The sequence below is a fragment of the Kogia breviceps genome, chromosome 6 (assembly GCF_026419965.1).
Source record: "Kogia breviceps isolate mKogBre1 chromosome 6, mKogBre1 haplotype 1, whole genome shotgun sequence".
Classification (NCBI taxonomy): Eukaryota; Metazoa; Chordata; class Mammalia; order Artiodactyla; family Physeteridae; genus Kogia; species Kogia breviceps.
The window spans coordinates 130318850-130390938 of record NC_081315.1 but is presented as its reverse complement, the minus strand read 5'-3'; positions in this window follow the sequence as shown (position 1 = coordinate 130390938).

The window sequence follows — 72089 nt, the reverse complement described above, 5'->3', positions numbered from 1 at the left end:
CCTCTCATCTGTGGTTCCAGAGAAAGACACTTGCTAAAGAGTTTCTTTTCTTTCCCTCTCATCTGTGGTTCCAGAGAAAGACACTTGCTAAAGTGCTTCTCATCGACTAAATTGACTCACAGCACTATTATTTCCGTCACCAAATGAGTCTGGAAAAGTGCACATGGTCCTGAGTGGGAATCTGAAAGCTCTGGGCTCCAGGCACCACTCTACATCAAACACACTGTGAAGGAAGAGGACAGCTGGGCAGTGAGAATCTCACAGGATCCCATTGTGCTTACACGGGTTCAAATAAAAATGCTTTCATCAGGCTTCAGGTCTGCATGAGCTTTTCAGACTCTGGCTTATCACCTTCCCAGGAGAACTCCTTCTCTTTTCTGTGTTTGAGTGATTCTACAAGACTCATTTAGACCACCTAGGATCTTGATAATTTATGTTAAGATATGTGATTTCACTTCTCTCAGGTCCCAACTTGAGGTGTAGCCATTTTTTTCCTCCTTACTGTTAATCACATCAATTTTATGTGACAGATCCAGAATTTTCTTAAAATAAATACTCTACGCATGTAATAAACCTTTCATCAAGGGCCATTTGGGACTTTTAAATTTGGTTTAATGTTTCTATCATCCATGTGTAGTACATCTCTTTATTTTGCATCGATTCATTTTTTCTGATATTGTCATACAGAATCAGTCAATCAGATCTGTTGGCTGAGCTTTAAAACACTTAATTGATCCACTTGACTTTTACACATGACAAACTTTTATTGCGAACTTTGTTTTTGCCAGACATCATACTGAGTGCTGGGGTGCAGAGACAAATGAAACAAAATCTCTACTTTCTGGGAATTTGGTGTTTAGTAGAAAAGCCAAGCCAATACAGTAACTATTCACTAGGATAGTTCTTTGCAAACGGGACTAATTTAGATGCCCATTATATATGTTTCAGTAGCTTATTTTTAATTTTTAAAAAATTATTATATAATTTATATACTGTAGAGTTTTGTTTTTATTGTACATTTTTGTGAAGCTTGGCAACTGCATACATTTGAGTAACCACTGTCACCACATTCAGGATGATTTAAGGAGTTCCACGCCACCCGCAAATTCTCTTATTCTTCTGTGTGGTCACCCACACCTACCTCAACCCCATCCCACCACAAACACACACACACACACACACACACACGCAGTCCCTGGCAACAAATTATGGAATCTGCCCTTATAGCTGTACCTTTTTCAGAACGTCATCTGGGGTAAAATCATGTAGAATGTAACCTTTTGTGTCTGGCTTTTTCACTTAGCAAAATGCATGGACTATTTATCTATATTGCTGACTGCATCAGTAGTTCTTTCTTTTATATTATTGAGTAGTACTCAATTATACAGAGGTAGCATACTTTATCTATTTTCCTGCTGAGACACATTTGGGTTGTTTTACGTTTTAGGATATTATGAATAAAACTGCTACACACACTTATACAGGCTTTGGTGTGGGCATAGGATTTCAGTTTACGTGAACACCTAGGAATGCGATCCCTGGGCTATATGGCCCCTGTGTTTAATTTATAAGAAATTGCCAAATTGTTTTCTAAAGTAACTGTGCCATTTTGCAAATCTGTCAGCACTATGTGACAGTTCCAGTGCTTTGCATCCTGATGAGCACTTGGTATTACCCGCCCCCTTTTTTATATTAACCATTGTTATATGGTTGAGTAATATCTCTTTGTGATTTTAACATTTTTATTGTCCTAATAACTAATGTACTTATTTTTTATTCATATATCTTCTTTGGGAAAGCATCCAAATCTCTTGCCATTTATTTAGCTTATTGTTTCCTTATTATTAACTTCTGAGAATTCTATTATATATATCCATATATATATATATATATATATATATGCAACACACATTTTCTGCAAGTGTTGATGAAGAATGGATGTTGAATTTTGTAAAGGACTATTTCTGAATTGAAAATTTCATACTTTTTCTCTTAATTAGTCTGCTAAATGGCGAATTATATCAATTAATTTTAGAATATTGAACAAATGCCTAGTTCCTAGGATAATACTCATTTGGATATGAAGTATTAACCTTTTTATATATTATTGTATTTGTTTTAATAGCATTTTTTGAAAGATTTTGCTTTTATGTTCATGAGGGATATTGCTCTTCAATTTTTTTTTATAATGTCTTTGCCCAGTTTTGGCATCAGAGTTAAATGCTCACTAGTAAAATGAGTTGGGAAGTGTTTTTTTCCTCTTTATTCTGGAACAACATGTAGAATTGGTATTATTTCTTCCTTAAATATTTGGTAGACTTGGTCAGCATAGCAAACTATGTGTGGAGTTCTCTTTGTTTAAAGTTTTTAAACTACAAATTCAATTTGTTTTACAGATTATAGGGCTATTGAGCTTACCTGTATCTTCTTGGGAAAGCTTAAACAGTTGATGTCTAATGTATCCATTTCATTTGAGTTGTCTAATTTATGGGCAGAATGTGTGTAATGGGTTGCATTATGCCTTCCAAATCTGTATGTTGAAGTCTGTCGTGGTCCATTCGGGCTGCTATAACAAAATACCGCAAGCTAACTAACAACAGACATTTATTGCTAATAGTTCTGGAGGCTGGAAGCATGGCCAGGTGAGAGCATATTTTGGGGTCGCAGACTTCTCCACTGTGTCTTCATATGGTGAAAGAGGAAGAGAGTTCTGCCGGGTCTCCTTTTTTAAGAGTACTAACGCCATGCATGAGGACTCCACCGTCATAACTTAGGCACCTCCCAGTGGCCCCACTAACTAATACTATCACCTTTGCAGGTTAGGATTTCAACACATGAATTTGGGGGAAGGAGAACAAACATTCAGACCATAGCAAAGTCTTAATCTCCACTACCTCAGAATTTAACCTTATTTGGAAATAAAGTATTAGCAGATATAATTAGTTAAAATGAAGTTATACTGGAGTAGGTTGGGCCCTTAATCCAAAATATCTGGTGTCACTATAAAAAGGGAGAATTTGGACACAGACAGGCACACAAGAAGACAGACATGTGAAGATTAGAGTTATGCTTCCACAAGTCAAGGAACTACAAAACTAGGAGAGAGCTCTGGAACAGACCTCTCCCTAGCAACTTCAGAGGGAGCATGACTTCTGCTGATACCTTGATCTTGGACTTCTAGCCTCCAGAACTGTGAGACAATACATTTCCATTGTTTAAGCCACTTAATTTGTGGTACTTTGTTATGGAAGCTCTAGCAAACTAACATACTGTTGTTCATTTTAAAATATCTATAGAATATCTAGTGATGTCACCTCTTTTATTCCTGGTAGTTGTAATTTATGTCTTCTCTCATTTTTGTTCATTTGTCAGACTAGAGGTTTATCAAAGTTATTGACTTCTTTCAAAAAACCAGCTATTGATTTAAATGATGCGCTCTGTTATTCTCTTCTAGTTTTCTTTTTATCTTTATTATATCCCTTCTGATTTCATTTGCTCTTCTTTTTGTAATTTCTTAAGATAGACATTTTGGACATTGATTCTTTTTTTTTTTTTTTTTTTTTTGCGTTATGCTGGCCTCTCACTGTTGTGGCCTCTCCCATTGCGGAGCATAGGCTCCAGACACGCAGGCTCAGCAGCCATGGCTCACGGGCCCAGCCGCTCCGCGGCATGTGGGATCTTCCCAGACTGGGGCACGAACCTGCCACATCCCATAAACTTTGATATATTATGTTTTCATTTTTATTTGATTAGAAATATTTTCTGATTTCCTGTGTAACTTTGACCTGTCAGTTATACATGGATGTGCTATTTAATTTACAAATATTTGGGGATTTTCCAGTTATCTGACTTCTTGTTTGATTTAGTTTCATTTCAAATCATACTTTTAAATCTTTCTTTTTTGGTCCAGACTATGGTCTCTCTTTGTGAACGTTAATTTACATGTGCAATTTAAATGAATATTCATTCTGAGGATATTGAGTGTAGTGTTCTATAATTGTCAATTGGTTCAGTTTGGTTGGTAGTGTTGTTCAGGTGTTCTACATCCCTCAGAATTTCTGTTTAGCAGTTCTATTGATCAGAGAGAGAAGTAGAAATCTCCAACTATAACTGTAAGTTGTCTATTTTTTTTTTTTTTTTCAGTTCTTTCAGTTAAAGCTTTTTGTTTTCTAAAACTTTGTTGTTGGGTGCATGCACATTTAGGATGGTTATGCTTGCTTGGTTAACTGACCACTTTTCCATTATGGAATATCCTTCTTTCTATGTAGTAATATGCTTTGTTCTAAAGTCTATTTGAATATTAATTAATATTACTCCTGCCTTCTATTAGTACTTAAATTTTGTTTTATTTTAACACCTATTTTATATTTAAATTGGGTTTCTGTAGTAAACCTATATTGGGGTCTAAACTTTTTTATTCAACTTAATTTGTCTCTTCTAATTGATGTCATTAGACTATTTACATTTAGTGTAATTATGGCTATAGCTAGATTAAAATTTACCAACTTGGAAAATATTTTCTATTTGTTCTATCCGTTCTTTGCTTCTTTTTCCTCTGTTTTCCCTTAGGTTAACCGATGAATTTTTATGTTCCATTTATCTCCACTTTCAACCTATTTATACATTAAAATAATGTACTTTTTAGTGGTTCTTCCTGTGCCCTGAGGGGGTGAGGGACAATTTGGGAGACTGTTCCAGGTGGATCATTTATACCCTGCTATCTACCACAGTGTAGGAATCTGGCTCTTGCTCCTCACTGGGTTCTATTTAAATCAGCACAACAGGGCCTCTGTTTCACACTTTGTCCCCAAAACTTCTGACTGTACCCCACCATTAGAGGTGGAGGGTTCAGCTCAGACAAGGGTGAGGCCCTCCTAGGGACATCCAAGGTCTACTTACTCCTAGATTCCTCCCAGAAAACTTTAGCTAGGTTGGGAGAAAAAGGAATTTCTTCTCTTACTCCTTTTGTGCTCGTTATATTCTAACACTTTTTGAGGAGTAGGGATTTGATATTAAAGAAATTTTCTCCGATTCTGTTGTAACATCATTTCTTTCACTTAATGAATGCAGTCTGGATTGTGGGGAAGCCACAAATTTACATGAAGGGGGAAAAATGCCAAGGCTGATATATAAAAATATTATCCTACCAACTCTTCATACCCTAAAGTGTAAGTTTTTTATGGTGGGGATTTATTAAAGGTCAAGATACTGCTTATGATAACTTTAGTAGAAATTTCATACTATGGTGTTTTTATATCATTACACAAGTTCAGAGTCTGTAAGACCTACAACGTGCATTTAGCAACTAGTATATTAACAGATTCCAAGAACAAAACAAATATGGAAATTTCAACATGCTGCAATTGCTTCTCCTTCTTAAGCTTAAAATGCATATGCTCTTGGGTCAGACTGGAGCCACAGCCAGAACTGCAGCACCATGTTCAGTCCATGGCTTGTTATAAAATGTGCGCAGCACACTGAAGAATATGGATCAAAGATTTCGGAAGCCGAGAAACATAGTGTTTTAGAAAGTGAATCAATTTAGGTCAGAGTTTTGTTTTGTTATATGGCATATACAAGAAAAAACATTTCTTCATTTCACATGGGATATGATATGCTGCAATTTTATCCTCATTTCTAAAGCTTCTGCAAACTGTAATTCACAGGCTGGCATGACTTCAGTGGATGCCGACTTACTAAAGAGATTTTTTTTTTTAAGTTTTATTTATATTTTTTGCACCACACTGTGAAGTGCCCCTGATGCTTTGTTTCTCAGAGGCAGGATTAGGGCACAGATGGGAGAAGAAAGGCATGAAATTCTATACTTTGAAACATTCAGTCAAGATTTATATTGTATCTCTAGTTACCTGGCGCCTCTATAATACCCTTCATTGGAGAATTTTAAAGCCTGTGCAGCCTCACAATTGCATAATACATAAATTTTTAAAACTATTATCTGTGAGAAAATTAATCAAACTGCATTGAAGGTGAAATTGTAATAAACAACCAAAAAGAAGGGGCTCTTTTCGTTCATTTGTTTTGTCAATACAATCTAATGTCAACTAGACCTAACCCTGTTTAGGAAGCATCAAAGCCTTCACTTTTTCTGTTTACTTCTTGGCTCTAGTCCAGTTAGGCCATTGACAATTAAGGGAAAATACTGCTTTCTCTCTCATGTGTCTTACCTATGCATCCATAGTACAAAATAACCTCTACCCCAACCAAATCCCATACTCTTACTTTTGGTTGGCCTTTATGTAGGTAATATTTTGGTAAATTATAATCTAACTCTTGCATAAACACATTCTAAAAATATAAGCCAGCAGCTATCTCCCAAGAAATAACCTTGCCAAATAGGTCACATTTTCTTTAAAAAACCAATTGATTGTAGAAGATGGGTATTTTTCCAAAAAGTAAAAGAGTACTCTTTTAAAAAATAAGGATCCTATTACATTGAAAAATTATCTGTGGGGAAGAAACATAAACCATGTGAATTTCTAACTTCTACTTAAATATTTTATGTGGCTAAATTTAATCTATTTTGGATTAATCCCGTGCAGAAAAGAATTGATCAGTTATGTCCTCCCTCTCAGTCAGTTTTGGTTAGAATACAGAAGCTCATGGAAGCCAGAAATAAAGAGTTTAATGGAGAATTAAGTGCTTATTCTATTGTTAGAGGAGCTGGGATAACGGATGTCAGGAAAGCACTACGGATGGTCAGAGGTCGACAGAGAATATTTGAGCAGTGGTTCTCTCCTGAGGGTGATTTTTTTGCCCCAGTCTTGAGATTTTTTTAATTGTCATGACTGGGGTGGGGAAGGTTTTCCTGCCTTAGTGAGTAGAGGCCAGGTATTCTAACCATACAACCATATTCCCCTGGCTGAGGTTTGGTGAGGATGGATGCAGATCAAGAGAGAGAAAACGGAGTTTGCAGTTCCACAGTTCACAGGGCCGCTGAGGGGTAAGCCTGGGTGCAGTTACGAGGCTGAGGGGGAAGCAGAACTGTATGCAGGTGCCTTTGATGTGGTTTCTGGGAGAGGTAAAGCAGGGTAGGGTGGTGATGGGGTTCAGGACACACCACCCCAAAATGTGACACCTCGGCATAGTAAATAGCTTACTCTGAAGGAGTTTGAGAAAATGGCAGAAGCAGGAAGGTCACTGTGACATCCTGCCCGCCCCCCACCAACACACACACACTTGCTCTTCTTCCCAAAACAGGTCATGTGAAAGGTAGCCTCCCTGTACAAGGAGGGTGGAAGACATTCACCAGAGATGCAGATTGTAGGGCCCAGAAATCAGTACAAACAAACATGTCAACCTAATCCTTATCTTCCTAGTTATTACCTCATCCTTTACTACCCCTCGCCTAAACCCTTTGTCTTGCACATTCTTCATAAATTTATTGTTTCTTTGTTTAAAAGATATAGAAGCTTCTTGCTCTGGTCACTTTTTACGAAACAAGAAGGGATGTGAAATACTTCTGGTCACTATGGAGAATGAGATGGACTCAGAGTGTGGATGAAATCTACTAATGTTGATACAGAAAAATATTCAAAACAGACAAATCGAATCAGTGGATATGGAGGTGGGATATTAACAAGTGCAATTTTCTTGTAATGCCCTAGAAAAATGTGTGTGATAAGACAAATTTGGGAGGAAATACGTAAACCAATAGTTCTACCAATGGGATTTAAAGTAAAATATTCCATCAAATTGCTAGTAACTGATGCATCTTAAGCAGGTGACAGACTCATAAAATTGGCTTCCTTATTTGTGCAATGTAGCAGCTTTCAAAAATTTCTTTGGATTGTTGTTGACAGCAAGTGAGATATAGTGGGAAAGCAGCCAGGTGATGTCTGATGCAAAGTTGATGCTTAATAAATCCATCTATAGCACCCACCAACCTTGCCTCTGCTCCTCCATGATTACAACAAAATCCTATCCAAGTCCTCTGGCAATAAAGAAAGTTAAGTGTATTTCTTTAAAATGCAAGCAAGTAGAAGAAAGTACAGCATAATAAGCTTTAGCGACACGAGTGTTGAAGTAGAGTTCAATTTTGTTTCATCTGAAATGGGAATAAAACTAATTACTTTACAGAAAGAGTATAAGGCGGAAATGAGATAATAAAAGTTACTTAACACTTAGCTTATTATATAGTATGTGCATGATAAATCTTAGTGGATAAAGGATCCTAATAGAAACAATGATAATGACAGAATTTCCCTGAAAAAAACAGTAAAAAATTCTTGGGAAAGAAGAATCCATTTGACAAGTCATCTGGATTCTGGCTAATTTATTCTAGATACAAAACTGACTTCCACATAAAATGGGAATGTGAGTTTTTATCGTTCTCCAGTATTACCCTTATTCAGAAAATGTTTTTTCTCTCCTGCATCTCTCCTGTTAGTGTTATTGCCGATCCACAGTTATCACACCTACACAAGAAGGGAAGTGATGGAGTTCCTTATTTTCAGGGTCAAAATTCACCATTCGAGCTGTCTCTGTGGCCTCTTTAGGTAGTAGAGCTAGGGTGCTTCTTCATAAAATATGAAGTCTTGCCTATAAAATCTATCTAGATTGAAATATTTCTACTTGAGACAAAGCTTGATTAGAGTTCTAAAACTTGGGCTTTCAACCAAATTTGGGGATTTGACATAAATTTCCTTTTGGAAAGACTGAAAAACAGACTTTCTGTGTACTTACGTTAAAGCCAAACAGATTTCAATTATTCAGGTTTGCTTTATTTTGAGCTCCAGTGCCTTCTTGCTGTAATTTTTCAGGTAAGCTTGTCTTGCTCTTCAGGGCTCTTGTGTGCTCTGTACTTTTATTTCATGTCTTCTTATGTGTGCTGCAGCTGACTTTACAGACCCTCTAAAACTGACTCAATGCTCTCTTCTTTTGCTAAGAGTTTGCTGCTCTAAGAATAAATTGCAATTACACATTTCCTTTCCCTCCAGCTTTTTTTTTTTTTTTGTAGGACTCCTTTCCCTCCTCTATTTTTTCCTCCTTTTTTAATTTTTAAAATAAATTTATTTATTTATTTATTTTTGGCTGCATTGGGTCTTCGTTGCTCCACGCGGGCTCTCTCTAGTTGTCGCGAGTGGGGGCTACTCTGTGTTGTGGTGCACAGGCTTCTCATTGCAGTGGCTTCTCTTGTTGTAGAGCACGGGCTCTAGGCACGCGGCGTTCAGTAGTTGTGGCACGCAGGCTCAGTAGCTGTGCCTTGCGGGCTCTAGAGCGCAGGCTCAGTAGTTGTGGCGCATGGGCTTAGTTGCTCCACTGCATGTGGGATCTTCCTGGACCAGGGCTTGAACCCATGTCCCCTGCATTGGCAAGCAGATTCTTAACCACTGTGCCACCAGGGAAGCCCTTTTCCTCCTTTTAAAACCATTCCTTTACTCTAGTCTTTGCATCCTCACCCTATGACACAGCATTCATTGTCTCCTCTATAATTTCCGCTTTCTGCAGGCTGTACCAAAGTGCTCTTCGGTGAGCAGGTACTCATTAAACACCTACCACGTGTCAGACACCTATGTCTGGAAAGACATCTTTGCCATTCTGTGGCTTCCTTTTTAATAAGTGCATATCTGGCTTCCTTTGGTTGCTTTTCTATCTTGCAGTTTCTTCCCGATTGTCTCTTTGTGGTGGGAGGGGGCTTTATTTTCTGATGCAAATTCTATTATTTTGGGGGGAAAGGCACACTCAGTTTCCAAGCACAATACCTCGACATAACCATCTCCACAGGACACCGAAATCTGATCACAATTTAGGTCTCCTGGTTTCAGGTTAGCGGGTGCATTTCAAAGATGGCTGAAAAAACCCCACAATCATCATCCTACTCTTTTTGTCACACAAGGTCAAAAGTCACTCTTGGCCATAGGTTTTGGCCATTTTTATTGCTTGAGAAAGAAGTCAAAACTCCTTAGTGGACTACAGGTTCCTTTTTGATCTGCTCTCTGATAACTCCCCAGTTTTATCTATCAAATATTTCCCCTTTGCCTTCAATGTTCAAATACTGAGTCATTCCCAACTCTAAGATGTGTCCCTTCTTGCTTACCTCTTGTCCATTGTACCTGCTGTTATGTATATGCTGGAAGCACTTTCACACTCTTCTGAATTTGCTGGTATAACTTCTCTTTTTGTCTCAGTATGTGTGTTCCTTTCTCCATGAAGCCTTCCTTGAATCTCCAAGATTGGACTATATGCCTAGTCTTGTGCTTCCGTGGAAGCTGATGTGACACTTATCCTGGTGTAGAGGGGGTGTTCAGGAAACATTCTTTCAAGGAATGAGGATAAATTTTAACATTGATCCTAACTAATGCATATTTTATTGTTTTAATACAGACATACTAATGATCAGTCCAAATAATCTAATTCCTGAAACTGAAGCCAAGTAGCAAATTTCTCTCTACATTTCTCTAGAATAATACAACTAAAACATTTGTTTTCCCCAACTGCTTCCCCCTTCTTGTGCAAGTTGATTCACTATGTGACTGGTTCAAGTTCCGTTGTTTTATGCTGGCTTCTCAGTGGCAAGGCATCTTTATATGTTAGCAAAGTAGTAATGAGGATAAAACGTTTTAATTGTTTTACTGCTTTTTAATAAAGACCAGTGCCTCTTTATTTTGGCATTGTTTAATAGAATACCCAAGACTAAGATAATGGGGACATCTAATTGCTCTTTGATGATGGATATTAACCATGCAACTGATATTTCCATTTGACTGCATAGGAAAAAAACCAGACAAGAAAATTAATAAAGAATGGAAAATGTTGGCTGATTGCCACTTTTCTTATTCAACTCTTCATGTTTGAGATCAGTTAAGGTAATACCCATAGACAGTTCCCTATAGGACCTCTTCTGATATGTTGAATGTCCTCCTAAGGCAGGGATTATTTCCTCTATTATTTTTTCTAATTACTGTTTCCATTTTTAATTAAAGGGAGAGAAAGCTATGCAGCCCTTCCCCTCATGTCCACACACCGTGAGAGTCATCAGTAGACATAAGTTTGTGGTTTATGGAAGGGAAACAAGAATTTGGAGAGGTCAAATATTTTAAATTGGGTGAAATTTTTTTAATATTAAAAATATAAATTAGTGGTCAGAGCTCTTTGGTGTCGGTGGTGGTGTTTCTGCTGTACAAATAAGGAGTGCTGTTCTTCTACTTTACCATTATAACCTCCTTCTCCAATTTCTTATGTGGATTTGAGAGTACCCAAAGTGTGACAGGAACCAGTGTGAATAATATTAATCACACCGCATGCATTTAATGTTTAAAATATACAAAGCCATTTCTCACGGATTACTTTTTAGAAGTTTCCTACTTTATCCCTCTGAAGGGTATTAGAGAACTATTTTTGCCCCAGTAACTGTAAACTGCTTGACAGAAGCAGTACATCATGATCTCTTTGCATTTTTAGCACCTGGCATAGTTCCTGGAAAAATGTTGGTGCTCAACTGTTTTTTTAAAAAAATGAATGGGTGAGCAAATAGCAAATCAAGAAAAATAAACGACTTTTGAAAATTCATAGTTTTAGTAAAAGGCAGGGATAGAAATTGGACCCAGGCTTTCTGACTTCTAAACTATTTTGAATCTGAGAAAACACAATAAACAGTAGCAAACTTCCTGGAACTGAGGAGGTAGAACCCTCTCTGTGTCAAAAACGGGCTGTATGTGCATTAGGACACATCCTGTTGGGATGGGAAAGGCTGGAATAGTGTAAAGATTATGGACCTGAAAGTACAAGTCAGGACAGAGAAGAGTCAAGACTGTGTGAAGCGCAGAATTAGGCTGGTTTAGTTGTCAGAGATTCTCTGATACACAATCAGTGTTTGGCGCCTTTTAGTGAGTTAAGAATCTTTATATCAAGCAGAAATTAATCGTTTTTGTTTTTTGTGCTAAAATACACATAACCCCAAATTTACCTTTTAATTGTTTCCTCAAAAAATTAAACAGTTGTCATATGATTTAGCAATTCTACTGCTGGATATATACCCCCAAGAAGTGAAGGCAGAGACTCAGACAGGTATTTGTACACCTATGTTCATACCAGCATTATTCACAATGGCCAAAAGGTGGAAGCAACCTAAGTGTCCATCAATGGATGCATGGATACACAAAATATGGTATATACTACAATGGAATATATTATTCAGCCTTAAGAAGGAAGGAAATTCTGACAAGTGCTACAACATTGATGAAACAAACTTGAAGACATTATACCAAGTTAAATAAGTCAATCACAAAAGGACAAATATTGTATGAAATTAATATTAAAAGTCAAAAATGATACATAAATGATTCTTGCAGATGGCCTTATTCTTTTCTTTTTTTAGGATTTTATCTTTTTCTAAACGTGAAACTCCTTCTCAGCCAATCTATCTTGTTTCAAGCCCCTGTGTTCTAGTGTAAGAGAAGATACTAAAGTTATCCATTATGTTGTCTTACAAAAATAACTCCAGACGTGTATCTGAAATGTAGGACTACAGGGGCTATGTAAAATCTAATTGCAAAAAGTTATGCCCAATTTTGAGGGTATATATGTCATCGTAGACTTCGATAACTCAATAAACTTTAAATAAACAAATAAAAATTCCTTTTTAATTAATTTATTTTTTAAAGTTTAAGTTGTATTTTCTTAGCTGTTGTCAATTACTTAGTTATTAGGAAAAGTTAAGGAAAAAGAAGAAGCCTAATAAAAGATTGTCACAATATTTTAAAAATTATAAAATATTTTGAGACAAGTTGTTAGAACAATATAAATTGGAGAAAAATTTTAAATGTAATTATAATTACTTTTAATTTATAACATATAAAGAAAAAAACGGTCTATAATCCTAAACTAGTTAATTCTGTTACAAAATCATAAAAGTTATACAAGAGCATTGTAAGAATGTGAGCAATACAGAAATTTTTGCAATTAAAAGAAATAAAATGTCTGCCTTACTCCAGTTTCTTTACTTTTTATTTCCATTCATGAAGGGTAATTAATATTAAATTTTGTTACCATTCTGAAAAGAAATGCTTATGTATTTCCACATGCATTTATGTGTGCACGCTTTGCTTTCATAACCTTAATATAATGTGGCCCTTTGTCCAAATCAACATGTACAGATCGACTTTATTTTTTTATTATTGGCACATTATCCTAAGGTTTGATTTTGTATAACTGCTTTGCTCATGTGCATTATTTCCATCTCCTTGTCATTACCAGCTGTCTCACATGCACTGCAGCTGAAGTGATCTTCTAGAAATTTTTTTTAAAAAAATTAAAAATTAAAGAAAAATAGGGCACTATGTAAAATCCAGCAATGACTCCTTATGAGTTTTTATTATACCTGACAGAGTAAACTTTCTGCTGAATATCTGATGAATGAAATCATCAAAGAGCCTTACACTCAAGGAAGGAAGAAAGAAGGAAATGAAAGAGAGGGAAAAAAATCTAACTAGTTGCTTTTCCATTTTTCGCTATTTTAAACAATCTTGAATGAGTCTATTTATTATATACATTTAGGCATAATTTTGCAAAGATTTATTTGCAAAGATACATGATATCTTTTCAAGGTACATGGTAAAGGAATCTCTACTACTGGAAGTTGGCCTATATAGTCAAAAGTCTGCTCCCAAATAGAGCCCCCATTTTAAATTTCACCAGCAGTGTATATTAATGACTGTCGCCCTATATCCTGACCAATACTGCATATTATAAAGTTTTAAAATTTTTGCTAATATGGAAGGTTATTTTATTTTTTAACAGAATGAGATTACACATCTTTTCATATGCTTATTAGGCACCTAATTTGTTTTTTTGTTTTTCCAAAATGTCTCTTTATATCTCTTGAATGTCCCACAACTGACTGCTGTTTTCTTATGTTTTCAATTATGTATATTTTCTCCTTAGAACGCATATGCTTTTGACTTTAACATATATCTAGTAATTAAGCAGTGAACTTTATTTGTTGATGTACTTGGAAATGTGTGTGTGTGTAATACTAAACTGCAACAGTCATTTGGTTACTGTGTGATATTATTCAATAATCTATATTATCAAATATAGATGTGATAACAGTATGTGGTCATTAGTTTCACCTGGAGAAACTAGCTAGAGAATATACAACCACTTCCAGCCATTCTGACGCAGACGCGTATAGGTATCCCTATGAGAGATGATGGATGAAACCTCTAACCAATATTGGCAGAACAAGACACAGCACATGAGGTTGAGTAAGTAACATCAGCCCCACATACTACAAGCAAATCACTACTTTTATTCTTATAAGTTTTAGCAATATGATGAATAATGCCCTATAAAATTTGTATTGTTTCATTATGTTTTTACCTATATATCTGTTTTCCTAATATAAATTAATTTTTATATATGAAAAATACTACTTTTAATTGACAGTAAAAGAACCAACATAAAATTATTCACTGTTAATATTTACTTTTCATATTTATAGATTCTGTGTTTCTACACACTAGAGGTAAATATTACAATACAAAATAACTTTTCAGGTAATTTTTTTCCTGAAAAGTGTTTAAGGGAACAGTAGATAATAATGCTGATTATGTAGAATTTAAAATTTTTAAATTTATTTTAATGGAAGAGAGACAATGCCCAGGTATTTTACAAAATGCTAACATTCTCATTCCCTCCCTCCCAAAAAAGATTCTAATATGAACTGGTAACTCATAATGAAAAAATTATTTACATTATTAATATATAAATGCTGAGATTTAATGAAGTTCCATATTTAGTGTTGTGAGGAAAAATATACAAAAATAAGAGGTATATAATAGGGACAAATGCAATTATATACTTTGGTTAACTTTTCCTATGCACAGTAATTTTTGTAAATTTGGTCTTTAATAATCTATTTTTAAAATAAAATACAAATAGAGATATGTTCATTTTTCTGTCACTGAAACCTCAATGTGTGTGCAAAATCAGTATTTTTATTTACGAAAATAGTTTATTTTTTCATTTTTGTTTTTTAAGAGGATTATTTGTTATCCTGATGTTCGTGTTGTTAAGAGCAGAAATCACTAGCTTTTAAATTGCCACTTTTGTTTTATGACATAAATAGAAGGGAGTAATTTGGTTTGTGATATGTGATAAAGGGGCATTCCTCTTGGTAACTGAAATTACTTGGAAGTTTAATTTGACGTATTGCCTTTAATTATGATTTGTCTTAATTTAATTAGACTTAAATTACTATACATTTACACTTGTTAAACATGTTCCACTGTGACTACTCATAGTTTTCTGTGCTCACACAATCTTGGCTTTAAAAATGAAGCAATTTTTGAAGAAAATAGTATTCATAAAAATACTCAAATATGCATTAATAAAAATACATTTTTATTCAATCTGAAAGCAACAGGTTTTCAAAACTGGGCCAAGAAAAATATTTATAATATTTTCTTAAAGAAAACCATTATAAAGATTATATTATATAGCTCAATTTAATAAAAATTATATTATAGCCAACCATCTATACATAAGGCAAAACAAAATAGCAAATGTTGAGTGTTGTAGAACCATGTATGTCAGTTGCTACCCCAAAAAGAAAAGAACACTTCATTCTTAGTAAGAAGCACATACCCATTTTAAGAGGAAAACACTTTTAGCACTCCCCTGCTGTGAAAATCAGAAAAATTAAGAGAGATTCGTGTATTTTGGTGATGAGAACATAACCTATAGAAGGTGATGTTCAATGTAATCCGATTTTTATCACATTGGGAAAATGACTACTTGCTCAGCATGAACTACAGGCGGACAGCTGTAAGATTCTGTAGGTTATCTACACTACCATAATCTTCCGGCTGATCTTCAAAGAGGTTTCCAAGCAGAGCTCAAAATGTAAACCATGAAATTCTCCCTACAATCCAGATTAGAGGTTGAATCTGCACACTAAATCCCAGGTAGGAGGTAATCACAGAGTTGATGATCACTTAAGATCAAATGGCAGCTGTTGCTTTAAGTAGCTTACCAGGACTCTACAGAGAAGAATGAACATGTGCTTTCACTTCATGCTTTATTTTACAGGTTCTAGGTGTTTTCAAATTGTTACTCTGACTTTTTCTTTTATGGGTCATAGCTTTTGCAAACTCACGCTTAGTTCTCATCTTGAGCCAAATATCTACCAAGTTCTATATCAGTTACAATGCCTGAAGCTGCAAGTAATACACAAATCAAATTGACTTAAAGAGTAAAGACACGGGGCTTCCCTGGTGGCGCAGTGGTTGAGAATCCGCCTGCCGATGCAGGAGACACAGGTTCGTGCCCTGGTCCGGGAAGATCCCACATGCCGCGGAGCAACTAAGCCCGTGAGCCATGGCCGCTGGGCCTGCGCGGCCGGAGCCTGTGCTCCTCAACGGGAGAGGCCACAACAGTGAGAGGCCCGCATAACGCAAAAAAAAAAAAAAGAGTAAAGACACGTCTTAACTCATATGACTAGTACTCCAGAAGTACTTGTTTCAGGATTAGTTGATTCTTCAGTTCAAATATAAAAGTTGGTTTTATCCTAAGGCTGAATGACTTTATGGTTATTGCTGCCAGTGACATTAGGGTCTGAGCTTCATTCTTCGTGTACAGTGGGAAAAAGTGCATGGCTTCCCATTGTTATCTTTGAGAAAAAAGTTTCCAGAAATTTCACCATTTCTGAGTGTAACATATTTCTTCTAAAAATAGCTCTTTGCTTGTTTTGAAACTCCTTAACTTCTACTTGGAAGTGAAGGGGAATAAGGCTGACTAATTCTGGGGTGACGTTGCAAATGTTTCCCAATTATGAACAAACTCTTCAGGGATTCTGATGCTCACAGCAAGGATGAGTTCATTTCAAATCCATGGTACTGAAGAAACACGACAAAACATTCCAAGCCCCCATCCATGCCTGGTGTGGACCCTGACAAATACATTACTGACGAAAGTAATGGGACCAGATGGCAGGGGGCCCCTCCCAGGAGTATGGACAGAGGACCCCCCCCACACCTACCAGAGATGACAGGGTGGCCTCTAGCACACTGGTTAAGAAAGTAAATGTACAAACACACAAGACGCAGGAACACAGAGGATGTTACACTCCTGCCCTGGGCCAATGCAGACCTGGATTTAATATCATGGAACTGGCTGGGTTTTTCTCTTATCTCTTTGGTCACGATTAGGACACATGCTCATACCTAAGTGAACCAATGACAGGTGTGTTGAGGTATGCATTTATCCTTAGACCAATCAAGTTTATCCCCGAAGCTGATATTAATTCTTTAAACTCCACATCAGCTGCTCAGTGGGTGGCTTACAGAATAGATATGGAGGGAGCTGAGTCAGCATGCACTACTGCCTGGCCCTTTCAGCTCTCCAGCATCCATACAGAGTGGTCTTCCTAGCTGTACAGCTTTAAGAATTTCAGTTTTACACAAAATGTTCTCACCCATCTTTTGGGGGGTCATGGTAAGAGCCCTGTGGCTTTTATTTAGTTGAATTTTATTTTTCTTTTTAACCAGATAGTTCTGAATTTAAGTCACGTGACTTTAGTGCCATTACATCTAGTTCAAGAATGTTTTCAAGTTTGTCTTAAACAATTTCCCTGGATATTCTATAATTTTTAACATATACCTACTTTCTTTTTTTTTATAAGATTTTTTGATGTGGAACATTTTTAAAGTCTTTATTGAATTTGTTACAATATTGCTTCTGTTTTATGTTTTGTTTTTTTGGCCCCAAGGCATGTGGGATCTTAGCTCCCTGACCAGGGATCAAACCCTCAACTCCTGCACTTGAAGGCGAAGTCCCAATCACTGGACTGCCACGGAAGTCCCAACACATACCTACTTTTAATTGATGTAACGCTCATTATCACTGATTATTTGGTAACCTGAGTTCCTTATTCTGGATTTGAAAAACTAGAAGATGAACCTAGTTAAACTCTTTTAAAATGATAAATATTAAATCACTAGACTGTTTTATCATAAGAACTTGAAACCCAGCACTTTAATTTTTGCTCAGGGGAGAAAATAACATGCTTTATAAATACAATTTCTATGCTTTTGTCACTATACATCTACTACATATGTCTTTATATATGCAGCATTATATATAGCTTGTTAAAAACTATAATATTGTATTATCTACCCATTTTGATAACTAGTGTATTTGCACTTAGCTAGACTTTTCAGGAATTATGTTAAGGGTGCACATACAGATATCACTATAGTTTTAGAAGCAACCATACTTAAGGACAGCAAACTTTTTAAAAATTTAATTTCTAGAATGAAGGAAAGAGGCCCCCCACTTAGGGATATATACTAAAGAGCTATCTGGCAGGAGCAAGCAGTGGTTTCAAATGGTTCAGCTGGTAAAAGAACACAGTTCATACCCACAGGTGTATGGCAAACTTAAAATTAGGTAATCAAGACTATTAGTTCTTTTTAGAGCATATTTTCACAAGATAACATTTTTATATGTATTATATTTATATTTATGACTAAATGTCCTGAAGATGATTCTCGTTAAAACTATTGTATCTTAAATTCACTGGTTAATTATACTATTTCCATGAACTTTCTGTGTAAACCTTCTGTGCTTTTGCCTAATTGGATTGTAATGCTTTTCTTTTCAATTTGTATGAGTAATTTACATATTAAGGATATTAAATGTATCACATGTTGGAAAAAAATAAATCCAATTAGAAACATTAATACTAAATTGTTAAATGTGAAAATATATAATTTAAAACTTCCATATATAAAAATAAACAGAATTCTAATCTTCATAAACATAGCACAATGACACAAATCAGATTTAAAAATTTATTATGCAATAAATTTAAAGTTAAAAATGTATTATAGGACTTCCCTGGTGGCGCAGTGGTTGAGAATCCGCCTGCCGATGCAGGGGTCACGGGTTCGTGCCCTGGTCCGGGAAGATCCCACATGCCGCGGAGCAACTAAGCCCGTGAGCCATGGCCGCTGAGCCTGCGCGTCCGGAGCCTGTGCTCCGCAACGGGAGAGGCCACAGCAGTGAGAGGCCCGCATACAGCAAAAAAAAAAAAAAAAAAAAAAAAAAAAAATGTATTATATATTGAATGTATTATGATATTAAAAAAACACTTCAAAACCTCAAACAACTTTAAAAAACATCAATGGTTATGGTATTTTTTGTACTGTACGTCTGGTGCAAAACTAATCTATTTCAGTATCTGAAAATTCATCTGTTAATTTCAGGCAAGCTATTGACTGGCTTAAGAATAAGCATAATGAATGACAAATCTTTTTCAAAAGTGAAACTGTATACACATAGAAAACACTCAGATGAAGCTAATCTTTTTCCTTAAAACACTAAAAAAGCACAGATACATTTTTTAAAGCGTCACTTCCTGTAAAAGTTTAGTCTTTTATTGTTCAGGCAAATCAAATCATGTTGTAATGATGTAGATTTAAAGAAGCTTAGGGATAGAAGCCTGTATTTTGACACTAAATGGTTTAAGTCTAATACTTAAATTATATTCTCAGTGTTATTTTTAACATGCTTCTTGTTGTGGGTTCTTTCTATTCTTTTTGAAAACAAATTAGCCATGAGTTATAATTATGTCTCTTAGTGTAATTAATGTAAATATGGTATGTGGAAGAATCTGAGAGGGATGCCAGAAAATGCCTTCAAAATTAAACGTGGCAAAATACCAAGGGGTTGTGATTGCAGGGTGATTTCTAAAACGCTCCTCCATCCCCTTCATCCCAAAGGTCAAACTGTGTTCGGATTATTGCAGTGTTTTTAGTATACATTTCAGGAAACTATTTTTCAAATCTAAATTCAAGATTTCTATACTCCTCAAATTAACATATAACACTTAGATCTGCGGAAACGTACCTTCAAAAGTTAGGAGTAAGGCTCTTTACTTCTCAGATAACAGTCTTCTTAAGGATTATGTACCTGTCTTCAAGAATTCAAGTTTATTGGAGACTCAGAATAAACTTGCAATTCTACCATCCTTATTATTTCACATGTTTTTTAGGAAAGAATACCTGAAATTGGAGACTTTAAAAAATATTATTTACATATACTGAATAAATCTTTATCACTGCACTAAGGCCCCCTCCACAATCTGGCCACCTGTTGCGTTTTCACTTCATCTGCTACCACAACGTCCTTAACTCTGTTTCAGCAACCCTGGTCACCCGGCTCTTCCCTCAAACACTCCAGGCACGCCTGTCTCAGCAGCAGATTTCCACACCCCTCATTTCTTCACCTTTTCCAATATATAAATAAATAGTTGTTTCAAATCTCATTCTTGGACCATTAAGGGAAGCAAACCCCAAATTACTTTGAACTTTAAACTCCGTATGCTCAGCACTCAAGGTTAGTTGTGAGTCAACCAGACTTTTATATTCATTCATTCACTATACAATTATTTACTGAATAATCATTGCATGCCATACATTGGTTTAAGTGTTGGAGTAAAGTGGTGAATAAAACAGATGAAAATCCCTGTACTTATGAAGCTTGCAACCTGGTGGGTGGGGGAATACACATCTAAAAAAATACTTATATAAATGCAAAGAGGCAAAATAAAGCAAGAAGGAAGATACAAAGTGTGTGTGTGTGTGTGTGTGTGTGTGTGTGTGTGAGACACATTGCAACTTAGACATGGCAACCAGGAAAAACCTCACTAAGAATGTGGCATCTGAGTAAACATCTAGAAAGGTGAGGGAATGAGGAGTGTGGATATCTGTCCTTGAGGTCTGGAGTGACTGAAGGAAAAGCCAGGTGACCAGAGTTGCTGAGGCAGAGGTAATGAGGTTGTGGTGGGACATGAAGTCAGAGGCCATAGACGGCCAGATCATGGAGGGACTAAGGTCGTGATAAAGATTTATTCAGTTTAGGAAGGCCCTGATTCCTCTGGTAAAGGCTCACTCTTGTTTCCTGGTCAAAATCAGCCTGAAGTGGGGAAAAGGCTGAAGCAGAGACAGAGATGCAAGGCTATTGCAGTTACCCAAGGGACTAATGATGGTGGTGTGAAAAACACGATGGTAGAAGGGGAGGTGTTTAGAAGTAGTTCTAAGTATATTTTGAAAATAGAATTGATAAATCAAATATTAGGAATGAAAATATAGATTTATAGTTTTGGGGGGATGGTATACCATTAGAATTGGAGAGGGACAAAAAATAAAAGCTGATATTTCAGGATATAGACGGAACATTGGACTAGGGTTTTATAGACACATATCCTAGTAGCTCTTGTGTCTTTAACTAGCTTCAAGACTTGAGCAAAGTTCTTTAAGCTTTCAGGGCCTTCGTTTAACCAGCAAAATGGGGTTAGGTGATAAAACCGTCCAAATCATACCACTGACAATTTTTGTATATAAATTTTTATTGAAACAAATCCATGCTCAGTTGTTAACTTCTTGTCATTGGCTGCTTTTGCATTACAATACCAGAGTCAAGAAATTGCACAGAGACCGTAGAGCTTGCAAAGCCTAAAATACTTACTATCTGGCCCTTTACAGAAAAAGTTTTCTGATTCCTGGACTAGATAATAAAAATTGTTATTCTATGAATTCAATGAAGAGAGAGCATAAATATTTGGGATTTTGAGTAGTTTCTGTATTTAATATTGCAAAAGGCCTATAAAAGCTACATATTTTATATGCAATTAATCAAGTAAAATCAAATCATGGTAAGAGGTGGCCAGATTGCAGTTCAGAAAAGATGTGTGATTCTTTACCATTAACAGTGTATCCTAATGATAACCTGTTTCTAAATTTACTGGCATGAAGAGATGATCAGAGTTTGTGGTCAAATGAAAGAACAGGTTTTATATATATACATATATATGTCTCTCTCTCTCTCTCTCTCTATATATATATATATATACACACAAACATACACTTCATTTTGTTAAATTAGTCATTTATTTATTCATTCATTCATTCACTCCTCATCTATTCATTTATTCATACCTCATTCATTTATTTATACACATGTGCTTAGAAACAAGTCTGGAATGACGTATTTTGCAATGTTAACAAAGTGTAATTATTGTTGACTTTATTATTTTTGTTTATTTCTTAAAAATGAAGGCGATACATACGAAAATTAAAATAAAAGCCTAGTGAACACATTCTATGTCCCTGAATCCTTTATTGATCTAGAGCTATAAAGTGAAGGTGAAGGCTAAAGGCCAAGCAATATGAGAGGCAGACTATAGTGCTGGACTATCTAGTAATTAATGCTACTTCTATGGACTGTTTTGGTCTGTTCCAGGTAGCATTTAAGTACACATACTTCACAAAGAAAAGAAACTAACAGATGAAAAGAGAATGGAAAAGGCAAAATTCCTTTTCACAATTTTGCCCTTGGCACCTTACAAATAACACATGCAGCTTAGCTGATTTTTAAGCATGGCTTTCCCATTAGAGGCCTTTGCTCCTTAGTCTTTCATTTATTTTCCTTTAAGTTTCACATGTAATTTAAAAACAATATAATTTTTTGAACTTTGTATTAATAAAATTGTAAATTATTTTTTTTCTTTTTGTGCAATTCTTCTAAGTAAGCAGGCATCCCTTACCATTGAAAACAAAACAAACCTCATGTCAAAACCTTTCAAAAAACAAAATGACAATGCTTTCATTGACATATTGGACTCAGCATTGAGCAATTGTGAATGAACAGTCTCTTCCCTCCAATTCAAGTATTTATGTTCCTGAATACAGCAAAGAAAGCTAGCTCCCAAATTCCTGTTTCTACATATGTTTAGGAAACGAAACAATGGTGAATAAAATTAGAAAGACATTGGAAGATGTAAAGCAGAATGGTAACTCAGTTAAAGTTTTTCACAGACATGAGAAGGAAACAATTAAAAAAAGGAGATACCTAGGAATAAACCTACTAAGGAGATGAAAGACCTGTACTCGGAAAACTATAAGACACTGATAAAAGAAACTGAAGATGACAAACAGATGGAAAGATATACTGTGTTCATGGACTGGAAGAACTAATATTGTTAAAATGACCATACTACCCAAGGCAATCTACAGAGTCAGTGCAATCCCTATCAAAATACCAAAGGCATTTTTCACAGAACTAGAACAAATAATTTTAAAATTTATATGGATACACAAAATACCCCAAATAGCCAAAATAATCTTGAGAAAGAAGAACAGAGCTGAAGGAATCACACTCCCAGACTTCCAACCAAACTACAAAACTACAGTAATCAAAGCAGCATGGTACTGGCACAAAAACAGACATACAGATCAGTGGAGCAGAACAGAGAGCCCAGAAATAAACCCACAAACTTACAGTTAACTAATCTACGACAAAGGAGGCAAGAATATACAATGGACAAAAGACAGTCTCTTCAATAAGTGGTACTGGGAAAACTGGACAGCTACATGTAAAAGAATGAAATTATCAATATAACATTCTCTAACATCATATACAAAAATAAACTCAAAATGGATTAAAGACCTAAATGTAAGATGGAAACCATAAAATTCCTAGAAGAAAACATAGAACACTTTTTGACATAAATCATAGCAATGTTTTTTTGGATCTGTCTCCTAAAGCAAAGGAAATAAGAGCAAAAATAAACAAATGGGACCTAATTAAATTTAAAAGCTTTTGCACAGCAAAGGAAACCATAAATGAAACAAAAAGACAACCTACTGAATGGGAGAAAATATTTGAAAAAAATATTTGTGACATTAATCAATACATTGAAGACACTAAAGATACATAAACTAGCCTTTGGTGTCTAATTTGTGTTTTATTTTTCCTTCTTAGATTTTCTCTTATTCCTTATCTTACCTTGAGAAATTGGATTCCAATTAGTCTGTGAGAGTCCACCTTGGTTAAAATAATTCACTGTTAGATAATTCTGTCTTGTTTATTTACTTGATTGGTGCTGAAAATTTTATTTATCATTGCATTTTTTATGAAGAATTGAGTTTGTATTTACTCTTCAATTATTGGGCTTTTTGAGTTACAGTCCTTTTTTTTCATAATCGACTGATAGACTCTTACTCTCTTCTAGCTTTTATCTTCCTATGTTTTGGATGAGAATTCTGATGCCAGCCCAATGCTTTTTGCCTCTTTTTTTTTTTTTTTTCAATTTTTTTCTCTTGATGGTAATTTTTCTATATCCCTGGAAACTTGTAAATGTCTCTTTATCTTAGGTTTAGGACTTTTATTCCTATGTTTTACCATTAGTGTAGTTAAAGAACTTAGTGAAACTTTTAATCAGCAGACCCAAGTTCCTCAGATCAAATACATTGTCTTTTATTATTTGTCTGATTATTTCTTCTCCTCTCGTTCTTCATTTTACTTCTTCTAGAATTCCTATTACTCATACTAACTCTCTTAGATCTCTGTTCCACATTGCTTGCATTTTTTTTGTCATTATTTCAATCTAGTTATATTTCATCCTATGCTTTGTGGTACTTATTTCACTTGATTTTCCATGCCACTAGTTTAGATCTCAGTGGAAACTTCTTTCAATTCATCAGGTGATTTGTTTAGAAGATCATGTTTTAAAAATTATTATTTCCTTAATTTATGGACTATTTTTCTCTACATTTGAATTACCTAATTTTTCTATTTTAATTTTTTTTTTTCCATTTCCATTTGTCTCTCTGGGTTGTTCTATTTTTGTGTGTGTGTTCTTTTTTTGTTTGTTTGTTTTTTGACTGTGTCAGTTATTAAGATATTGCATTTCAGCTCCCACACTACCCCCTTCAATTCAACTAACCACATTCTGCTTTGTCAGCCACTCCCCTTAAGGTTTTGTCAATAGGGGGTGCTAGAGAGAGAGAGTCAGTAAGGCAGGTGGAGTAAGAAGGGACTTGTTATTTTCTGTTTTCTTCCTGCCGGCTTCCTGTTGCTTTCTGAGTTTCTTTTTCCTGTGTTGCCCTAGTGATGGTTCATCACCCTGGTAGCAGCTGTGTTCACCCATAGTGGCAGTTGAATCTTGTTTGTAGTCTTTCCAAATATGACAACACCAGCTTGTCAGCATGCCTCAGATACACCAGAATCAGACAGCTGACACCCCCTCCTTAGAAGTCTGTGTCCCAGCCCCATGGGACCCTTTCTCCAGCTCAAAGATGCCATGACCAGTGGAACAGGACTGTCTCTCAGAGGTCTGAATTTTAGCTCTGTGGGGCCTCTCCTCCAACGTTTAATATTTCTAAGTGCTTTCCTCCCCCCCGGCACCCAGCCTTATGGGTAGGACCTGCTCCTTGAATTTGCTACTTCTATGAAACCCCAGAGTTCTCCTTTTGCCTTTCAGTTACCTAATTAACATTGTTTTTATACATCATTAACCATTCTTTAGTTCACATTCTCTCTGTTAAAACAATAGGTATGACTTCTTCCTCCTAACTGGACCCTGACTGAGATACTGACTGATCATTCTGTTTCCTGGGGTTCCTTAAATGGCTGGGTTTTTTCCTTTGTTAATCCACGGAGTATGAGAGCTAGTTGTTGGAAGACTATAAATGGCACTAGTCCTGTAGGTAGCTCAAACCACTCCCTTTTAGGCTGGAAGTGTACAGGCAAGAAGTTTGCTGGTGCTACTGCTAAGGTACTGAGAAGAAGGATCTCTGCTCCCCAGGCTCCCAACGCTGTCTCAGCCCAAACGACAGGAAAGGTTGGATCTTTCCAGGATGTACTTCTTTCTGATATTTGTCTAGACTCCTTCTAAAGCTGGCCTCCAGGCTCTCAGTCAGTCCCATAAAGGATAAAGCACCATATTAGTTATTAGTTATCACCTGGAGAACTTCAAATTCAGACCCTCATATTTCTAACAGTTCATAGGCCCTAGCAGCAATTTGACTAAGGAGATGCAAATAAAGTGGGAGTACAGGGAAAGGGCTCTGCATATTTTTCACATTTATGGGAGACCAAGTTTTCAAATAAAAACTTAATAGTTACTAATTATTTTGCCAAGTGATTCTTTTAAAGACAATACATTTTATATTTGATCTTTTTTTCCGAAGTCGATATATTCTCAGATGAAAGAAAACATTCCCAACATCAATTAGGAGATACAATTTTTGTTTCTGATATTACAATTAAACAAGTATATTAACTTTAACATAATTTTATAATAGTGTTTGCTTTTAGAAAATAACCTTAAAGATTAAATTAATTTTAAAAATCATTTTTATATTTCTTATATGTTACTTTGTACATAGGTTTTGCATAATGCTGCAGAAATTTTCTTCTGACCTAAAATGGCCATTTGTTAGATTATTCTCTTAATGTGGTTGTAATCATTGTTTTAGTCCATTATGGTCCAATTATATGTGTAGTTTTCATTAATCTCTTGTAAATTCTTCCCCCATATCATAAAAGTGTGACAACCTGAAAGACTGCAGTAGATTAGCTCCAATATTTCATCAAAATTGGGAGGAAGAGGAGAAGCCTAGAAACAAAATCTTTAAATAAGTGTCATAGAAATCACAGAGCAGTCATATCATCTTTATATTTAAAGAGCAACACACTGAATCTTGATGTGTTGGGGTGAATTTCCTTTCTCTCTTATCTAGATTGTCATTTTCTCAAAAAAAAAATCATTTGGATGATAAAATTCAGGTGAGTCGTGGCACTACAATAAGGAACATTGCACATTCAATTAAAGTTTGGCAGGAATATTTAATAAAAAATTTCACTAAGGCAGAGTGACCTTCCTGCTTAAAATGGAACAAGAACAAGAAGTAGGTGAAATTAATTTCACGTGAAGTTGTTTTGATGACCATTGAAAATCAGTGGGCTGAACATATTCTGCCCTTAAACATGAATTAAGTAGAGAGCATCTATTTTCTCCTTTAATGATTGTGACTGCTCAGTTAGTCATATACTCTACTCACTGGAAGTAGTTTCATTAACTTCTATTTCTTAATTACCTAGAGAAGTATTCAAATGTCAACACAATCAGTCAATCAGTGAATCAGTATCTTCTCTCTTAGGTATTGTGGGAAATGCAGAGAAACTTGACATGACCCTTCCCTTTCAGAAACTTACAAGATAATCATCTAATAATAATCATAATTATCTTTTGTTTAGAGGTTGTTATGTGCCAGATACTAGATGTAATATCAAAGTTGATTTTATAACATTCCTATGAAGTCAGTTTTATTAGTTCTGCTTGGTGGATGATGAAACTGAGACTAAAAATTACCTTACTCAAAGTCACACATCTAGAAATTTTCAGAGCTGGAATCCAAATGCATAATGGCTGGATTCCAAGACGGGAGCTTTGTTGTACAAGGTTAAGATCCTTAACCTTGGCTAGGAATTCCCATTAAGGAACTAAGAATGAGATCTAAGTACATTCTGAAGAAATATCCCATGGTGCAGTGCTTTTTTTGAATTTTATTATTACTTTTTTATACAGCAGGTTCTTATTAGTTATCTATTTTATACATATTAGTGTATACATGTCAATCCCAATCTCCCAGTTCATCCCCACCACCCCCCACTTTCCCCCCTTGGTGTCCATACATTTGTTCTCTACATCTGTGTCTCTATTTCAGCCTTGCAAACCAGTTCTTCTGTACCATTTTTCTAGATTCCACATATATGCATTAATATACAATATTTGTTTTTCTGACTTCACTCTGTATGATAGTTGCTAGGTCCATCCATGTCTCTATAAATGACCCAATTTCATTTCTTTTTTTTTTTTTTTTTTTTTTTAAGTATGTAGGGTTTTTTATGTAATATTGGGTTGTGATTAGTTAACATTTTTAGTTTTTTTTTTTTTTTAAACATCTTTATTGGAGTATAATTGTTTTATAATAGTGTGTTAGTTTTTCCTTTACAACAAACTGAATCAGTTATACATATACATATGTTCCCATATCTCTTCCCTCTTGCATCACCCTCTCTCCCACCCTCCCTATCCCACCCCTCTAGGTGGTCACAAAGCACAGAGGTGATCTCCCTGTGCTATGCAGCAGCTTCCCACTGGCTATCTAATTTACATTTGATAGTGTGTATATGTCCCTGCCACTCTCTCACTTCGTCTCAGCCCACCCTTCCCCCTCCCCATATCCTCAAGTCCATGCTCGAGTAAGTCTGTGTTTTATTCCCATCCTACCACTAATCTCTTCATGACATTTTTTTCCCTTAGAGTCCATATATATGTGTTAGCATACGGTATTTGTTTTTCTCCTTCTGACTTACTTCACTCTGTATGACAGACTCCAGGTCCATCCACCTCATTATAAATAACTCAGTTTCATTCCTTTTTATGGCTGAGTAATATTCCATTGCATATATGTACCACATCTTCTTTATCCATTCATCTGTCGATGGACATTTAGGTTGCTTCCATGACCTATTGTAAATAGCACTGCAATGAATATTGGGGTGCATGTGTCTTTTTGAATTATGGTTTTCTCTGGGTGCATGCCCAGTAGTGGGATTGCTGGGTCATATAGTAATTCTATTTTTAGTTTTTTAAGGAACATCCATACTGTTCTCCATAGTGGCTGTATCAATTTACATTCCCACCAGCACTGCAAGAGGGTGCCCGGTGCAGTGCTTCTTGAAATTTAATATGTTTAACTTGGGGACATTGTTAAAATCTTTTTATTTAGTAGCTCTGAGTGGAGCCTGAGGTTCTGCCTTTCTAATCTACTCTGCAGTGATCACAACGCTTTTAGTCAGGAGACTATACTGAGTAATATGGCTCTAAAGAACTCTGATCAAAGAAGAGCAAGACACAGGGTAAAAATAATAAACTTCAACTTCATGATGCTATCAGTCAGTTAATTTTTACAAGCTTATGAAATAATAGCTTGTAAAAATTTCAAAATGATTTCAAAGAGTCATATATTTATTAAGAAACAACAAAAATTTTATTTATAAATTAAAATATCAAGATCACCTGAACTTCTGCTTCTCGTCAAGAAGGAATAGCAGGGACCTGATTTACCTTCCTGACTGAACTAAAACTTCGTTGAAGTTCTCACCTGTTTATCCACTCTTCTCCAGAGATCAGAGGACATCTTCATGACCATACTTTGATCTCTTTATCAGGTAGGATGCTTATCTTCATTTACTTAAGGTCTTTATCTGGGGATTTGTCTTGTTCTTTGGTTTGAAACATATTCCTTTATCACCTCATTTTGCCTGACTCTGAGTTTGTCTATATGAATTAGGCAAAACAGTTACTCCTACCAGTCTTGAAGGTGTGGTTTTGTGTAGGAGATGATCCATGGGGCCCACAAGTGCAATCTCCCCTGGTCTCCAGAGCCTGGTGCTCAAGGGGCATCCCTCATGTGAACTGCTGCCCTCACCAGCTGTGGCGGCCGAGGCTGCTGTGTAGGGACCGCAGGGTCTGGTGTACTCACCATCCCGGTCATGGCACAGCTGATGTGCAGGGTGTAGAGCATGCAGATCACACTCACTGGTGCGGATAGGCACCAGCGTTCTGGTCCTCAGAGAAAGTCACTGTGGAAAGTCTTCAGAAGCCACTTTAGGATTAGTAAGTGGGTTGCCCTCACTTATGATCAAGGCGCTTTTCAAACTGTTGCTTTTTCGAGAGGTCTCAGAGGGAGTGGCTCTGTGCACAGGCTTTTTAAAAGTAAGTTCTCTCCACCTAGAGGGGTGGGATAGGGAGGGTGAGAGGGAGACGCAAGAGGGAAGAGATATGGGGATGTATGTATATGTATAGCTGATTCACTTTGTTATATAGCAGAAATTAACACACCATTGTAAAGCAATTACACTCCAATAAAGATGTTAAAAAAAAAAAAAAGTAAGTTCTCTGTTCCGTACAGTTCTGTGGTTCCTTTGGACTGAATCCTTATTGATTTTCAAAACCAGATACTTTGGGGGCTCCTCTTTCTGATGCTGGACCAGGTTGAGGTGACTGATGTGAGACACAGTCCACTCACTCCTTCAGCGAAAGTTCCATACTTTGGGGATCCCCTCCTGATTGCGGGACACCATGCCTGGGGTAGGGCTCTGGGTGAGACCAAATCTCTGCCTCTCTTCCCATCTCAATGAGTCTCTTTTATCTTTTGTTATGGAGTCACTGTTCACCTCATTCTCAGCTCCTTTTCAGAGGAAAATTATTCCATGTGTAGCTGTAAATTTGTTGTGTTCACGAGAGGAGGTGAGTTCAGGGAATTCCTATGCTGCCATCTTGAACTCTTCCCCTCAAAATTCAATTTTTCTTTACTTAGAATGACATTAAATAGCAAATAAACCCCCCAAAACCCAACCAACCAGCCAGCCAACCAAACCAAAAAACCCCACCATGACAAGCTAAGAGAGAGACAACAGAGGAAAAGAAAAAGCTTTATATTTTAGTACTTTTGAGAGAAACATTTCTCTGCTTTCTGAACAAAGGAATTGTTTTGTACATTTTCATTTTGTACTGGGTCCTGCAAATTAGGTAGCTGGTCCTGAAGCCAATCAGCGGTTGCGCAGGGATAATGGGGCAGAAAGAACAGTGAAGGGAGAGATCTCAAAGGGGCATGAGAAAACCTTTGGGACTCGTGGAGTATATTTGTTATTTTAATTGTGGTGGTAATTTCACGAGGGCACACAAATAGCAAAGTTTATATAAGTTTACACTTTAAACATGTATAGTTTGTTGAAAATCAGTTTTACCTCTAAAAATGTTAAAAAACATTGCTATCATGTATTTTAGTTTTTGAGAAAAATAGAAAATTTAAAACCCTAAGTCATGTACCAGAATGTTCACTGCAGCTCTATTTACAATAGCCAGGACATGGAAGCAACCTAAGTGTCCATCAACAGATGAATGGATAAAGAAGATGTGGCACATATATACAATGGAATATTACTCAGCCATAAAAAGAAATGAAACTGAGTTATTTGTAATGAGGTGGATAGATCTGGAGTCTGTCATACAGAGTGAAGTAAGTCAGAAGGAGAAAAACAAATACCGTATGCTAACACATATATATGGAATCTAAAAAATAAAAAATAAAAAGTCATGAAGAGATTAGTGGTAGGACGGGAATAAAACACAGACCTACTAGAGCACAGACTTGAGGATATGGGGAGGGGGAAGGGTAAGCGGTGACGATGTGAGAGAGTGGCAGGGACATATACACACTACCAAATGTAAATTAGATAGCTAGTGGGAAGCTGCCGCATAGCACAGGGAGTTCACCTCTGTGCTTTGTGACCACCTAGAGGGGTGGGATAGGGAGGGTGGGAGGGAGGGTGACACAAGAGGGAAGAGTTATGGGAACAAATGTATATGTATAACTGATTCACTTTGTTGTAAAGGAGAAACTAACACACTATTGTAAAACAGTTATACTCAAATAAAGATGTTTAAAAAAAAAAGAAAATTTAAAACCCTAAGTCACAAAGAACTTACGCATATTAATTGTATTTATTTTTGAAGCTAAAAGAAAATATATGATGTATAATTGAGGACTAAATATCCAAGACTTCTGAATAAATGTCACATTTTTCTTTTCATAAAATATGATTTAGATAATTGATTAAAAACATTTCCAACTTATCTGAAACTTACAAAATGGCATTGAGTATATCACATGTATCCAATTGAAATACCCAAATTACACCAAAAAGTCTCAAACTCATTAAAAATAATTAAAATAATGAAGCCCTCTGCTGATTTTGTCAAGTTTGAAATAACAATTCAATAAATATTTTAAAATATAATAGCACAGGCTAAAGTTTTCCATAAACCTGTTGAATTAAAGAAGGCATAGATGTTTGAAGTTTCCTTTCTTCATTCAACATTACAAACACCATCTCTTAAACATTTCCTCTTTGGAAGAGGAAGATGGCCTAATACATGGTTCCCAAACTTTTTACCATCAGTGACTCTTTAATTATTTTTGTTTTCCCACATATACTCCATATCTTGAAAGATCTGGTCTACCTAATAAAATGCCTTTATTTGATTAAATTTTATTTCCTCATTTTTCTTTTTCAAAGACAAATCTTTTTACTGTCAATTTAGTCTTCTATTATTATGACAAACACCCTGTGCTGATGTAACTCCAGAAAAATAATAAAAATAAAAGATTACTACTTCTATTAGATTTTCAAGACAGATGGCAAATGCGTTTTGGAAATACTGAAGATGATTTAGCCTGAATCCTTGTCTTCTATACATCAGAAGGATGAGTCTTTCAGCTTCTCCTATCCTTGTAACAATGGAAATTACAAGAAAGACTGAGAGAATACAGGAAAAAAGAGAAAATTATTGGAAATAATTTTTCCTTGAGGAAGAATACTTGACTGGTGACTAATGAAAGCCAAAAGATATTCTGGTACAAATAACTATGCAAATTTTCCTTTTCTCCTATGCAACACTTATACAATTTGATTCAGGAAAAGAGCAGAACAAATGAATGGCAGTTCATGTCCGATTTAGGTCATTTCCCATATAATCTGCTATTCTTTAGGCCATGAGAGTGGTGCTGTTTAGGACCTAGGTTGGTATCCAGAATAACAGGATAACTTTTGTCTTGTTCACACTGTTTTAAAAATGTATAGAAAAGAAGAAAGTTAGAAATCCCTTCAGATACCACAAAAACAACTTCATTCTGATATTTCTAACTAGTTATTAACTGGCTGTTTAAGAAGAACTATCACCTGTCAGATATTTTAAACTTATACGTATAGACTCAAACTACCTTTACCATTATCTATCTGTCATATATCCATCTATCTATATCTATCTATTTTTCTATCTATCTAATTATCTATTTTAATTAAGTTGGGATTTTACTTTTCAGTCCTCTCAGAACTTTGCTTGGTTATTTGAAATCTCTGGCTTGATAGTGCACTATTTTTCTCAATGACTGATAAATCACACAAGGTCTTTTATGCAGCCCTATTTTTCTGCTCCTCTGAAAGATATGCCTTGTGCATGGATGTTTTTTCTCCTGAAGCTAGTAAGCCTAAAGATAGATGTTATTTTGTACTACTTCAAAACTGAAAAAAAAAAAAAAAATTGATCCAAAATTCAATGTAATTTATTGTGATCTCAATTCAACTTTCAGAAGTTTTGTGGGTGTATGTGTGAGTTTTCTCCTGTAATTCATGTGTGAGTTTTCTCCTGTAATTCAAAAAAGAGCTATATACTCTTAAACAAAAAGTTGTCAGGCTCAGCTTTCTTATGGCTATTCAACTGATACCTTTCATACCACTGCTCTAATTTATTAGGGATGAGAGATAACCCCATGACTCAGACCTTAAATATTATTTTTCATTAAAGATAAAGAATAAATGAAACTAAGGTCATAAGCCAAGTTCCTATTCTATAGCATTATTTCTCAACCTGCTTCATGAGAAATTCGTCTTGATTGTATAGATAAGTGGAATTGCATTAAGCATTTCCTTTTCACTAAGTGTTGTCCAAAATGTCCAATTTTTTGAATTACATTATATCTACATAACACCAGAGTACTTGATAAGAAGTTAAAAAATAAAGGCTGTTGGTTAGAAGTGCTGTTTGTGCTGAATAGAAAAGAGATGCCAAGGTTTGGTGAAGGTTTAATCTGAAATATTGCTTCAATTTCCCCATCTTTCCCAACAAAATCAAAATCCTATATGCCTAAATTATTTTAATTAAAAGAAGTGATAGAAACATTATTTTGTGATCTTTTCATCACACAGTGAAATAATAGGCAGCAAAAAAAAAAAATGCAGGTTTCATTGGTATAGGAAAGAAATCCTTTTTTATTTCTAAATAAACTCATTGAGCAGCAGACTGATAATAGCCATTGGCTAGGACCATTGTGGAAAGGTGTAGAGGAGAACTGAAAAATATCTAATTTACATACTGCTATAGATGGCAGGTCCCTAAAAAGAATCCCAACAAAGGATCATCCAACCTCTCTGTGTGGAATGCTTCCAGTCAGGGGGGAAGTTTTACCTTAAAAAGTAAATCTTTGAAAGTTTTTATTCTGAAAATGTTATTCAATGAAAAATATATTTGACATTCATTAATGCTTTCATAATCACATTAATGGTATTTAAGGCAGGTGAACAGCTTTTGTCTTAGCACCTTAAAAAGGATCAAGGTTTTGGTTTAGAATTACCAAAACAATTTCTCAGTTTCTATAATTTTACATAATAGAAGGCCATGGAATAAGAGATTTTGATAAAAATGCATTATATAGATGTCTTTAGATTGTCCCATGTTTTAGAGAGTTTGGTAATTGTGATTCTGGTTTCTTAAAATTGAGGTATAATTTGTACACAATAAAACTCACTCTTTTTTTATATATAGTTCCATGAGTTTTGATAAATACATACAGTCATGTAACCATCACCAAAATCAAGATAGAGAAAGATTCCATTCACTCCACAATTCCCCTCTTGCTTCCCACCCACCTTCAGACCTCGGCAACCACTGATCAGTTTTACGTCATTATAGGTTTGCCTTTTCCCAAATGTCATAGAATTGCTGTCATTCAGTATGTAGCCTTTTGAATCTGGCTTCTTTTTCTTAATATAAAGCATTTGATGTTCATCCACATTGTTGTGCGCAATAACAGTTTGTTCCTTTTTACTGCCTAGTGGTGTTGCGTTGTTCGGATGTACCATAGGTTGTTTATCAACACACAAGTTGAAGTACATCTGGGTGGTTCCGAGTTTTGGGCAATTATGAATAAAGATTTTCATGTGAACATAAGTTCACATACAGATTTTCATGTGAACATACGTTTTGATTTCACTGGGTAAATATCTAAGAATAATATTACTGGGTCATATGATAATGGCCTATTTAATTTTGAAAGAAACTGCTGAAGTGGCTGTACAATTTTGCATTCCAAACAGAGCAATGTAATGCTTTTCTTCCTTTCCAGTACACTTAGTATTGTCAGGGTCTTTTTTTCCCTTTTTTCTCTTTTTTTAGCCATTCTAATAGGTGTGTAGTGGTATGTTCTTGTGATTTTCATTTGCATTTCCCAGTGACTAATAATGTTGAGTGTCTTTTCATGTGCTCCTTTCCATTGACAAATCTTTGGTGAAGTGTCTTTCAAATCTTCAGACCCATCATATATATATATATATTTTTCTTTATTATTAAGATTTGAGAGCTCTTTATATATTCTGGATATAAATCCTTTATCAGATATATGTTTTATATATATTTTCTCTCACCCTGTGGCTTGTCTTTTTATTGTCTTGACAGGGTCTTTAAAACAGCAAAATTCTTTTTGATGAAGTCCAATTTATCAATTTTTTCTTGTATGGATCACTGGATTCCTAATTTTATAGAAAGCAGTGATTTTACGCTGCCCATGCTCTAACTCTTGTGCTCACATTTGCTAATTTGCCAATCTTTAGCTGTTTGTAGTAATTATATTTTCTAGGTTCAAGTTCAATTCTCTTCAAAAAATAAATAAAAATACAGAAAGAGTATTGACTGTGTTTTTCCCAAATTTCACACTCACAAAATCCAATTTAAAATTGTTTCCACTGGCTATTGGGCTTCTATTCAATATATTATCCCATAGAAACTTCACATATAAGACAATTTATACTTTGTCAAAAGGCAGAGAACACTGCTTTTGTTAAAGTGGAAGATAACAAATCTGAACTTTAATTATGTTTTCATACATTTTATATTTTAGTCATTAATTAGTATTATAGTTATGATGCTCCATTACTCTTATCTTAACTAATATAAAGTAAAACTCAAGAAATGGAAATTTTTAAGTTTCTAATCACAATTTAAAAGGATAAAGATAATACACATGAACCAACAATTTCCTCATAAATTACCAAATAGCCATAATAAAGATTGCGTGAGTGTGAAAATCCATTTATTTACTTCAACTTTCTTTAAAGTCTAGATATTCACGAGAAACTCCTAAACAGTCACAGGCTTATCTTACTACATTTCAGAAATCTAATGACTATTTAAAATACAGAGTTTACATAAGAAACAGAAGAAGCAGCTTGCTGGTCATGAACATTGTCTACAAATGACCACATATATAAGGATATTTAGCTTAGCTACTTTTACTGGCAACTCCATTTTCTGGGGGGTGGTGCATTGGTATGGAAACCAGGATTTCAGAAAGTACCCCTGATTTTATCAAGGTTGAGGCAATGTATCATGCAGTAAGAAAAGCATCTCTTTAATGATCATGGCCATGTCAACTAAACTTGGAAATGAGGAACTGCTCCTGAAGAGAACTTATTTGGACATAGTCAAAAAGTTTAAAAAACAATCAGTTAATAAAATAATTATGTCAGAAATCCAAAAGGTGAGAGGAAATTAAGCTTGGTTCTGGGTAGCTGCTGAGAGCACAGTTTTACCTCTCACAGAGGATGGACGAGCTCTACTCTAACAAGGAATATGTAGAAAAGTCTCTCGGGTGAAAGGAAAGTTAGCCTACCCATTGGGGATATATAGAACAGAATTCTGCAAGAGTGATAAACTGATAAGAGCGATGAGTTTTTATATTTACCTACAAAATATCTCCTTGGAAACAGTGTGCAAATAGATAGGTCTTGGTAACTGAGCATGTTTAAAGACTCCACATGGAATGTGCCATGATGATTTGATCTAAGAAGAGAACCTTCAAGTCACCGACAGTGGGAGTATGAGGTCTTACCAAAGAAAAAGGCAGTGCAAGTTCCAGGTTAGGATACTGTGAAGCCATTACAAAAATAGAAGTTGTTAATTTTGTTCAGATTTTTATATCACCTATATTTGAATGTAAGACAAAAAATATGTCATAACCTTTGTCCCATTATAATAGCAGAAATGTATACTACACAAAGATTATCCCCAGGGATGTAATTATAATCACATTTGAAAATCCTGACAATTCCTTTCCTATAAAACCTAGATGTGTGCCCTTACGTGGTTGTATAATCTTTCTCAGACTCAGCTTTCTCATTTTTAAGGTGAGAAAAATCGGTAGTGCCCATTGATTAAGAAGTACCAATACATGTAAAATTACTTAGAATAATACCTGGTACACTGTAAACATTCAATAATGAGTAGTTGTTTTGTTGTTATTCTTCACTTTCTACTAGTTCTCTGCCTTAGACACTTTGCAGCTATAGGCATTAGTTATTTCGCACAACTTTTAAAAAGTCAATCGAATGGATAAAGAATCCTTACCTATTTTATTGATATTATAGGTCTCAGATGATTAAACACAAGCATTATTAGATTGCACATCAATCCATGTATTTGTAATTGTCCTGAGGTATAACAGTTTCTGACAAATCTGGGAAGAACCAGATTTTAGTTAAGGCCAGAAGAAGGGGGGATTCTTCAGCTAAAGTTCTGAGGATGTAGGACATTATGGAATAGATTCCAAAATACTTGGATTAGATTTCCTTGGTACCTGTCCACCATGCTGCTTTCTGATTATTTTTATTTCAGAGAAAACAAACTTTGTATACTGTGAAGAATTATTTTTTGCAATATAAACTGGTATTTGTAAGATTAAAATTGACTGATACAGACTCAGAGAGTGAGATCCTAGAAATGAGGAATCCCGAGTGACGTACTTAACATGTTTTTGAAGTATTCAGACTCGGAATGAGTATCTTAAGAAAAAAAACTACAGTCTTTATTCGTATAGTGAACTCTTCATCCAGATATTCTCTATCTTTATTCCTTGAGTTTATGATAATAACAATATCAATATCAGTCATAAAAGTGTGTACTTATTAAGTACTTATTCTGAGCAAGCATCTATCTGTGCATTTCATGATTTAACTCACTTAATCCTTATAATAACACTCTGAGGTAAATTACAGCTATTATCCTCACTTTATAGATAGGAAAGTGCAGGTATAGAGAGTTTAGTTTGCTCACTATCACAAAAACTGGCATTTCATCACAGGCAGTGAAACTCCAGATATGAACCAATTCTCATTTTCTTTTCTTTTCTGGAACAGGCAACATACGTTCATTTGGAAACTCTATGCGCTCATAAAAGTCTTCCCATTTTTCTTGGGCTTCAGTGGTATTCTGCTGTTTCCAGGCTGAACATCCTTCTCATAGGTAGAAAAGTCAGAAATAAAATAACAGAGCTCTGCACTTTCTCTGTCAGGACTTTTTCTATTTAATCTAAACCCCAAAGTCTATGATTTTACCTACTCCCTCAAAAATATCCTAAAACCCTATTTTATTGTTAACCATGGAGCCAATCTAGATATTTTCTTCTATCTCAATTTCTGAGATCCACTGGGAAAAAAATCAACAACAATGTAGACTTGGATCACTAAAAATGTAAGGTTTTAAACATTATCTATATGTATAAATAGTTATTTCCATTCTGCATGTAATGCAGTGGCTATTCTTAATCTTTAATTTCTACTCAAATTCAACATTAGCCATCTCCCCACCTCTGCCTCCCAAGGAAGATGACCCTGCTTCCTACTTCAGAGTGGAAACTGAGCAGAGTATGGCACCCTCTCACTAGACTCTAAATATTTCTTGCTTAGCATGCCCCTTCCTCCTGCACACACAATGAATGCTAACATAGAAAACATAGATCCCTGTACTGAGTAAACATTCCATGTGGTTTGAGATTGCAGAATGGTACAGTGAACAGAAGCACAAACTCTGAAGCTGGACATCTTGGGTTCAAATGTTTCCGAATATTTGTTTACTGTTTGACTACGGGTAGGTTTTTTTTAACCACTTGTGACTCAGATTCAGCATCTGTAAAACTGGGATAATGACTGTTCCTACTCATTGGGTTATTATGAGGACCAAGTCTGTAAAGTGTAGACTGGGACTCCTCTGGTGGCGCAGTGGTTAAGAATCTGCCTTCCAATGCAGGGGACTTGGGTTCGATCCCTGGTCGGGGAACTAAGATCCCACATGGTGCGGGGCAACTAAGCCTGCACACTCTAGAGCCTGCACGCCACAACTTGAGAGAAGCCCGCGTGCCGCGACAAAGGCCCAATGCAGCCAAATAATAAACAATTAATTAAAGAAAAAAGCGTAGACTTCTTGGAAAAAGGGCCTAGCACGTAAGTGAAATGGTAGTTATTATTATTTTAATTACTTGTCTTTCATGAATCAACTCCAAGCTTATCCTCTTCTAGGCAGCTGTCTCTGATTCTCCACGCCGGGTCAAGTTAGTCCTTCTACTTCTGTAATTCCATAGTTCTTTATATTTTAGTTTTATTTTAGCACTTACCACCTTAAGTTATATCCAACACTGTGTGGCAGTAAATAGAGGATGTACCTTATGTTTCCACGCTAACCTCACTCCCTCCCACCAGCTCATTCATGGTCTCAAACAATTATTGAGTGAATGAATTAAAATGAGATTATGAAACTAGTCCTCACTGACAACTGAAAAATAAATATAATATTATTAATATGGAATAATCTAGCTCTTCCAGATATTCAATTAGTATCTGAAGCACTTATGTTTAATTAATTGTGAATAATATTTTATTTAACTCTCTAATGTGAACAACCATGGGTGTCTTAGAAAATAGTTTCTTGCTCTATATTTTTCATGACTCGTGGGAAAAAAATTAGGAAGCATTACCTTTGGATTAACATTATTCTAATAAAATAATAAACAGATATATTCAAACTTAAATAAGTCTAGCTGCATTTAGGCTCATAAAATTTTCAATCCCTATGCAAATTTGTGAGCTATTATTAATGTGGGTATTATATATCTATTTGTAGGTATAAATAGAAAACTATTTACTCATGTATAATTCATTCCCTTCCTTGAGTGAACATAGATCTGAGGTTATAATCTTTTCACATTATAAATCTAGAGGCTCTTGAGACACTTTCAAGAGAGAATTCATACAGAAATAGAGACACGGATGTAGAGGACAAATGTATGGATACCAAGAGGTGTGGGATGAATTGGGAAATTGGGATTGATATACATACACTACTGATACTATAATAAAATAGATAACTAATGAGAACAAACTGTATAGCACAGGAACCTCTACTCAGTGCTCTGTGGTGACCTTATGAGAAGGAAATCCAAAAAGAGTGGATATATGTATACGTATAGCTGATACACTTTGCTGTACAGTATAAACTAACAATATTGTAAAGCAACTATACTCCAATAAAAAATTTTTTTAAAGAAATTTATAAATCAAAAAAATAAAGTAAAAAAATAAAGAGCTTTAAAATTTCTAAAAAAAGAAAAAAGAGTGAGTTCAAACTATTTTCATAATAATATGATGACATTATTTTCCTATTTTATTGTGGTGACATTTCCACTGATGATGCAAAAGCAAGGATGAGTGAAATGCAGTCCCTTACAATGAATGCAGGCAATGGCATCTATCTGTACTATAGTCATTGTATTCTTCATCACTACACAATCACAGTTTTTAAAAATGCTGGTTCCAGTTGAGGATGTCCTTGATGAAAGAGTAACTAGGACTGATCTTTATTAAATCTTCATCCATGAGAACATGTGATTTTTAATATTTGTGTGATAAAATAGAGTATGCATAGAGCACACTTCTGTTGGACACACAAAGAAACAGTTGGACAAGCAAAAGCACTAGTGTAACTGCTTGAGTTGCACTAGCTATTTTTTTTCATGAAACACCATTTTTTCTTGAATAAATAGCAGGCAGACAAACTATGATTATTCAGATATATATATCTGTATCTGGCAGATATTTTCTCAAAAATGAATAAAGTGAGCCTGTACCTTCAAAGAAAACACTGACAGCATTTGTGGCAGGTGAATAAATTCAAGCTCTCAAGTAAAAATTAGAATTTTGGAAAACTTGTATTCTCACCATGGTTCCACAGCTTCCAATACCTAGATGTTTTAAATAAGGTTGGTGATAATATTAATAACTTTTTATATTATATAATGAGATGTGTCAACATCAGGAAGATCTGTATAACTCAGTAAATTTTCTGTACCATCAATGTATAATTTTACAAAATCATGTGGTAAAATATTCAAGGTACAAGTTAAACTAATGGGTTTTAATGTAACAGAGTTCAAAAAGTTGATTGATATGAGAACAGACTCCATAGTGCAACTAACCTTTGAGAAACTACCACCTGTCAATTATTGGTTAATTAGCAAAGAAGAATATATGCAATTGTCTTAAAAGGCTGTTAAAATATACTTTATTTTGCCAACTTAAAATCTGGATGAAGTCATATTTTCTTCATATACTTCAACCAAAACTATATTTCAATAGATGGAATGCAGAAGCAGATATAAGAAACCAGCTGTCCTCCATAAATACAGGCGTTTAAAAAAATTTGTAAACATATAAAAGCATATAAGAGTGTAAAAAAGTCACTATTCTTGCCAAATATTCTTTTTTGTTTTGAAAATTGTAGATATTTTCCACAAAAACTATGTTATTTATATTCACCCACAGAGGGTTCATTATTGTTATTTTTAATTAAAATTTATCTTTTAATTTATAATATGCTAAATATTGACAGATAAAATCTACACACACAAAAGTTCTTTGGGGATCCTCTATAATTTTTAAGAGTATTATCAAAAGGGTCCAGAGCCCAGTATGTTTGAGAATTGCTGCCATAGACAAATAGTTCAGGCAGCACTGCTGAAGTATACAGATGGAGAAATCTATTTAGACTGTTTGAAAGTTCCTATTCACACCCAAATATGTTCTGCAAAGGGAGGTGAAACACCTACTGTAAAAGGTTCTTTAGTGAAAAGTTCTCTTTCCAAGCTAGCATGAGTGCATAAATACTGCCCCATAATTGTGATACCACTGCACAAAAGGGGACACTATTCTTATTTTTGCTTGTTAAGTGTAAAGTATTACAGCTGAGGTTCTGTGTACCAAATTCTGTGCTGCTAAAAAAAAGTGGAGGATTAAAATGATCCTTGGTTACAAGAGCTGTTCTCATTGGCTTGTCCTCTTTGTGCTGGGTCTTTCTTTATTGTTTGATTAAACATATGAAGAAAGCTTTCATTGATTGTAGACCTGAGCACAGATGGAAGAAAATGTGTTTTCTATTACAGAAAGAAAGAACTTGTTGGTTTGAAAAAGAAAATTTATAGTCTGAACGAATTCTTCAAGGTGAAATTATAAAAGTACATTATGGAATTTTTAGCATCAGGGAAATACAAGGTTATGAAATTTTGGTATCACAAAGACCTGGAAGGGTTAAAATTGATCACCTCATTCTGCAGAAATTTTGTTATCCATTTCCCCAGCTTCTCCTCCATTTCCTGCTTTGTTTTCTTTTTTAAGAAAACTACTTAAAGGATGTTGAAGCTAGTTTTTGATGTCAGAGTAACACTTCCCTTGTTTCTTTTGATTGAGGAGAGGCCTGGAAATTTCATTAGTCCCTCATTAGGGTTTTCAAGGAGTTCAGCTATTGATTTCATAAAATGCCTTTCCTGTATTTTTCTGTAAATGTATACAATAGCTGCTAACACATCCTCCTCTAGGACCCACTTTGTTTTCCCGGGGAAAGGCAGACACTCAACTAGCAATCTGACCTTTAGAACTCCTAGATAATGTAAGAGATTCGTTTGTTATTTCAATATTTTTTCTCCCACTACATAGCTAATTACTTAGAAACTAAAATTTCCAAGTAATTATAGAACATATGGATAAATAATTTTAAAAATCATTCAACTCTTGATTTTTTCTTGATGATGGGAGGGCAATGAGCTTGACATCTGGCACAAGGCTAGCACTTAAAAACTACTTATTGATTTCTAAGTAATAATAGCAATTAGAGTTCCTAGTTAGTTACATTAGCTCTTGCATGTATGTTAAGGATTTATAAAGGTTCATGAACTCTTTGAGGTCAAAAGGATAACAATTAGCCATTTGTGAAAGAGAAGCTTACAATCAACTTTTCTGGAAGTTTTTCCTTCTATAAATTGTTTAAGACAAAATTCACAGTCTAATCCCTTGCAGTTTTCCACATTTCTTATTTTGATGCCTAATTTCTTTAGTTTCAGCTTCCTCTTCTGTTAAATAAGAATAACAGGGCTTCCCTGGTGGCACAGTGCTTGAGAGTCCGCCTGCGGATGCAGGGGACACGGGTTCGTGCCCCGGTGCGGGAGGATCCCACATGCCGCGGAGCAGCTGGGCCCGTGAGCCATGGCCGCTGAGCCTGCGCGTCTGGAGCCTGTGCTCCGCAACGGGAGAGGCCACAGGAGTGAGAGGCCCGCGTACGGGGCGGGGCGGGGCGGGGCGGGGCGGGGCGGGGCGGGGCGGGGGGAGAGTAACAATACTACATTCACCTATATTAAAAAGATAATGCAGATTAAGTGTTGACTACATTCACCTATATTAAAAAGATAATGCAGATTAAGTGTTGACGACTCAAACGCTAATTCTCTAATCCCTTCCTAAACAAAACTAAAACAAAACAAAATAATAGTAGAATTAAATAATACATATTCAAGATTACAGTAAAAGTAGAGGTAAGAACAGAAGACTGGAAATCAAAAGACCAGAATATGAGTTTCATTTCTTTTAGTTCCTGTTTTCTTCATTTAAAATAGGTATAAGAATACTTGTCATAATATCTTGTCCAGTTACTGTGTGAAAGCACCTATCATACTGTAAAAGATCTAAGAGTAATATAGCTGTGATGGCCATGGCTCTTCCCTTTACCTATTCAAGTTCTCCCCATCCTTCAAGACAGAGATCAAATTACTTTTTCATAAGAATCCCTAGTTCCATTCAGCCCCAGTGAGTGAACTCAGCTCCTGCTACACATACAATTAAATCAGACAATACTCGTTAATTCCCTTGTGACATGAGTTATCTAATGATTGTATGGTATTATTTGAGTTTTCCTGTATTTGCATCTCTAAAATTAGATTGTATGCTCCTTGGGGTTATTAATGATTTCTTATTTTTCTTTGGGTCTTTTATAGCTTACAATGTTTTATACATAATTAATGTACTATTAATATTTGTTGATTTTTATGTGAATGACAAGCTTCATGAGGTTTCCAAGAATACATGATACACTCTCTTGGAAGTATTTAAGAAACAATACAAGAAAATAACATAAAATTAACTTGCTCTTCTGAAAGACAGATTAATCACTGTAGTTTGGAATTGTAAAGGTATAAACAAATCATCTAGTTTAAGGTTTTATGTTATAGATAAGAAAACTGGAGCCTAGGAAGGTTTTATGTATCAACTAGAATCAATATATAAATCACTAATTTTCCTATTAAACAACTAGCTATCACTTTATGACCATGTAATCACTTAAAACAAATTTTCAAATAAGTATAAATGATTATAATGTGTACTTCATAATAGATACATATGAGTTGTATGTCTTTAGAAGTTCCTTCTCTTTTCATCCTTGGTTGTCATAAATCTACCTATTGAGGCAATTTGTTGACTATGAGCTATTTTCTTTCTCAAGGAGGAAAATGATTTCTGATTCCATGTTTTCTTTCTGAAAAAGGTGTATATGTTTTGTTTCTGAAGATTCTGTGGGAAGGTAGTGCAATTATAACTTAAGATGGGGAATTTTATGTTGTCACATGAAGATTCACTTTTGAACCAGAAGGGAAAATAGCTTGAGGATATATAATCCTGACTGATTGATAGGGATAAAGAGACATGTAAAGAAAACCATTCTTCTCAGGAATAAGAAATCTGTCCCTATTATCTCTACTTTTATCTGCTATACAACACAGCATCAAATACGTTATAAACTTGAAATCCTGTTCAACTCCTGTACTACTGTGCTCAATCTATTTATTTCAGCCATTCGAAACACAGAAGCAACTTCATACCTCAAAAGCCTAATCCTGTCTTACATTTTTATGTTACAGACATTAGTGTGAACTTTTCTTAAACTATGGCAAAAATTGTATCACTCATCCAAAAATTAAATTGAAGGAAAGAGTTGTTTTGTTGTGTGTGTGTGTGTGTGTGTGTGTGTGTGTGTGTTTTAACACAAAAGCAGTGCCAAGATCAGTAAGTCCATTTTTAAAATACCACCTTTTAACAAAGTATCAGTTTTCTGGTGCAGAAATTATTCACTGAGCCAGGTAATCCCAGCCTTATAAATTAGCCTGCAGTGTTCATTTTATAAAAGTAATAAGAGTGGATCTAACAGATGGGAAGCTTTTACTTTTCCCGGCGCTCCACAAACACAGAAACAATGATCATCAAAGTAATCTCCACACTGCTGAGGCGAGGGGGGAAGGACATTATGTAAAATAAACAAACAAAACTACCTGATAAATGAAGGGCAAAAGACTGCTCACCTCTAGGGTAAAATGAGACCCTGACTAGCACTCCCTAACTGATATACAACCATCACAAACATCATAACATTTATAATATATTTAAATGTCTCCGTCAAGCCTCATTCATGTATGAGCAAACTTCCACTCAGAGAGAAAGAATTCCATCGTAACAGAGCTCGGGAGGATTCCTGGAGCCTCCGGCAAACATTTTGAATCTCAGTCAAGTGTTCTTTCCATGAGATCCCAAGCCTGTCCAGGTATCACTTACTCATTTAACAACCAGACATCATTTAACAGCCAGACACCGGACAGGTACTTGGTGCTCCCACTGTGCCTTGCACCCCATCCTCTCAGGCCCAACAAGAGAAGCTGGGAGAAAACACACGCACAGACACACACACCCTTACTTTCGGCTCTAGGGGTCCGGGGACAGGGGTTTGTCTCCAGTGGGGCTTGAGACTTAGCACTGCGCGTTCTGCTGCAAGGCAAGCAGCCAGAGCAAGGTTCCTGAGATACATCAACTCATTTCGCTTTCAAACTCTTAAACACGAACTCAGCGAGAGAATGAGAGGAATGGCTGTAACAGGAAAGACACTGGATCCGCACTTCAGAATAATGGATTCAAGTCGGAGCAGTTATTGCCGTCTCCTTCCGCCCCCGTGGTCCACCCGCCCCCTCCTGTTGTGCAATACAACTTACCCTCTCATCTCAGAAGCTTCTCAACTTGATAATGTAACAATAAAACCCTCTGTATACAGCTCATACATTTTTTAGAATTAAATGAGAAAATCAATGTAAAAGCACTTTATATATTTTTAAACCCACGGCAAACAACAAAGTTATTCTTCAAGGTCATAGAAGAGACAACAGATTCTATTCCAGGAATACTATGTTATCAAATAATGCACAATTGTGTTTCACAGTTGCTTTATGAAAATTAATATTTTAAATAATTTATATTGGTTTGGTTTAATAAGTTGAGGATTTATCAGCTTTTGGTTATCAAATGTATGCCTTACTGGTGATTATAAGAATACATGAAAAATAATACCACATGACATGGAGAAATTGCAAATAATAATATGCATACCCATTTAAACATATTCAAAGTTACACACAATTAGATAGAAATGGAAATGCTATATTTTGGTATTCTGTTAAAATTGAAACATGAACATAGAATAAGAAAATAATAGAACCATATCCCAATTTCTAAAAGAAATAATTTTTAAAAAAATTTGGTATTTGATGCTTGATGATTAGCTCTGCATACATGTAAGTGATGCAATTATAATGTGTACTATCAAAAGCTATTTCCTGGGTTTCCCATCAAATCATCACATTTAGCTGTGGAGACATGAAATAAATTATAGCAGCATTTTAAAAAGATAAATGCATTCCTTTGAGGCTAGATTTGTACAAAGGAAAATATCAGGTTGAAAATGATTGCCCTTTTTCTGATGATTTCCTTGATGAGGTACAAAGAGTTTTCTACTATAGCAAAAGAAGATTAGCTCAAAAGAGAAATGCCTGACTGTTTTGATTGGAAGACACATTTTTATTTTGCTGCCACACCGAGAGAGAGATGAAATTCTGCCTGGTGAGTGTAAAGAAGAAAGATAAGCCCTTATATCAAGAGCTTCTGCTAACCTTGCTACATTTAGTATCAGAAAGAAAGTGGAGATTTGCAGCTTACTGAATTCTGAAGCCAAGAAAATGAGATGGAAGGGGGAAAAAAAGTTGCTATAGAAAAACTACACTCGTTCTGTTTTGGTAATCTTGTCTGCTTCCAGGGCACTAGATATCTATACTAGGATTAACTTCAAGACAGTTTTAATAAACAGAATTATTAAGTTATTGAGTTCATGCTATATCATATACACAGACACATTTTTCTTGTGGTTTAATTGAGAATTGGAATTTCATTCTGGTAGAAGGTCTCCTATATGTAATTATGATAGAGAAAGAGAAATTTTCTAGTCAAACTCTTCTCTTTCCCAGTCAACTGCATTTGAATGAGGATATTTCTACTTGTTTGGTATAAGGCTATTTTAAGCCATTCTCTATTAAGTAGGAAAATGCAAAGAACTGAACTAAGTTTTGAGTTCAGATAGAGCTAAATTTTATTCTAAAATTCTTGCATCCATTTTTTTTTACAAATTTATAACCTTAAGTAACTCTTCTGAGCCTGTATCCTCATCAAAACCACAAATATTAATAATTATCAGTCATAGTTCTTAGTGAAAGAAACAGACTTTGCCTGATTTTTATTTATTTATTTATTTTGCGTTACGCCGGCCTTTTACTGCTGTGGCCTCTCCCGTTGCGGAGCACAGGCTCCAGACGCGCAGGCGCAGCGGCCATGGCTCACGGGCCCAGCCGCTCTGCGGCATGTGGGATCTTCCCAGATCGGGGCACGAACCCGCGTCCCCTGCATCGGCAGGCGGACTCTCATCCACTGCGCTACCAGGGAAGCCCAGACTTTGCCTGATTAATGAGAAAATTAGTCTAGTAATATAGTGGGCAATTATGGAGTGCCTTCTACCTGCCACAGAGTCTTCAAAGTACCACACTCATTGAATCCCCACATTCTTATTATTTCTTGTCACAGAGGAGTAAATCGAAGCACACAGGAATTAAGTTACTTAAACCAAGGCCACACACAGCGAGGAAGTAGCAGATCTGGACCTATGCTCTTAATGAATACTCTAAACTGAGTCTTATAATATTGGGTAACTCACAGAAATGTGAGGGGTGCTGGTACATCAGACTCAAGGTGAAGCAGCCAGAAGCAATGTTCAAAACCATGGTGATGAGGATATCATTGCTGCTGCCACCAAACTCAATTCTAAGCTTGTAAATTTACACCACCGTAACTTCCGTACAACTTCCACCTCTGCCCCATCGACTTCATCAGTGGCTACTGTTAACTGCTACCATCCCAGGGAAAGAGGGACCAGGCTCCTCATCCTAAGTCGGACACTGGTGAGGTTGGATGCGAGTAGGGAAGTTGGACGGGAGGCTGTAGGGAAAGCTAGAAAGAGAGCTTCTGGCTTGTTAAGCTCCTCCAGACCAAGAATTGCTGTCTTGTTCCCAGCAAGACTCAGAGAGTGAGGAACTCTTCCAACAGAGTAAGTCTCTTAAATGTTGGAAAAGCAAAACCAATATCAAAATTCCACTCTAACTGTTCTAAAGCTTAATAGAAACAATGTATATAAAGAGCCAATGGTTTAGCGAATAATTGTGACTGTTCTCATGTCACCCACCTCAAACTGACCCTTAGTTTTTCCATCACAAGTTGTACAACTTTATATAAATTACTTTACCTCATTGAGTTATTTGTTTCATTGTAAGTTTTTGTGGGGATTAAACAAAATAAAGCATGTAACCAATTAATCATATTAAGCATTCCAAGTGAATATATAAAGTAAATCTAGCTATATCTATGCAATGTTAAAATAACTGGTTAGTTAAAAAAAAAAAGAAAATTAATATGCTATTTTTTACCAGTTGACAGAATTTCTCTGATTCAGGTAAGTGCAAAGTTCCAATCAGATTTTTTTCAAACAATTGGGAAAATTCCATTGAAAATTTATATCCATCTTTTAACCAATAGTTTAGAGTTTAAAGAAGCAGAATATTATCATAAAATAGGTAAACTGAGGTCTTGAAGTTACTATTCAATTTGGAGCTGTATACTCTACCAAAACATCTTGCCTAATAAAACCTAACACACATTAGTATCTTGGGATTGATATAAATCAGAATATAATCCAGAAGTTAAGCTTTATGAGTTGTTCTCCTATAACAGGAAAAAGAAGCACAAAAATGTAAATCCAATATACACCTATACTTATAAGAATATAAGTAAACGTAAGTGCTTGAAATGACACATCTCTCCCTGGAGAAAGCTTTTGCTGGGTGTGCTCTTGGGTTCTGTCCTTGGCCTTGCCTCTGCTCAGTGTTTATACCAGTAACTTGGATGTACTTACATTGACAATTCTTATCAAGAACAGGCCTGATACAATGCCGGGAATTATAAAGAATAAGAAGCGCTACCTATTGTACGTGCAAAAATTGAAATTAAACAGGGATAAATAAAAGGTCCGGTATTTATACGCAAAAAGTCCAATTACACAAGTACATAATATGTAAATCATAGCCTGTTTTGGATGCAATGCAGATTGGCCACACAATAACATGAAGCAAGGGACAAAAGTCAGGGGTCTAGAACTTACCTTGATAACCATGGAGACATCAGAACTGACCCAGATGCAAATATGGACTTCAAAGAAACAGTCAAAACATCAAAGCACAGTCTCTGGAGGGTACGGCCAGCTCAATCCTAATTATAAGAAACTTGGCCTTCAGGCTTCTTCAAAAGTATATAAGAGGCAGCAGTGAATCTTCATAGAGTAGCTGAGGAAAGACAGAAAAGCATACTCTCTCCATAAAGAAAAATACATGGAAAAGGTACAGCTAATTAGTAGTACCAAGAAAATGAACTTTAAGGCAAAAACCAGTAAACTTTACATGTACTAACTGCACGACTGAGTTGCTTTACAAAGTAAAGGCATGATTAGCCTTCATTAGTGGAAACATTATACCTGTAATTAGAGGAGGGATACTCCTGATTTATTCTGCCCCTGAAAAAAACCACACTTGACGTGTGAGTTTGGACCTCTGTGGTTCAAGAGGTAGAGCTGCTACATTCAGGGGAGAGTAAAGCAATTCAATACCATCCACATTAGCCATGACTGAAGAGATTAAGAATATCTGGTTTGGACAAGCGGAAACTCCGAATGACATTATAACTGTATTCATCTAATATCTGAAGGATGGCCATCCATTTACAAAATACATTAGATTTGTTTTGACCCAGTGTTAGACTGTATAACTAAAATAGACGAGATGGTGGAAAAATATGTTGGTTCATTCCTAGTAAAATAAAATGCTTGTGTGTTTGTTGTTTCGTATTTAAAATAATTACACAAAGAATACAAGAATATATCCTCTTTACTAAAATACTCAAACAGCAACAGGTACATGAAAAAAAATGTGAGAACCCTTCTTCAACATACCAAGTTACATTTTTTTCTGCTTTCTTTGGTTGTAGAGAAGTTTTATATTTGTCAGTGTTAAGAGTGTTAATCCTTTTACGTAAGCACTCTGAGTCTTGGGGTTTTTTTAGTAAAATTATAATACTTTCCTAACTTTGTTTTGTTCCATGATTCAAAAGGAATTATTTTTATGTATTTTGTGAGACTGTCATGTAACTTTATTTCCAAATGTGCAGGTCATCATTCCAACATTTGTTGATAGCGTGTGCCCTGAAGGAGAGGAAGATCAGAACTCATGCTAAGGAAAATCACAAGCAGACCCTGCTAATTTCCTACCCAATGTCCACTCTCTCATTTCTCCTTACTATTGTAACCCCAACTGTGTTAATGTAGAATGTGTCTTCTTAAAAGAGCCTAACTTCCAGCCTTTTCTGAAACAAAGTGTGGCTGGTAACACAGATCTTGCCACAGAGTTGTAGGTAAAAGTCTTCTGGGCATGTCTAGGAAAGTTTCCTTTTCAATGTAGGCACCACATTGAATAGTTTCCAGTGTAGGATAAGCTTTTTTCCCTTTGTTACTTTGCTCTTCTTTCCTGGGATGCAGATGTGAAACAAGAATGATTAGCCATCTTATGACTGTAAGATGCCTATGATGGTGAAAAATCACATCCAAAGGATAGTGGTCTTTAGACAGAATGAGCTTGGGATATTAATGGTATTGAGAAGCTGTTACATTACTATGAACCTTTATTCAAGTCGCTGGATTTATATTTCTGCTGAATTCAGTGGATCTATAGCAACCACCATTAGGGATAGACTTCTAGGATCAAAATTTTTCACCAAAAATTTGAAACCATTGTCTTTTAGATTTCAGAGCTTCCAATAAAACAACAGAAACAACAGCTTATTCTTGTTTGGTGAGCCTGTAGTTTTTTTCAGGCTCCTCAGCAGCATATAGAATTTTCTCTTTATCAATTTTTTGTAATTCCTTAAGAATGTGAAAGTGAGTTTGTCTTTGTTTATTTATATTATGTAGCTCTTAGAGGGTCATTTTAAATCAAAGACTTAGAACTTATCTGAGCCTTGAGAATTATTTCTTTTGCTTCATATCCTTTGTTCAACCCTTCTGGATGTCTCTCAAGTGGATGTTGGAATTTTCAAATCTATCCTCACAGTCTATTAAGCTTTCCTTATATTTTTCATCTCTTTTTGTTGCTGTTTATTCACTGGCTATCTTTATACTAGAGAACTCCTGATCATTGGTGGATGCAACTTCTAAGGGTTATTTCAGTGGAAAAGCATAGTAGGCTGCTGATGTCACTGACCTTGGCTTCTGGGTGAGTAGCAACCCCCTTTGTATTGGATGCTACAAATTATTTAACTGCTAGTAGATTTAAATCAGGCTTTGTTCTGGTGTTTAAATAGTCATTCCCTAGATCTCAATGACATCAAATGACAAATAATTATCACAGTCCCTTGAGCACCCAGGCTGACAGGGTTTCCATCAGGTTGTGAGCTAACATTTCTACATGAAGCTTCAGGGTTCATGATGGAAGGTGAAGAGTACAATTTCTAAATGTTTCCATCCTGGAGTGATACATATCATTTCCTTACACACTTTACTGGTGCAAAGCAAGTCATATAGCCACTTACAGCCATAAAGGGATAGGTACTGAGAAAGGAGAAATCACACATCTGAGAAGTCGATTACTATCTACTCTCCCTTACATGCCACAGGTAACGAGCAGTCAGAATGGACATTGACCAGAGCACCAGACTGGGGTCTTACAGCCCCTGGTAGTGCCAGACTTACCCCTGGGGTGCTGAATCATGAGGGGACCTATGGGTCCTGGAAGAAATGCTTGGGAGGCTGGGGCAGTGGAGGTATTTAGGGGGCTGAGAGCACCATCGATTAAATAACTGGAAGAGAAATCCTACAATATTTAAACAACTGGTCTACCTGGTCTGTACCGACTGCATATCAGTCCTGCACTGTCCTTCCTCCCAGGTGGCCACATCCTCTCCACTTTAACTTGGAAGGGAACCTCCATGGCCTATTAATCAGCAAACACATAGGTGCCAGCCTATTAACTTTTCTGAATCAGATCCCCAATGACTCCTCCTAACAATTGCCAAAAGGAACCCTCTGCTCTGCATCCTTTGTCTCTGAGCATGTTGTGCCCTAGATTCACTCCCGCCTCTGCAGCGGCCCTTTCCCCCAAATGGTTTGAGCTGTGGGTCTTTTGACAATCTGATATCATTTACTCCATGTTTTACAAAATTTCCCAAAACGTTTAGTCTGCTGGTGGCACTATTTGTAGTCTGCCAGTGATAATACTGATCTATTCCTTTTAAAAAACTAAATTGTCATTTCTAAGAATTTGAAGTGGGTAGGAAGATCATCGCATTTGCTTATTCAGCTGTTTTGATACAATGTTTTAAATGGATTATATCTACCAAAGTCCCCCCCCACCTTGAGAAGGAATGAATTTTACATGACTAAAATTTTCCTAGGGGTATAGGAAACAAGAGAAAACAAAAGAAAAGCAGTAAGGGGTAACGTTCAAAACCTGGTATTTAATCTCAGTTTTGCCTGTTAACAATTAAATGCCTTTTGCAACTCATCTGTCTGCTCTGATCCCTGTTCTCTCAACGGTAAAATGGAGGTAATAATCTCTACCTGAAGAATTGGCGCAGATGATGGAGACAATGTATATAAACAAATCTGGGTCTTAGCAGCAAGCATTATATTGTAGTTCTTAATATTAGTATAATGCTAGAAAATTCATTAATCATAAGATGATTGGTCAAGATTGTCTACAAGTGGAATCCACAGACATTCCAAGTTCACATGATCAATCCTGGTTTATACCTGTTTTCTCAGCGAAGTATTATTAGCACATTCTTCACTTTGCAAAAGTATCCCAGTTTGGAAGACTGGGCTTTATATGATAGCATTACTATTAAATACCTTTGAGCTTCTGTGATTCTGCGATTCCAGGATATAGATGTCTCTCAGTGAGGACAGATGTCTTTAGTAGAACTTTGGTATTAAGGGTTAAACTAGCCTTGTTCTTAAACAAGTAGAGCCACATAACTTCTAATTAGAGGCTGTGTAGTGACTGAGTGCTCAGGTGCTGAATCCAACAGTCTTGGAATTCAACTTTCCTGTGTATTAACTCTGGAACTTGGACAGGAACTCCACCTCTCTAAGCCTCAGTTTCCTTCTCAGTAAAATTGAGGCTCATAAAATTGTTTGAAGAAAAATGAGATAATGTATGTCCAGTGCTTGTCACATTGTCTGGCACATATTAAGTAGCATAGATACTTTCTACAGAAGACACAACACAGCAGGGAATTCGTCATAGATTTTTGACACTTTTTAATTTGTGTGAATTGGTTTTGGTATCTGCTTTTGTACTGCACTGTTTTTCCCCCAATGTGAAGCAAATCACAGCTTTTCAACTTATCAATGCTCTGTTTTAGGAAACAAGTGGTATTACATTGAGATTAAATAGAATAGCACATAGTCCCGCAGTGATGTTCATGAGTGAACGAAGCTGAAGCCTATGTTCGCCAAAGACCAGATGGAATGTTCCCAGTTGTTTCTGTTCATTTCACAGCCCAGACAAGATTGAAACAACAGGATCATCAGGGTCCCCAAAGGAAGAGAACCCTATGTTGATCTCTGATTTATTGATCCCTTGCATTATTCCAGCTTTTGGGTTTAAATGTTAGTGAATGGAATGGTTTTGTTGATGTTTCCAACAGTGGTGCCTCACCCTCAAAGATGAATACAATTTAAACAGGAAATCTGCCCTTTTAACACTGAAATAAATACAACTGGTAATGAACCACCCGCAGGCAGCTTTCTAATGAAGCCCCTCAAACCATGACTTTCCTGCCACATGGGCCAAGGAAGACAAACATAGCTATGAGAAGAAAAAGCTGACTCTCATTTCTATTGGAACTGCATGTATTTTCAATTCATAGAATTCTGATAGAAGTCACTGCTCCAAGGTCACCTCCAGGGTATTGTGAGACTTTTCTTTCTAATCATCCTAAATATTTCCCCTTCTCTTTCTTTTAAGAAATTTTTCTAATTTTCATGTGTTGTCTATTAAGAAAACATGTATGTGGAATGCAGACTCCCTATATTTCAAACATTTCTACCCGTCAAGGGTGGGGGAAGATTTAAACAAGGGAGAAGGCTGGCTTCCAGCAATAACACAGCTTTAATAAATACATGAAATATTTATAGAACGCATAAAGAACAAAGGAAATAGAACACTTCCTCTGTGTATGATTTCTCTCAGTGTTTCAGTCAGCCCGGTCTTTTGCCACTATTTTTCTCCTGAGATGTCTGCTAAGCAACAGTGAGTGAGATGTACCTGGTTAATGTACTTTCAACATACAGTCTCTCCTAATTTTCAAAAATCTCAGATATTATGATGATTGCACTAACACTTTCATTCTGAGCAGATTTTTTTTTTTGGAGGAAATACATTGGGAAGTCTAAGGCCTTTAATAAGTTTTAACTTTTTGAAGACATTATATAATTTTAACCCAGAACAATAACAAACATTGTTGAAATATTGCAATTATTATTGGTTATTAGAATTAGTTAGGTATCTATGTACAATGAGCTATCACCTCACACCAGTCAGAATGGCCATCACCAAAAAAATCTATGAACAATAAATGCTGGACAGGGTATGGAGAAAAGGGGACCCTCCTGCACTGTTGGTGGGAATGTAAATTGGTACCTTGGAGAACAGTATGGAGGTTCCTTAAGAAACTAAAAATAGAGCTACTATATGACCCAGCAATCCCACTCCTGGGCATATATCCAGAGAAAAACATGGTTTGAAAGGATACATGCCCCCCAATGTTCATTGCAGTGCTGTTTACAATAGCCAGGTCATGGAAGCAACCTAAATGTCCACCAACAAATAAACAGATAAAGAAGATATGGTACTTATATACAATAGAATATTACTCAGTCATTAAAAAGAATGAAATAATGCCATTTGCAGCAACATGTATGGACCTGGAGATTATCATACTAAGTGAAGTAAGTCAGACAAATATCATATGATATAGTTTATATTTGGAATGTAAAAAAAAAAAAAGGATACAGGGAATTCCCTGGCAGTCCAGTGGATTCCATGCTTTCACGGCAGGGGGTGCAGGTTTGATTCCTGGTTGGGGAACTAAGACCCGCATGCCATGTGATGCACCCTCCCCTCCAAGATGATATAAGTGAACCTATTTACAAAACAGAAACAGACTCACAGACTTAAGAGAACGAACTTATGGTTACCAGAGGGGAAGAGTGTGGGGGAGGAATAGATTGGTAGTTTAGGATTGACATGTACACACTGCTACATTTAAAATAGATAACCAACAAGGACCTACTGTATAGCACAGAGAACGCTGCTCAGTATTCTATAATAACCTAAATGGGAAAAGAATTTTTAAAAAATAGATTCACGTGCATGTATAACTAGATCACTTTGCTGTACACCTGAAACTAACACAACATTGTAAATCAACTATGCTCCAATATCAAATAAAAATTTAAAAAAAGAAATTGGAAGACAGTAATTTTCTCAAAGTCAAAGTTAGTGGCTTCATCTCTAAAGCTCATGCCTAAGGATGCTCTTATTTCCCTAGAATTTAGTTTAAAAACCCTTTGCAAATAGAATTATTTATTTAATTAGCAGCAAAAAAAATTTTATATGATGTTTGTAATGAGGAAGACAAAATTAGAGCATGACAGACATCTGCTTCTGGGTAAATAACTGATACATACTCTCCGCTTCAATAGCAGAATGAGGGGTATCTCCCCCATGTATCATTCACCATATAACTTCCCCAAAGTTGTATCTTTTGTCCTATCTTTCCAACATTTAGGTACTGCATTTATGTACTGTCATTAAAATGATATTTATATTTAATAATTAATTTTTATAATGCTGGCTGACTTTTATTGTACCAGGAACTGTGCTAAGTGCTTTGTACACATTTTGTATTCACAATAGCCCTATTACACTGGTGTAAATATCATTCCCATGATAATATAAGAACACTGAGATGTGAACATTTTAAATTATTTAAACGACATCACTAAGGGAAGAAGAAAGGCTTGCGTGCACCTGGCTATTACTCCATATGCACTCCCACCCCAGCTGGGACAATGGTGTGCGTTTAGATTGCAGCATTTCCTCTCCCCTCAAAGTGAAAGTGGCAATGGATTCAGGATAGTCTTTTTCGGTGTCAGATTTGGCCTGTTGATGTCATATGCAGAGATACACATTGGATATACTGACCTAAGTGTACACATATACATTCTGGGATCTATAGGCAGCTGCCCTGAGAAACAGCATCCTAGAGCCTGGCCCCCATTTTCTGGGCTCTGCCCTCCCCTCTTCCTCTGAAGACCTTGCCTGTACAGCTTGGTTTGTTTAGGGTCAGATCAGGTTTCACTTAGAAACTTTTCCTCCACATGTGGGATTCAAATTGTCTGAACTCAAGGACTGTTAGGAGAGATATATAAGCCAGCACAGGACTTTCTGAGAATCGGGAAAAAAGGTTGCTTCTTAGCAAACCGCTTGGGGAAAAGTTCAGCATGAAAGAAAAGGAAATCACTGTACACATACTGCAGTTGGAAAATTAGTTTAAGTAATTAAAGCAATTTTAAGCAAATTTATTCAGTTGGCTGTTAGGACATAGTAGCCTAAGTTATGTCTATGGACACAGAGCAGGGACTAGAAATAGATCCATTATAAACACATGAGTACAGAAACACACATACACCTATTCACCATTTTTATTTAATTATTCCACTGTATAACTGTATGACTTAATGACATGACACTTACTATTGCAAATAATTTCTGTAAGAATATTCTTTTAAATTTGGCAACCTAGTTTCTACCAACTCTGTCAAAACCGGTTGATCCTTTAACTATGCCATGTGTATATTTACTATGAGTGAACACTTTTTTTCAGTTCAGTCTCTTTCCCTTATGCCAGTCTCAGCTCTATACTGAAAATAATAAAGACAGCAATGTTGGCCGCCTGGAGCCAGTCAGCGAGCTCTCATCATATTGAGATGACTGGCATGCTGGCTTTAATTGTCATTATGTAAATAAACTTCCCACCCCATATCTCCTTCCCTTTTAAGGCTCAGATAGAAAATTAGTTCCTGTGTGAAACTTCCCAGAAGCCCAGGAAATATCACTCTCTCTCTCCAAGCCTCGGTTCCCATAGCAGCTTATGGCACCTCTGTTAGAGGTCCTCCTATCGTGTACCCTGTGTTGTATTTGAGAAATTTCATACACTGACTCTTCCACTAGAGAGAGTACAATATCTGCATAGAGGAGGGCTTTGATCTATTTCTATTATTCTATTTGCTAGTAAGGCTAGCACTGTACTCTGTGTGTGCTAGGTCATTTAAACTTACTTGCTAAATAACAACAGTTTTTATGTTTGTTTTCTCAGAGCCTTTGATAAAAATGATTTCTTTGAAGCTTCAGAACTATTATCCTCCTTTCACAGTTTAGGAAACTGAGACTCTGAGTAGGTTAGAGATTTAATTTTAAAAGCTGATTAAGAGTCTACTGCTCCAGCAAGCACCTTAGAGATGTTCCTTTTCCATCTTGCAGCTCAGAAATTTTACTCACATTTGTAATATTACTCCTTCTTAACTTTTTAGAAGACTTTAAAAATAATACTTAATATACTTATTAGTTTTTATGCCTGTTAGTAATTTATAGCTGATATGAATTCTACCTACATGATGTGATTTAAAGAGATACAGATGAACTTTATTTCTTCCAATACATTAAATTAAAAAAAATTAACTTTATTTTGGCTTGAAAATAGAAACTGAGATTTCCATCTCCAGAAGGCAACAGTTAAAATGCAATCATTATGCTAGCCACAGCGGTTAAATAGGATTGTAGCTAATGCTATGGAAGCTGACAGAATGAACCACCAAGCAAATGAGGATGGGTTACTAGTCTTTGTAGTGGCAGGTTGCCTTAAGAGTGAAAACATTAGGAGGAAGGGTGTGTGTGTGTGTGTGTGTGTGTGTGTGTGTGTGTGTGTGTGTGTGTGTGTGTGTGTGTGTGTGTGTGTGTGTGTGTATGCGCTGGGAATAAGAAAGGGAAACACATTATTAAACAAGTCAGGGTGGAAAATGTGTCCTAACAGGAGCCTTTTGCTTCAGACAAAGCGACCTCATTTGACAAAAATAAAGTTATGTAGTCAAAACACCCAGTGCCCATTTTTGGATGAGGCTAGAGAAAATTTGCAGTCAGCTCTGCACAGAGGATGAAGGGAGTGTGTGTGCTTCATGAAGTTAGCAAACAAGAAAGAGAAAAAAGAGCAGTGCCATTACCATCATTGTCTTCAGTTTTCTCCTAGCTAGGCTTTGCTCCTGTCAGTGAGCTCTGAGGACGTCTGTTCTGAAATTTAGTCTGTAAGCCCTGTTAAGAGGGACTAGTTAAGAGAAACTCCCAGGAATGACAAAAGACAGAAAACATGAGAATTATGGGGCCCCACCCAGGACTGACAGTTTGTGTTAAAATCGAGGAAACCAAAGCATGCCAGCTATAGACTTTGACTATTGAATGACTTTATGATTTTGGTCAGTCCATGCTGTGCATAGTACTTTATAGATACGTTAATCCAGGATTCCCCAGAAATCGTAACACATAGAGGAGAAGAAAAGGTAAATAAAGAAAACAAACAATCAAAAGACCTTTGAAAGCCAGAAGAAAAGGGAGAAGAAAGGAGACATAAAGCAAAAATAGAAAATAATAAAGTAATTTGAATGTTAGATGGAGGTTGACTCCACCAAATTCTTTCCTCAGAGGCTACTGGGAAACCTTCAAATGAGATTTTTTTTTTTTTTTTTCCTGGCTTGGAGCAGTCTGAGGAATAAATGTGATTGATTGTTATTTTGTGAGAAAAAAATATTACATCCGGGCTTCCCTGGTGGCGCAGTGGTTGAGAATCCGCCTGTCGATGCAGGGGACACGGGTTCGTGCCCCGGTCCGGGAGGATCCCACATGCCGCGGAGCGGCTGGGCCCGTGAGCCATGGCCGCTGAGCCTGAGCGTCCGGAGCCTGTGCTCCACAACGGGAGAGGCCACAACAGTGAGGGCTGCATACCACAAAAAAAAAAAAAAAAAAAAAAAAAAAAAAAAAAATATTACATCCATATAAACAGCCATCTATTCAATTTTATTCCAACAGATCAAAATCATATCCAATTGAAATCACCCATATATAAGTGAAAAATTGTGACAACATAGTTCTATGATACTAACATCTCTTTAGTTGAGTACTCAAAGTATCAGGTGAGTATTTAAAAGGCACACATTGACTAAATTAGAAGAGCAACACTCTATAGGTAGTCAACTTAAAGTACTTTGCAATATTTGTTGAATGATTTAAATTAATTTTATGTCTTTTAACTCAAAACCTGAGTTTTCTAGGGTCTCGTTAGAGAATCCGCCTTTCCTTTGTCTACGTATCATATTTTTGCTAAGGAACCCAAACCCATTTAAACTAAATTTGATTGCATAAACGAAACAATACTGAGGTTGAAATATTTTTAGCATTATTTCTGCAAGTATAAATGTGTGTGTAAGTAACACACTTCTGTAAGTCTTCAGTAGCAACTGTTTTAAGGAGATATGATAAAATTTGACTTTGAGTAAATTAGACTTTTTAACCTCAAAACTGAAATAGGCTTGGCATTTTCCCATCACTGGCAACTGCCCATGTTATTAAATAAGAAACCTGAGAACTATACTTTCCATGAAAGTTTTGTAATGCCCACAAGTGGCATTAAATGATACTTGGCCATATCAATGTAATCTTGAGTCTCATTTGGCTGAAATTCTATCCAAAGACAAATGATGCCAATTTGCGTATATGCACTTCAACCCCCAAATCTCACTTTTTTTTTTTTTCAAGAACATGTACTTGAGATCAGCCCCACGGAGTCTTCGTTAAAGTAGTACCATAATGGTCATGTTTCAAAAAAATACATATGCCATCTATTGCATGTGTGTGTGTGTTTTAATATACTCCAAATCCTTCTTTCCAGGGAGTAGTACTAGCAAATAATATTATTCTAGGTCACTGAAGATTTTCCATGACTAACAAGGCTTTGCTGTTCCTACCTGCTACTATGAAAAAATAAATTATTTTAAATAATCATTTATTTTAAAACATTTATTACATATCTACTATGTGCCTAAGAAACAATCCCTACTTTCAAGTTCATATTCTTGTTGGGAGACAGAGAGTAAAAAGGTTATTAAAATGCAGTAAAATGAGTATGGTGACAGAGGTATGAATGAAATGCTGTAAGAGTTCGGAAGAGAAGCATCTAATACCAGTGTTAGACAATGAAAGATGCTTAATGCTCACTGAAAATATCTAAAACCACAGCAAGAACACTGAGTTTTAAATTATGATTTGTCAACATATGCACAGAACAAGGTTAAATTCACAAATTAACTAGACAAGCTTGAGAAATTTTCTCATCTTCTACATTTTTGTTTTTAAAATAGGAATACTACTATCTACTACTGAATACAAAGGAATTTGCTAAATATTAAGTGCTGAGGCCTTTTGCTTAGAAGAAATTCAATATTTTCTGTTCTCAAATTTGAATGTATATAGAAGTAATCAAAATTAACTGTACATATATGCTTAAATATCAGGAAAACAAACTAAACATCATGAGAACCAATAAAAAATAAACTTTTATTTATCTTTTTGGTGACTTTACACATTGAATCTGTCTGTAAAAATTTCATGAATCACAGAAAAACATCAGGGATAATGCAGTAACTCAAGTCAATTTTCACTTGAAATCTATTACTTTTAAACTATTCATGATGGTATTCTCACAAATATACTCTGAATCGAGTAATTTCTCAAAAATTACACAATCAATAGTTTAGGATCCAAAGTGACCCCCTGTTAAGTAAGATGGAATCACTTTGTTATTTAATATTTGCTAATAGGAAAAAATGTAAATGTACTTAATATTTTAAATACAGTGTTTTAATAAAACACAAAGAAGAATTATAAAGTCTTTGCCATCTTGAACTTTGTCTTGAAGCTCACACACACAAAGATTTTACAAGCAAGCATTGCCTAGTATATCTTAGGTCCAGAAAGAGGTGTAAAGTATGGGTAGACATGGTCTCTGCCCTCCTGGAATTGTGTGTAAATGATGGAGTGCAAAATGGGAGAACGTAGGTAATAAAGGGGTGGTGAGATCATTGGATGTGGATTAAATACAGAACCAAACAAATACAAGACTGCCGATTTTCCCAGAAAAATCTTGTTAGTTCCTGCTTCTACACTTGCCCCTCTCTAATCCATTTTCTACACACTGGTCACATTGTTCTTTAAAAATATTTATTGTGTCATGCAAACAACTTGCTAAAAATCCTACAATGTCTTTCATTGAATTTGGGAAAAAGACTAAAATCAGTGCTATTGTCTACAAGATGTTTCATGATCTGGACTCTGCTTATTTCTCCAGTCTTGTTTATAAAGATTTTTTTCCCCTTCTTTATTATGTTTGAGCTCATATAACTCTTCATTCTTCATGAGTCAAAACTGATTCTGCCTCAGGTGTTCACATTTGCTATTCCCCCTGCTTTCTGATTGTGACATTTCACCTTAAGCATTTTCTCATATAACAAAATATTTGTTAACAATATGACTTTTAATATATACATAGTAATTTATCATATTTTCAGATTATCATTGAGGGTGTATCTTTAGTTTCTGTCACCTAGAAAACATTCTTCCTTCTTATGATAAATTTTCTTTAACTATCAAATTTCCTTTACTTTAAAATCATGATTTGGGTGGTTGTTTCTACTCTAAGGGCCAGAGGTAGAGCCTATTGGTTTAAACTAATCAAGAGATCTTTGCTCCCTGGCCACAAAATTGTTCAAGGGGGGGACATCGGAACGTTTTGAGTCAATGAATGGTAGACACAGAAATATTGTCTTGGGGACCACCATATAAAAAATAAAGAAGAACAGAATCAAGAGGCAAAGAAAGGTTGAATTCTTTTTAAAAAAATAAATTTATTTATTTATCTTATTTTTGGCTGCGTTGGGTCTTCATTGCTGCACGCGGGCTTTCTCTAGTTGTGGTGAGCGGAGGTCTACTCTTTGTTGTGGTGCGTGAGCTTCTCATTGAGGTGGCTTCTCTTGTTGAAGAGCACAGGCTCTATGTACACAGGCTTCGGCAGTTGTGGCTCGTGAGTTCTAGAGCACAGGCTCAGTAGTTGTGGCGCATGGGCTTAGTTGCTCTGCGGCATGTGGGATCTTGCGGACCAGGGCTCGAACCCATGTGCCCTGCATTGGCAGGTGGATTCTTAACCACTGCACCACCATGGAAGCCTGAAAAGTTGAATTCTTGACAACAATTTTGAATTCTGAGTCCATCCATTTCCAAAACTAGTCCTAGTTCTGTCCTTTTCATTTAAATTTTCATTAAAAATGTTGCAATTAATATCTCAGCAATTTATTTTGTACTCGTGTCTGATGTGAGATAAAAGAAAATCTATATTGTTCTCGGACCCCGTTTCCTGGCACGGTGCTCCTGAAACCCCTCTGTTTTCCCAGGTGATAACAGCACTTCTAATATTTGGCCTTTGACCCTGATTCCTGACACAGAGCTCCTGAAAGCCTTTAACTTCCTGGGTGATAGGAGTGTATTTTGTTCTAATGAGGTGACTTCTGGTGGGCTACTGGATGGGGACTGGTGACCAGAAAGACCAAGCCATGATTAGAAGCTTGGGATTTGCCCTCTCCCCTCCCCAATTCTCTTGAGAAGGGAGAAGGGCTAAAAATGAGGTTAACAATTTATCGTGCCTATGTGATAAAAGCTTTCATAAAAATCCCAGTAGTATGGGGTTTAAAGAGATGCCAGGCTGGTGAACACATCTACATACCAGGAGGGTGTCTTACCCTCCACAAGGACAGAAGCTTGTGTCTTTGGGACCCTCCCAGACCTCACTCTATGTGCCCTATGTAACTCTTCCTCTGTAGCCTTTATCAAATCCTTTGATAAACTGGTAAATATAAGTGTTCCCCTGAGTTCTGTGAGCTGCTCTAGCAAATTAATTAAATCCAAAGGAAGAGGAGGTTGTGGGAACCTCTGATTTGTAGTCAAGTAAATAGAAGTTGTGGTTACTCTGGGAACCTACTACTTGTGATCAGTATCTGAAGAAGGGTGGCAGCAGTCTTATGGGACCGGTCCCTTAACCTGTGGGATCTAACACTATCTCCAGGTAGATAGGGTTAGAATTGAGCTATCAATAAATTGTAGGACATGCAGCTTGTGTCAGAGTATTGCTTGGTGTGGGGAAAAACCTCCACACATCTGGTGTCAGAAATGTGATGAGTGTGGTAGTAGTTTGGAGTAAATGAGATACACAGGAAGGAAAGGCACAGGACATAGGAGTATTTCTAACATATCCGATTATTTATTTTAGAAATTGGGTTAATATTTCAAAGGGAAAGATCATTTTTAAAATCTTTTGATACATGCTTCCTAACTATTTTCAAGACCATTGATAGTATTATTTATTCCTACCATCGGTGGATGAGTGCCATTCTCAACTCAAAAAAAAAAAAAAATTCTAAAGGTGAAAACAAAATCTTTAACTCGGACTTCTCAAGTAGCCACTTACAGGTTACACTACAATTTAAGATGGAAGTGATTTGTATATTAATAAGTGGGAAGAATAACAGGAAATTGAACCTATTTGAGGATAAACTCCCAATGTTTTCAACATTAAGGACATTTAAATGAATGAATGGAAATCAGTTCTAAAATATTGAGGAATGAAAACAAAAAAGTATATGTAGCCTAGATATCTAACAGATGTAAGCCAAGTAGTCAACAATTTCCCAGAAGCCAAATACAATCCTTAGAATGATCAACTTGCAGAATTTACTTGTTTCTTCTAAGCATTTAATTTTATTTGACTGTTTTGCATTTTGCCTCATTATAATGGCATAAGAAATATTCTATTTGTTTTAGCCCCTGGGCCTGTTCTGAAAACCAAACAAGAACCATCTATTTAAAACTAAATAGTTAAAGATATAAGTATTTTGGTGCATTGGTCATTTGGGGGATTGCCTGTTTGGTGAAGTGGCTTTTAAAGAACTGACTTTGGGCAAGATGACCTAGACACAGATCTAGTGGGTCAATTTTGACTGTTTTAGATTATGAGAGTAGTCTTTGTTTCTGAAGTATAATACTTTATAAGGAGTTATTCTTTATGTCCACAAAAGACCAGACCCAAAACCAAAAAATGGGTATGAAGTTAAAGAAGGGCAAGTTTTTTATTGGACATAAAGAAAAAAGTGCTAATTTTAAGGATGTTAAAACATTGAAGTGGGTTGAGTTTCTATATACACTCTTCTGCTTGAAGTTATCTCTGAAGTTCCTTGCTAGACCCATGAGGATGATGTCCCTCCCAATCCAATCCAAAGAGAATGGAAAAACCAAGTCAAAGACAGGGTGATAAAGAGACTACAAGGATCCAGGCAATTTCCTGTGGGAAAGGGTTCACAAGGATGCAATTGAGGAGAAAGGCAAAAGCTCAGAAGACACTGGCTGGGCACAATAAGGACAAACTGTGGAGATTTTAAGCATTGCACACTCCCAATTACACTATTATTGGGAGAAGCAGTGTGGAGGCAGAAACGTGATGCCTATGATTGGTTCTCTAGAAGCACAGCCTGAACAGGATTCTTGTGCAAGTGATTTATTGAGGGGATCTTCTCAGGAGAAAGAGAATGAGGGGTAGAGGGACAGGGCATGGATTTGGTCTCAGCTGGAGTCTAGCTTCAGCCTGACCCCTCCTTAGCTTTGCCTGGGAGCCACTATAACGTTCCAGGTAAGATGGCTTTTGTTGGCTGAGATCAGGTGTCCACAATAGGACAGGGGGCATCTGTGTGAGCTACTAGCAATCAGTAATTATAAGATCTGGGCAGGGTGGTTACTGTCTAGTAAAGAACATCTAGGTGGGGCACCACCTGCATCTACTATAATGTATTTTTTACTAAAGGTGATGCATTCTTCTCTGGTCTCTCTAATTAGTAATACAGGTATTTACTAATTACTCTTTGATAATATTACTTTTTAGTTTTTATATTTTTTTATAATTTTATTTATTTATTTTGGTTGTGCCAGGTCTTAGTTGCGGCTGGCGGGCTCCTTAGTTGTGGCATGCAAACTCTTAGTTGTGGCATGCATGTGGGCTCTAGTCCCTGACCAGGGATTGAACCTACATCCCCTGCATTGGAAGGCAGATTCTTAACCTCTGTGCCACCAGGGAAGTCCTGATAATATTACTTTCTAAATCCGGTATTAATGCTTCTCAAACATTTCACTGATGTATCTCTAATATCATAGGGAGTAGATACTGTGAAGCATAGGCAAACTGCTCCCTGAACATCTGGCATTTCTTTGAAATTCTGTGTTTTATCTCTAAAATTCAAATAAATGTCATCTTCTACTCCACATATACCTATTCTGATTTTGATGAGAAAATATTTGATATATAGTATATTAGATGAGTTAAAATATTTAGCTTGTTACCAAATACTTGATTAAAATTGATGTGTCAGGAGGATACCTAAGACTTGTTTTGTGGCTTACTCTAAGGCACTTATGTATAAATATCCTATACCTGTGTATAAATATCCTATACCTATGTATAAATACCTTATACTTACATATAAATATCCTATACCTATGTTCAATATCTACAGAGTAGGAGACATAAGCCATCTCTACCCCTTATGCATTAGGTAGTTAATAATCTGAGGGGGCTAGATTTTCTATGACTATTTTCATGCTGATTAAATCACAGGGGCAAAATTGAGACAATGTTGACCTTATTTCTTTTGTTGTCATTCATTAAACCATTTTGCTGATGTTAAAGGTACAGAAATGTTCTTCACTAGTAGATGCATCGAGCATGCTGAAGACTTCTTAAATGTACATTTTTGTTTCCCTGTATGACATATCATTTGCTCAATCAAAGTATATGTTTAGACTTATATGATTATTATCCTTAATATAGCTTGTGATTATTTATTTGAACTTCACTGTGACAAATGCAGTGAGGTTACAAAATGAGTTTAACCAATCCTACTTACTTTGTGGAATGGAAAAATGATCTGAGTTAGACCACAAATTGCTGGATTGGATTTGAAGATTGGCAAGAATGTTAATTCTGCCTGGCTTTAGTGGTGTCTCATTTCAGTTTACCACTGAAACAGCAAACAAGTAGTGAAAAGACTGCACGAAATGAGGATACAAATAATTGACTAGAAATGGCTCTGCAAGGCCACCCTCCATTTCTTAAGGAGACATGCTCATGGTTTAGGAGCTGGCAGCCCACAGGTAGTACTGAGAATCCTGCCCAGTGATAACAGCCAAGAAATGAAGGTGTTTCCATCCATTAGGTTGGGACAGGGGCCACCCTGGCACTCAGCTCTCTTCTTACCAATATGTACGGCTATTCTTTCTATGCTACAGGTACTGTTCAATTTGTTACTGCTGCATTAAGCTTACCATGGACCTACACAGAGTCAGTCTAACTTTTGGGAGTCCTGGGAGAGCAGGCTCTTTGTGGGGCCCAAATATAGACAATATATAAATTAAACCTATTTCCTGACAAAAAATCCAACTAAATAGAAATATTCTATGTGTTAAAGACTTACAATTGACCAGAAGACTGGTCCCCCAATTTCATTAAAAAAATGACCAAATGCTAAAAAATCAGTATGAATCAGTCAATACACATAGATTAAATAGGAGCAGAACCTCCAAGATACCAATAAATTATTTTATGTGGAACACAGTGAGAAATTCCCACATGTATATTGGATGAATTATTGTATTTTCTGTGTGACTTTACTTCAGGAAGAAAGTGTTCAAATATGTTTTAAAAAATAAAATAGTGTGTTTACCCCAAATTGCAGTCTATTCTGCCTACAAAAAGCAAAGGAGCTTTTGTACTTTTAGTCTAGCCAGTATTGTCAGACTATTATTATTAGGAACTTCCTGGTGCCATCTAGGAATCCTATCAAGCCCAGGATGAAAACCTTATTTCTCAAAATACAGCCACCCTTGGTAATCGTGGAGAATTGGTCCCAGGACTCCCCTCAGATACCAAAATTCATGGATGCCCAAGTCCCTTATATAAAACGTTGTAATATTTACAGATAACCTACACGCATTCACCTATACTTTAAATCCTCTCTAGGCTAATCTATAATACCTAATATAATGTACATGCTATGTAAATAGTTGCCAAAACACATTAAATTCAAGTTTTGCTTTTTGGAACTTTCTGGAATTTTTTTTTCAGAATATTTTCCATCTTCAATGGCGGGTTGAATCCGAGAATGCAGAACCTGTAGATATGGAGGGAGGGGTGACTGGTCTCTTCTATATCTCTTTTTTTCTATCTTTCTATCTCTGTCTCCGTGTGTCTTTGTCTCTCTCTCAAACACTCACATACATATCTTTATAGGAGATTAGGTTTTGATCTTCAGTTAATCTAGATAATTTTGGAAGACAATCTTCTTTTATAGAGCTTCTAAAATTTATTGAAATTTGATCAACACATCTGCTTCTGTTTTTTCATTTTAGTTTTTTATTGAAGTATAGTTGATTTACAAATCTGCTTCTGTTTTGTGGGTGTGTATCTATGCATTAACGTATTCATTTATCAGTGATTGTTTATTCTAGATATCATTTAGAATCAGGTAACTGTATGTTGTGCATTTTCTTTTGTCAACTAAGAAAATTTACTCATTTCTTGTATTTCATTTGCTATTTGTTTAGGTATAGGAAGTTATTAAATACCCATTTATTACTAGAAAATTGATCAGGCCAATTTAGGATATTATGGATTCCTCCTGGAGAGTTGGGGCCTAAAAATTCAATTATTTTATTCTTTAAAATTTATTGTACCTATGTAGTATAAAAGGGATTATTCTATAAGTAAATAATTTGTAATTTCATTCCTCAGGCACCTTTTAATAGATACTAAAATAATGAATTTGATAACCAGGATCCCTATACTCTTTTTTTTTTTTTTTGGCTGCCTTGGGTCTTCGTTGCTGCGCACGGGCTTTCTCTAGTTGCAGCGAGTCGGGGCTACTCTTTGTTGCGGTGCAGGGGCTTCTCATTGTGGTGGCTTCTCTTGTTGCGAAGCACAGGCACTGGGCTCGCAGGCTTCAGTAGTTGTGGCTCACAGGCTTAGTTGCTCTGCGGCATGTGGGATCTCTCCGGACCAGGGCTTGAACCCGTGCCCCCTCATTGGCAGGAGGATTCTCAACCACTGTGCCACCAGGGAAGTCCCTCAGGATCCCGTAAGTATAATTTTTGAGGAAAAATAATGGAAATTCCTAGCATTATTTCACTAGATTAACTGATTTTCTTAATAGCAAAAATATCTGAAGATTTTTAAAAATTCTGCCGAGTGAAATAATTTAGTAAAGAAAGTAATAGTGGAAAATAAATTTTCATTTCTCAAAAAACTAAAATACAAGCCATACTTACATGTGGAAAGATATCCACTGTTTGGGCTACTTTATTCTGTAGCCTAGAAAATAATTCAGTAGCAGTAATATAAGAGCTTGATCACTGCATTAAAACATAGAGATTAGTCAAGCACAGGTTGCTTATAACAATCAGGCTTGATAATTCGCAATCATATTCTTCCCGAACATTTTGAGCTTTGATCCTATCAAGAGTTTTTACTCACATTTCAGAATCACCGTATTAAAGATTTGAGCTTAAATTATCCATTAACAACTTTCTGGCCGATGGTATTGAAATACAACACTCTTGTATCTTCACTTTCACTCATCACCGTTCAATATACTCTAATTTTTAGTGTTATAATGGTTTAAGTTATTTTGAGTAGTGTTTTTCTTTAAATACAGCTATTATTCCAGAGTTTTACTAGCAAGTGACAGAAATCCAACCCAATGGCTTAAGTGGAAAAAAGGAAACTTTATTGGCTCTGAAAACTAACCATGAAAAAGAATGCAATAGCTGAACCCAGTCTTTAGTCTCAGATTTCCTCCCTATGTCCCTTTCTCTGTTTCTAACTGCAAGTCCTCTTCAGTCTCTTAGGACCTTGTTTTCACCAGCATGTCACCTTCTCCCAGATTTGCTTGGCAATCTGTGTGGTTTTGGAAATGCTAACTCCACCCCAGGTTCAAATTTATGTACTTGACAACAGGGAGCCTTAGACTGTGCTATTAGACTCATACCATTGGCCTTTTATGTATAAGATTGTTTTTCCTTTTTTTAAATTGAGATACAATTCACATAACAAAAAATCACCTTTTAAAGTATAAAATTCAGTGCTTATTATACTCACAAAGTTGTATAACCATTACCACTGATAATCTCAGAACATTAGATCCCTTGAATAGAAATCTTTTACACATTAGCAGTCATTCTCCATTCTCCTGCATTCCTCAGATCCTGGAAATCACTAATCTACTTTCTGTCTCTATGGATCTGTCTGTTCTGGAACTTTCATATAAATGGAATCATACAACACGAGATCTTTTGGGTTTGGTATTTTTAATTTAGCATAATGTTTTCATCCATGTTGTGGCATGCATCAATACTGCATTTCTTTTTATGGCTAAATAATATTCTATTGTATGTACTTTTGTTTATCCATTCATTAGTTGATGAACATTTGAGTATTTTTTCTTTTTGGGTGTTATGAATAATATTGCTATGAATATTTGTGTACAAGCTTTTGAATGGACACGTTTTCATTTCTTTTGAGTATATACTAAGAAGTGAAATTGCTGGATCACATAGCACCTCTATGTTAACTTTTGAGGAATTGCTGAAGTGTTTTCCAAATCTGCTGCACTATTTTGCATTCCCACTGGCAATGTATGAGGGTTCTAATTTCTTCACATCCTCACTAACATTTGTTTTTGTCCATCTTTTTGATTCTAGCTATCCTAGTGGGTGTGAAATAGTATCTCATTGTGGTTTTGATTTGCATTTCCCTGTGGCTAATGATGCTGAGCTTCTTTTCATGTGCTGATGGGCCACTGTGTACCTTCTTTGGAGAAATGTCTGTTTTTATCCTTTGCACATTGTTATTGGCTTATTTGTATTTTTATCATTGAGTTGTATGAATATTTATGTATGAGACTAGTCCCTTATCAGATATAGGGTTTGCAAATGTGCCATGTGCACTTGAGAAGAGCATGTATTCTGCTCTTGTCGGGTGGACTGTTCTATAGATGGCTACGTGGGTCTAGTTGGTTTATTGTGTTAAAATCTCTTATTTCTTTGCTAACCTTCTGTCTAGTTGTTCTATCAGTTATGAAAGTATATAGTATTGATTTTTTCCAACTACTATTGCTGAATTGTCCATTTCTCTGCTCAATTCTGTCAGCTTTTGTTTCATGCTTTTTGGGGGAGGCTCTTTTGTCAGGTGCATTTATACTTATAATAGTTCTGTCTTCTGGATGGATCGACTATTTTATTACTAAAAAATACCAATCTTTGCCTCTAATAACAATTTATCACGGATTCTGCTTTGTCTGAGATTAGCATAGCCAATCCAGCTCTCTTTTAGTTACTGTTTACATGGTGTATTTTCTTCTATCCTTTTATTTTCTACCTACTTGTGTATTTGAATTTAAAGTATATCTCTCACAAACAGCATATAGTTGAACAATATTTTTTAACCTATTCTGCCAATTTCTGCCTTTTGATTAGAGATTTTTAACATATTTACGTGTAATGTAATTACTGAAAAGGTAGAATTTATGTGTGCCATTTTGCTATTTGTTATTACATATCTTTGTTTATCCTATATTCTTCCTTCACTACGCTCTATTGTGTTAAATATGTTTTTCTAGTGTACAGTTTTCATTATGTTTTTTCTCAGTGCTATGGCTTAAATGTTTGTATATCTTCAAAATTCATAGATTGAAATCCTAATGTCCAATATGATCATATTAGCAGCTGGGGCCTCTGGGAGGTGCCTAGGCCATCAGGGTAAAGCCCTAATGAATGGGATTAGTGCTCTTATAAAGGCAACTCCACAGATCTGCCTAGCCCCTCTGCCCTATAAGGATACAAGGAGAAGTCTACAACTGGAAGAGGGTCTTCACCAGGCTGGCTCCTTAATCTCAGACTTTCAGCCTCCAGAACTGTGAGATATAAATTTTTGTTGTTTATAAGCTACCCAATCGATGTTGTTGTTGTTTTAAACAGTAACCCTAATGTACTATCACACTCAAACTGAATAATCTCAATGGACCTATCTTTGAGATTTCTGTTTATTTATATTTTCAATTTGATGAGACATTGTTCCCATATTTTTCTTTAGTTCTTTAGACATAGTTTTCTTTGGTTCATTGAGCATGTTTAAAATAATGACTTAAAAATCTTCATTCAGTAGATCCAATGTCTTGGTTTCCCTAGGTACAGTTTCTATTGACTTGACATTTATTTTTCTTATGTAGAGTCCATGCTTGCTTTTTTTCCCCATGTCTTATGATTTTTTGTTTGAAATTTGGACATTTTAAATGATACAATGTGGCAACTCTGGAAATTAGATTCCCTCCCATCTGCAGAGTTTATTGTTGTGGCTGCTTGCTGTTGTTGTGACTATTTGTTTGTTCAGTGACTTTCCTAAACTAACTCTTTAACATTGATATTCTTTGTTGTATGTAGCCTCTGGAATCTTTG